This window comes from Artemia sp. Qi Xiang Cuo, chromosome 15 (genome assembly GCF_049724085.1).
Source record: "Artemia sp. Qi Xiang Cuo chromosome 15, ASM4972408v1, whole genome shotgun sequence".
NCBI classification, from domain to species: domain Eukaryota; kingdom Metazoa; phylum Arthropoda; class Branchiopoda; order Anostraca; family Artemiidae; genus Artemia; species Artemia sp. Qi Xiang Cuo.
In genome coordinates, this window is record NC_142808.1 from 29,956,717 (window position 1) to 30,017,918 (window position 61,202).

Consider the following 61,202-nt stretch of genomic DNA (forward strand, 5'->3'; position numbering starts at 1 on the left):
CACCCCTGAAAATTTGGGACTATAAAGTAATTTTAAGGAATCCAAAGGAAAGAGAGCAGAATAGGGAAAAACCATGGAAAATGTTTGTTGCCTCATTGTTGGCTGCCTGCCAATAGATTTTAACCCATAATAAGGCAAATATAAGTACTAATTTGTGACTGAGTAGCCCTTTACCGGTTTTCCCAAAGATTTTTTCTATAGGATTTGGTTGGAGCAAAAAATAAAACAATCAAATTCTTCATAGTAATGGATGGTAAGTAAATAATGATCCTTGTCAATAACGAAAGTATAAGAGCCTAGCTATTGGTAACATTCAGTCAAAGAATCAGCTTTTTATGGTGGTCCTAAATATTTATTTGTTTATTAGTAAGTAGTTAGTGCAGTTATTAGAACAAAAGAAAGTTTATATAATTATAGAGACAGGAAAACAACTTAATAAGGGGCAATTTCGGTAAGAATATGCCATCAACTTCTGCTTGCATTGCAAGAGTACCCATGAGCTGATATATGAAGCCACTATACACAGAAATGTTTCCCCTGAACAGATACGTTTTTTGTGTTGTATTATCAATTTTTTTTTGTTTCTAGGAGTGATTGTAGTAATCTATTTGTCACTTTGAAAAAGATTTAATTTTTTATAGTTATGAAGTATAAAGGTGTGAAATATACTGGCTTTTGGTATTCAGAATTAAATCAAAATATTGAATAAAAAATTTTCATTTGATCTTCTTAATCTTAGTTTTAATATTTCTCTTTGAACAAACTACTTTGATAATGCATTACTTTTTATAAACACTGATTCTAAAGGCATTAAATATTTTGGTGTTTGATAACCAAGTTCAAAACTGTCAATGCTGTTAAAAAATATCTGTCCAATGCTTCAGCATTGCTCAACAGAATTGTATGCTGGGAGTTTATATCTTAGTTTTTGTATGTAGGCTATTGTTTTGTGTATTTTTTGTAACTACTTAATTTTTTCATTTTAAATACTTTTACTCTAATTGACATACTTTTTCCATTGCCTTTAGAAAATTGCTTGTCTCTAAGGTTCATTAAATAAAGGAAATAAAACAAGTTTTTTCAACTGAAAGTAAGGAGCAACATGTAAACTTAAAATGAACAGATATTAGTATGTAAAAGAGGGGGGTGGTCCTCTCTTCAGCACCTCGCTCTTCAAGCTACAGTTTTTTGGCACTTAAATAAAAGTTATTTATTGTTCTAACTGAACAACCCTTGTGTTTTAGGAATCATATTTAAAGAATTGGACAAAATTTAAACTTTAGCGCAAAGAGCGGGATGTTGAAGATGGGGAAACCCCCCTCATATGCGTAATAATTTCTGTTCGTTTAAGTTTTAATGTTGATCCTTACTTTCAGTTGAAAAAACTTTTTTTTTATTTTATTTCTGATCGTTTTTTAAATAACATTAGGAAATCCGGCTTCACCTCCACCTCCACGAAAAAATCCACCTCCCCATAGAAATATCCTCTGGACAATTCAATCCTGGCGAACATTTACCCTGGACAATTACCCTTAACATCTCTATGCGTAAAATTGAATTGGTAAAGAGAAAGTAAGACTATAAAGAAATTAAAGACTATAAAGTAAGAATATAAAGAAATTTCGTACATGAATTCTGGCAAATTCACCCAGTGTAAAATTTCTTCTGAAAATTTCATCCCCTGGAAACTATCATCTCCATTGAAAATTCTCCAAGCAGAAAATGTGTCCTCCCCACCATGCATACTTCCCAATAACAAATAAAACAAAGGGTTATTTTTATAACTTAAAAACCTTTCCCCAGGGGCTGTAGGGGGTCATTTTATCTCCAAAGACATAGTTATTAGGCCTTTCAACTATGCTGAAGAAAATTTCAAAATTTTGATTGGAAGATTTTGGGAAAAAGGTGACGTTGGAGGGGCCTAGTTGCCCTCCAATGTTTTGAGTCACCTAAAAGGGCACAAAAACTTTTCATTTCCGTGAGAATGAGCCCTATCGCGACGTTCTAGGCCCACTGGGTTGATACGATCATCCTTGGAAAAAAAAAAATAATAAACGCGCATCCATGATTTTTCTTCTGGTAAAAATCACAAAATTCCACATTTTTGCAGATATGAGCTTGAAACATCTACAGTAGGGTGCTTTGATACACTGAATCTGATGTTGTGATTTTCATTAAAATCTTATGACTTCAAGGGGATCTTTCCCCTTTTATAGCTATTGATGGGTAAGACTAAACTTAATGAAACTAATGTATTTGGAGTCAGCATAATAATCCCATTCTAACAATACCATGGGTATTTCTCAGTAGCTCGAGCAACTTTGAATAATGGTGGGAATTTATATTATTCATGATCACAAAAGCTTTAATATGACATAGCAAAAGACTTGCGGATGCCAAAACAAAAGATTTTAGTCATGTGCATTTCTAGGATTCTCTTTTTTGAAGAAAGGGAGGGGGTTGAGTTTTTTGCATTCTTTACATTCAGTTCTCGTTTTAGCAGTCTTAATATAATTAGCTTCGCCTTCTAAGAAGATAGTCCTTGCTTAGGCTTTGAGCAGTAGCTAACGGAATTGGCTGCAAGGACCTCCCCATTGAACAGATTATTCGATATTTTTTTCTGCTCACGTGCATATTACGAAGTGAAATTTAAGAATCATAAAGTCAACAGAAATCCCAACCAAGGAAAATAAACCAGCAAGTAATTATTTTAGCTTTAGTAGCTTAATTGTTTGATTTTCTCTTTTTAACAGAGACGAAAAATTTTTTAAGACTAGTATTTGATCATATCCTTCATGAGCTCCTCAGTACTACAGACAATAAAAATCAAACCAATATAAATAATATATAATGCCATTATTATAAATAATACCAATATAAATGTGAAAAAAGGAAGTGACTAAGTTTAATTTAGTTGCGAGTCTGCATTCATGCTGACCATGTAATTTTCCTTTGAGAAAAAATTAATAGAACTATGGAACTGAAATATCAATGCAAAGTGCCAAATTTCCTAATCAAATGTCATCACGTTATGGCATTATTCAAAAAAAAACTTATTTTTACCTTGATTATCCTTATAAATTCATTCTTCGTTTTTCTTTCCATTCTAAACCAATGATATCTTTACCTTTTGCATTATTACAGCCGTACCAATTTTTTTCCTTTTTCTTTTTTGTCTCTTCAACGTATTGTTTTCTTCCTTATCCCCTAGACGCTTGATTCGTATTATTTCTTTTCCTGTTCTCCAGGCTGTGAATGTCGATACCACACGCGCGTCTACCCATGAAAAAATCTAATATCGCTTGGTTTCTTCTGGTTTATATGTTCTCCGGAGCAGCTGCATTTGGTCCGCCTTTGTCTAATGGTTGAGATAGGAAGCGATTGTACCGTTTATATCTCTCTACGGTGCCCCACCCTTAGCTGTTTCACATGCAACAGAAGTTCGTTACCCTTAACGCTAAGGGGAATCAAGAACAGAATAAATAAATAGATAATAGGTTATTTCTTACTAGATGCTTGCATAGGCTAACACCATAGGGGAAAAACTGGACTTTTCTTCATGTATTGGTCTCGAGTCTAGTGGGAATTTAAATGAGAGAAAAATGCCAAAGAGAGCTTTAAGCCCAACCTTATGCACAAAGTATCCCTCCTCCAAGCCAGACAAGTTTAAATTAGCTAAATACTAATTAAAAACTTTTAGAAAAGTAGAAAAAATGTGTCTTGAATTAAAAAAAAAAATCTTATATGCCTTGAAATCCCAATAAAATCATTGGAATGTCGCCTTCAAAACCGAGAAAACCACATCCCAACCAAAATTAAAAGAAAACATTTTTATTTCCAATATTAATGGGTATAATATGGAGTCTGTATAAACATGTTTTCTATATAATTTTCTGAGAACATTACAGCTACTTGGATGGAAGTTGGGGAGGGTGAGGTAGCCTCTGAGTCAAATTTGAAGTACATAAAAGTTTGTACATAAAATTTGAAGAAGATAAAAGTCATGGTTCAATTGCTACTGCAACACGATGAGTAGAAACAAAGTCATATGAGATAGAGCTACATTGAACCTCCTTGCTACATCTATTACAAGCAGGTGAACCTATAAACTTTCATTAAGTATCATAAACAAAAGAACAGTTTTTTGTCTGTTTTTTACTATTTTTATTTCAGACTGTTGCAAACCAGCAGCAAGTTCGACAAAAGTGGGCTGATTGGAGAATGATAAAAGATAACAAGCGAAGACAATGCGTCAAAAATAATTTTGAAGAAAGGATCAGACATTTAGCTGTGAAGAAAGCAACAGTTCTGCCACCAGAGCTTCAGGTATTCAGTAGTTTAGCTTATGATGCTAGTTAAATTAACTTAAGCAGATGTTCTCTTCGTATCAATTTTTGCAACATAAACGACAATCTGATGTGAATAAGTTGTTAATTAATTTCTTGAATGCTCAAGTGCTGCTTGAATTATGGGTTCGGGTTCTAATAAATGGTGTGTAAATGCAATTGATGGTTTTGAATCATTATAGTCAGTTCTATCTAACCACTTCTCCTTTTTTAAAGGGGAAGCATTTTAAAATGGTGAGACATTGCCATAAACTAGCTTTACATGACAAAAGGGATTTTAGCTTATCTGATCGAATGGACTTGGTAGTCCCTACTAAAAGAAGTGGCACGTGAAAGTATGTTAAGCCACTTTTGGTTTATTGTCATGACAGAGGCACGGGAAAGAATGTGTTTTGTTGGCGAGTCTTTCAAGCTATGGAATGCCCCTCATTTCAAGTCTTTTGAGCTTTGCTCTTATGTATAGGACCGGCTTATTTTTCAGCAAGTGTTTTGCTTGTTCAGAAAAAAAGTATCACAAATTCCGAGAGTTATGCCTCTTGGCAAAGCTATAGCGTTGTAAACAACACAACATTTCACTGGATTCTGATTAATGGATAATTCTTTGGGGTTCTTTTGTTTTGGTGGGCTTTTCTGGTCTGAATAATATTTTCCTTGCTAAGTTGTTTATTTAGGCTTTCCTCTCCGTCGTAGTATAATATTTTTTAGGCATGATGTATAATGAGACATGAATACATATTGCTGTCTCATTGTAATCATGGTTAAGCATTTTGCATTAGCTTGAGAAGAAGTTATTAATCCCTGGTCTGCAATGCCAGGGCCCATTGCTTTTCTTGAGGCCTTAACAGTTTCCGATTATTTAAGTAACTTGAAAATTGCAGCATGGAAAGTCACAACATTGAAAGACAACAGTCGTACTGAAACTTTTGATAAATCGAGATGTTTTGAACTGAACTTGTTAAGAGTTTTAGGAACTCGTCTCCCAGGGCTATGAAACATGAAATTAGGTGACACAGAATTTTTATTTGGGTAGAAGGACGGGGGGGGGGCGGGGCAACAGTGGTGGTTCTGGCCTCTCTCGTGCCTGGGTAAAATCTTGATTCGCCCTCCCCTCCCCCTGCCTCCCAAAATTTTTTGGTCAAATTTTAACAACATTTTCATTTACTAACAAAAGTTTCCATTGATATAAATCTGACTTTCCTCACTTTAGCCTCTGCAAAATTGTTAATTATCTCGTCCCAATTAATTGCTTCTAATTCTTTGCGTTCTATGCTTATTAACACTAAATCATTTAGTCGCTGCTAGCCTATAATCGATCTGACTACGGCCCATAGTTGATCTGACCTTTCTTACTAATTGACGTAAGTACTGACCACTCAGCACCGAAAAAATAAAAATGACGACAGCTGTGAAAAACTTGAAAAGTGGACGTGCTTCTGGAGTCGACGGGAGCACGGTAGAGATGCTTAAGACATCCTTTTGAGCCTGTATAACTGTTTCGACTGCTCTCCTAGTGGTCATCTGGAATAGCAAAGAGTGGATTACAAAGTCCAAATTGATTGAACACATTGCATACTGGTGAAACTCTTCAAGAAGGGCGATACGCTAATCTGTGACAACCGGAGGGGCACCAACTTAACATCTGTGCCTAGTAAAATACTAGCCACAGTCATATTAAAACCCCTAAGAACATCACTAGACTAACACCTCAGAGAAAAGCTACACGGCTTTCGACCTGGAAGTCTTGCTCTGACTTCATTTACATTCATAGACTAATGGTCAAAGAGTCCAGGGAATGAGACAAAAAAAAAGGAATACATTCTCTTCATTGATTTTGAAATGGCAGTCGATTCTGTTGACCGAAAGATTTTGAATCATTACAAAAATGCAGGGAAGAGCTAATGTCTGGTGTCAAACAAGGATTTGTCCTATCCCCGTTCCTGTTTGTTATTGTTGGGAACTACATTCTAAGGTAGTCTTCAGGCTCTGGGGTGAAGATTTGTAGCCGACAAATCCCTGACCTATACTTCGCTGATGACGTTGTTCTTGTTGAAGAAGTGAAACAGCGACTGCAGCTGCTATTCGACGCCATAGATGAAAAGGCCGAAAAATTAGGGCTTACAGTGAATGTCAGTAAGAAAAAGAGTATGGCTACATCTGACTCTCCACTGACACTGAAATTCAAAGACAAAGCATTTGGACAGATCAGTGAATTTAAGTACCCCGGGAGTTGGATTAACTATAATGGTGAAATAAACCAACAAAATCAATAGGAAGGTTGGACACGCTACATCGGCTTTTAATAAGTTGAAACCAATCTGGCGCAGTAGGAAATACTCTATGCGCTTGAAGCTCCGTCTCGAGAATAGCAATGTGATTTCTATTCTCCTCTATGCAATTGAATGCTGGAAACTAAATATCCAACTCAATAACGCGTCCTAGCCTTTGAAAACATGTGCATTAAAAGAAAGCTAAACATAAAGTGGTGGGAAAAGGTCACGAACACGGAAGTTTGCCGGCCAATCGGTCAACTATTACTTTCTTACCTTCTGGGATGTAGGAGATGGATAAACCTTGGCCGCGTCCTTCGTATGCCAGAGGATCGACTCCCATTTACAATTTATGAGTGGTGCCCTGAAGGGAGGCGCAAAAGAAGACACCTTGCGACGGCAATATGAACTGAATCTGAGTGGAGGGAAAATGTCTCTTCAACCACATTGGATGGACGTCAGGGCTGCAGTTCAGCTCCATGGTATCTGGCGAGGTTTCGTAGATACCCTACGGGCCGTTCCCGGCTCTAGAGGATCTAAGGTCTAAGCTAAACGACCGCTCATTACTGGCCGCCGACACTACAATCGCCAATAACACTTGATAGCTCTTACGTTTGCGAAGAACACTTCATCTCTGTATTGCACAATTAATTCTAACACATCCATAGATTTCTTTAAGGAAATGTGTCTATGTTGAATTACTTTTTAATATCTTTAAGTTTGTGGAACAACTTGATGGAGTCTAAACTTTGTTAAACTTTTAGTAGATTCCGAATGGAATCTACTTTTATTACTACTTACTTCTATTTTCAAGAAATTGTGATGAAGGTATGGGGAAAAATGAAAACTTTGGATTCAATTTGCTTATACTTACTGCCAACTGCACCCTCTACAATATTTTAATAAAATTTCAAAAATTACAAAATGATTATAACCGTTTGATTATTTATATGAAATTTTGCCCCCTTAAATTTTGTGCGCCGGGGCAAGTGCCCCCTCTGTCCCCCCTCCTAAAACTGGACTCTAGGGAGTACATAGGAAAGGAGTCGGACTAATGATGAATAAAGAAGCTTCTAATTCTTGCTTACATAGGGAAGGAATTAATAATAATAGAATTCTAGTTATTCACTTCATAACCAAAAACGGAAAGGCTTCAGTCACAGTGATATATGTAGATGTGTAGATCTGCACTGATATATGTAGCCCCTTGCTTATATAGGGAAGGAATTAATAATAATAGAATTCTATGTTACTCACTTCATGACCAAAAATGGAAAGGCTTCAGTCATAGTGATATATGTAGATCTGTAGATGTGTAGATCTGTAGTGATATATGTAGCCCCTTGCTTATATAGGGAAGGAATTAATAATAATAGAATTCTAGTTACTCACTTCATGACCAAAAACGGAAGGGCTTCAGTCATAGTTATATATGTAGATCTGTAGATAAGTAGATCTGTAGTGATATATGTAGCACCTTGCTTATATAGGGAAGGAATTAATAATAATAGAATTCTAGTTGCTCACTTCATGACCAAAAACAGAAGGGCTTCGGTCATAGTGATGTATGTAGATCTGTAGATGTGTAGATCTGTAGTGATATATGTAGCTCCTTGCTTATGTAGGGAAGGAATTAATAATAATAGAATTCTAGTTACTCACTTCATGATCAAAAACGGAAAGGTTTCAGTCATAGCGATATATGTAGATCTGTAGTGATATATGTAGCTCCTTGCTTATGTAGGGAAGGAATTAATAATAATAGAATTCTAGTTACTCACTTCATGACCAAAAACGGAAGGGCTTCAGTCATAGTTATATATGTAGATCTGTAGATAAGTAGATCTGTAGTGATATATGTAGCTCCTTGCTTATATAGGGAAGGAATTAATAATAATAGAATTCTAGTTGCTCACTTCATGACCAAAAACAGAAGGGCTTCGGTCATAGTGATGTATGTAGATCTGTAGATGTGTAGATCTGTAGTGATATATGTAGCTCCTTGCTTAAGGAAGGAAAGGAATTAATAATAATAGAATTCTAGTTACTCACTTCATGATCAAAAACGGAAAGGTTTCAGTCATAGCGATATATGTAGATCTGTAGTGATATATGTAGCTCCTTGCTTATGTAGGGAAGGAATTAATAATAATAGAATTCTAGTTACTCACTTCATGACCAAAAACGGAAGGGCTTCAGTCATAGTGATATATGTAGATCTGTAGATGTATAGATCTGTAGTGATATATGTAGCCCCTTGCTTATATAGGGAAGGAATTAATAATAATAGAATTCTAGTTACTCACTTCATGACCAAAAACGGAAAGGCTTCAGTCATAGTGATATATGTAGATATGTAGATGTGTAGATCTGTAGTGATATATGTATCCCCTGCCATGGGCGCCCATATGGGGGGGGGGCCGGGGGGATCCCGCCCCCCCCCTGGCTGAATGATGCTGCCTTATTTTTATATTTATGTTCTGAGATTTCTCTTATTTAGCATTAAAAGTGCCAATTAGACGAGGTTTGCCCCCCCCCCCCTGGAATTCAGCTTATGGGTGCCCATGGCTCCTGCAGATCTGATTGATGGAGAAATGGGTGAATCGGATGAATTTTACAGGAACAAATAGAACAAATCCAATATAAAAATATGGTATTTTTGTTAGGGTACTTCAATGCCCTGGCTGGTACAATTAAGGATAGATGGTATCCTAGGTTTAGGTAAATTTGGTGCACAGAAAGAAAATAATACAGATAATAAACTACTAGAATTTTTGTAGATACAATAATCAAGTCGTAACCAATAAGGTATTTGGCCTTTAAATAACTTATAATTTTACATAGTACTCGTATGGTGGTAAGATAGCTGGCCTCTTTGATTATCTTATTGTAAATCGAAGAATGGCATGCTCAACACAGGACACGGGTATATATAAAAGTGCTCTTATTCATGTATATACATTAAGTACGTTGCTGTATTTTATATCATAATTGTACTATGTAAATATATATTTCATAAATCTTACGCTTCTCATTCTATTAACCTATTCCACTACCATTTAACTATGCTTAAGCCTTAGGCTATATTTTATTAGGCTGTATTAGAGTAAAGTTCTTTTTAAATGAATAATATTATGAATCTTTCGAATCGTGAAAAAAAACTGTGAGTTGATAGAACCAGGCCTTTTAATAATGATATATATATATATATATATATATATATATATATATATATATATATATATATATATATATATATATATATATATATATATATATATATATATATATATAATAAATAAATACCACTAGTTTTCCCAGAAAATACGCTCAATTTCACTCTAAACAAAAATTGTAATATTTACAGTATTACCGGTGTGGCAGGGAACGTCAGCATGTACATTTATCCCCCCCCTGTAAGATAAGAACTAGATACGGCACTGACCATGATAAATAGAACAAATTCGAAATCCAAGAACAAGAGGATTTTCCCTCAGGTCCGCTGTTACTTGTTATTAGTTCTTGTATTTCTTTTCACACCTACTGTTACTATCCATCTCTGTTCGTTATGTTGGTTTAGTTTGTCATTTAATTTGTGACTGAAGTCTGTGACTGAGGCAGAAGAACAGTATCACTTGTACTTCTTCTCATTGGTAGAGAAATTAGAGCAATCCCTTTGCTCCTTTCCTAGTAGTGATTTAGAAAGTTGGCCCATAGCAAGAAAATGAACTTAGTAAACAAGAAAGGTAGTTTTTTTTTTAACTTGATCACCTGATCTTTTGAAAGTAATCTTTTGAACCAAGATATATTTTTCTAACGCTAATAATAATTATAGATCAGCTAATCATAGTATCGGACATCGATTTTTTCGTGCAAAAGTTCGTTCCTGAGAGATACAATTTTGAGAATTTCGAGGAGTTGACAGCTTATTTGTTGAGGTGCAAGTTGAAAAATCGGACAATGATCCTGGGTGAAACGTCGAAGTCGTAATTCAGTGTAAAAATGAAGTGGAGGAAATTTGATTAATTCGGTGGAAAACAAGCAAGGTTCTGACTTGGTGCAAATTGATTGAGGTCCGGACTTTATATAAAAACGAGTTCTAATTCTCATTAACAACTTATTTGCAAAAATGTAGGTATTTTGCGCTTTTTTAAAACAAGATTTATGCAAGGATTTCCATTCGACATGAACAGAGGCAAAAAATGGGTCCCTGACCCCTCAAACACTCTTCTTCGACGAGATTGTATTGGAAAGGTAGGCATGTTGAAATTTTTGTAGCGAAATCAGGCAATAATTTTTAGTCTGCATCATAAAAGCGTAAACTGGCCCCACAATCCCCTCCTTTCTCTTTTTCCGGCAATTTTTTTAAGAAAGGTAGGAATTTTGTACCTTTTTTAAAGATTAATCATAAAAGGTTTTTAGTATGTATCATTGGTGGCACAAAAAGGGTCCATGTCCCCTCTAACTCCACAACCCCAGCCAAATTTTCAGCAGAAAGGTAACTAGGTTATTTTCAGTGATAAGCTTGAAACTTATAGCCCAAGTACCTTGGCTCAGTGTGAACTTAGGATGAGTGTTTTCAGAGGAGTACGGTCGGCGTAGACCAGGAGGGCAAAGGCAAAAAAAAATTCAAGGGGTGTGCCATTTCTGAGCCCCGCCTATACTCCGCGCAAAACTACTTTGAAACTTAATCTTGAAATTTAATCTGCAGACAGAGTTGTTCCTATGTTTGGTGTTGCCTGGGGAGAAATGAATTACAGCGCCCCCTCCCAATTAAAACACAAGTAAAAAAAGCCGAATCAAAGTGAAAAATTTCGGTCAAAGTGGGCGACGCTCCAGCCGCCCCCAGCCACGGCAGCCAGGTAAGAGTGGCCCGGCCTCCCCCTCCTTTGGACGGTTCTGTCTGCAGATTTCTAAAGCCGAGCAAACTGTCTAAAAAATTTTGTACATTGATCTTCCCGGTCCAGGCACTTGCAATCTTCAAAGCTTCAGAGTTTGGGATTTTTTTCTCTGTCACGGATAGTGACCTGTCATCAAAAATCGGCAAATACTTTCATTTTTAGAAAGAGAGCTTGATATTTCTGTTAAGTGTCAATTTTCAGTTTCTGATGCACTTGAGGGCAATCCAAATTTGTACCGTCCTCATTCTGACAGATTGACTTGTAACCAAAAATCGTGTAGCATGCTCATCCTCAGAGGCAAGGGATTACATAATGATGCTAATTGGGTTACCTTTAATGCTCTGCTTGTCCATTTGAAGGTGGGAAAAAAATTCCTTCGTACATGTGGTTACGCAACCATTATATAATGGCTTAGTTTCCCGATTATTGGTTAATTGTTTGATTGGCAATCTCAGGGATAGCCACAAAACCGAAATTTCTTACCATCAAAAACATCGGAAACGAATATTAGGCGTTATGTTTCAACATAGCCTAGTACTTAGTACATTTTTCAAATAGCAACACTAGATTCGCTTATTTTTATGTTGTGGGTAAAGTAACAAAGCATTAGCCTGTGTATATTGATGAATATTTAAAAGTAACATAATTGATTAGGTCAGAGGAAAACATAAGGTTGGTTTTAAGCAGCAACAGCATATGTTAAGGCCGTGTTTAAGGAACATATCATCATTTTACTTATAGAAAAATTCTTCTTCGAACATAACGTATTACAAATTTTGAGTGGTTGGCAAAGGTTGCTGCAACACTCCACGTTGCCCCGGCAACATAAATATACCTCCTGTTCTGTCTAAATTTCACTTATCATATGAGCTAATTTCCGCTGGTTTCAGTTTTTAATATACCTTTGTGCTTTACGTTGGAGAAGTTAGTTTTTTTCCGTCGCATCAAATATTTCTTCATCCAGCACTCATCGTTAGTAATTTCAGAGTATCGTTTTGTACTTGAGTGGTGAATTAGAGTCAAATTTGCAAAACTGAGTGTTTTACGCATACGTGAGCAACTTGATTAAACGACATTCGAGGTTAGTATTTTTTTTTTTTTTTAGGCTGTTGCTGCCAAAGAAGTAGAGGAAAAATTTCCAAGAGATGCTTCTTACGTAAGAGTAGTCAATAGATGCTCCGTTACTTCAAGGCCAAGAGGTACAGTGGAGCGATACCGACTTAGTCGAATTGTGTGGAGGCATCTTGCCGATTATAACAAACTTTCTAGTGTCCAAAAAGCTATATGGTAATCTGCTGAATGTATGTATTATAGGAAACCAATAAAAAACAAAGTTGACTTGCTATTCATATCAGGAATATATGCTTCTGCTTTGTGTTCCATTTCGTTGGAATATATGATTTTCCAATTAACATTATAGTCTTCTCAAAACGCTAGCTGTTACGAGAGTTTTGAATAGGCTATAAATGAACGTGGCGATGTGAAGCGTGCTCTTAAACTATGTTCTGACAGAGGAATATGTTCTGACATGTTCAGATGGTATGTCGGACGGGAAGCGAATGATTGAAAGGGGAAATTGTGAAGTCTTTTGAAAAACTGTCTTTATAATTGTATGATGGATGAAAAAAGACCCCCCTCTCCACCTCTAAGAATCGCTGAAGCTTAAGAAAAGATCCTTAAATAATTCATACGGTGACTGATTTTCTTTAAGTTTCAGAATGATATGTGGAAGATCGAGCACAAAGTCTTATTAAGGTAAACACAGAAGACGAAAAGAGCAAAAATCAAAACCTAAGCCCATCAAATTTTCCTTAATTCAGTTTCATACGCCCCCTTTTCAGTTTTAGCTTTAAAATCTGCTTTTTTGAAGGCTTAGAAGCTCTAGTGGTCCGAGCGGGCTTTATATAAACATCATATCTACATTTTCAGTTTACTATTTTATTTCTGCTACTCTAGTGTCTCTGTCTTTTCCTTTGCGAACCTCTGAATCAGTTTCCCCTCTCTATTTTTTTAAGTGCTTCTGTTGTAACACATGAATATTCTGCAGTGATAGAATTGGTTGATTGGTCCTATTGTTCTTTTGATTTTTGGTATGTGTACATCGCACTTTTTTTAATCCACCATTCAAAACAATGAAAGTCCCTAAAAAAGACATCATGTCAGGCCATTTTCTTTTTTTTTTTCTGCATACCTCTCCGATCAATTTTTTGACTGTCTTAGCCTTTTGTTTCATCCTTGGAAATATGGCCCTCAAATCTTTCCAAGCATTTTGAAATGAATTGGCTAAAATAGACAACATAGATATCCAATGCGTTGCCTTATTAAATGTTTTGTAGTAAAAAAATAGGAAAAGGAATGCCAAGAAATTTAAGAAATTAAGTCTTTAGCTTGCAAGGCCGTATCCAGGGGGGGGGGGGGGCTACCCGGTTTGATCCCCCCCCCAAAAAAAAAATTTTTGACCGAGTCAAAAATAAGTCGAAAATTAGTAAAACCTAGGGAAAAATCAGTAAAATTAATCGAAAACTGAGTCAAAAATTGGTAACCCCCCCCCCCGAAAAAGTCAAAAATTAGTAACCCCCCCCCCCCGAAAAAGTCAAAAATTAGTAAACCCCCCCCCCTCCCCCCGAAAAAAAATCCTGGATCCGCCCTTGTTAGCTTGGGTCAGTTAAGAGCTGTTATTGACGTAACAGTATACTAGGTGCTATGAATAGGCATTTTGTTTCTAAATTAATCTTTCTTTAATATTTTTTCTTGATTTATTAATGTTGTTCGACTGGAACCAAAAATATTAAACAATCGCCGATGCGTTTTAGAAAAGGATGGAGAATAACGTTGAGTATGAACCACGTTTGACTATGACTTTTGTTCAGACCAATAGAGTAACGAATAAAAAAAGAGATGCAAATGCTAAAACAGATATAGAATATGCATAGTTGGATTTTATAGACTAAAAGAGTTGAATAAATTACAAGTAGGCAGCAACAACATAAGCTATGTATATATTAGGTGACAGCACAAAGAAACTCCAACACTAAAAGTAAACCTGAAATCTTCAGGCCATTTTTACCAGCAATATTTAAATTAGTCAAAAATCACTGGATAAATTAATTATGAGTTAAAAGGTATAAATGTCGTTCAGATAACAATATGCTTTCTAGAGTGTCCAAAGAAGTTTGTGTCTTGACCGAGTGAGGACTAGTATAAAGAAAATAGTAATACAAACTAACCTGAACCAAGATCATTGGGTCTGTCTTTACCAACACTAGTTTAAATGGTGTAATTGTTTAAAATGTAATGCCACAACTTGCAGTTGACAATAACTAGTAATCACCCTTTACAAGTCTTGCATCAGACCCACCACCGTGTATAAATGCCCAATATATGCTGGTGCTCCGAAAATGTTGTTGGTACCACTGCAAAAGATCCAGAATAGGACTAATAGGGCAAGTTTGGTCGTTCCCCATGACTCTCCAGTCTCTTAGTGAGAGGTTTGATGTAGCATCGATGGCTGTTTTCTACAAGTATATAAATTCACTTCCTTCTTTAGAGCTTTCTCGTATTGTGTCCCCAATTGTCCAACAGACAAGAAGGCACACAGCTTAGTCCGATTATCTTGAGGCTGGCAAGTCAAGAACAGAGTATTTAAAGAATAGCTTCATTCAACGTTGCACTTCAATCTGGAATGATCTTCCTGGGGAAGTTGTCCCTAAAAGTTTCTCTGTTGACACTTTCAAAAGAAGTTTCAACTGTCATCTAAGATCTTGACAAAAGACTAGCGGCAAATCAGATATTTAATTACATCCGGCGCCACGAATTTACGAATAAAAAATAAAATGATGCTGATACGAGTTTCATGTCGATTTATTAGTTCTTGTTTGACTATAGCTTTATCGCCATCTATATTCTTCATTTTAAATGTTACTCATGGCACAAGCGGGCATTCAACTTGGCATTTTTTTGTTGATTTTTCTTCTTTCTTTTTTTTTTCTTTTTTTTTGTTCCTCTTATAAAGATCGTTCCATCCTCTTTAGCACGCTTCCTGTTAAGAGATTAATCGTTCCAACTCCCATAATCGTAGACGTTCAGCTCCAGCTTTCCTTACTATTTCCACCACAGGGAAAAAAGTGGAATACGAACTCATTTAAGTTAAAATTTTGCATTGCTTTTTCAGCATTTCTTGTGCAAATTTTTGCTTGTACTGGCCTCTTAGTCTTACCTAAGCTCTATCTCTGTCATTTAAACATAAATATTTTAGTTCATTCAAGTCTAAATTAAAATAATGTAGCTCAATAAAACAATAATTTATTTTACCAATAAATACAGCATAAAACGAAAACCATCAATAAAAGAGACCAAGTAAAATCATAAAGCGTAGTAACATGTCAAAAAGCATAAACCGTCTTTTTAGCTTAAAAAAAAAAACAAAATAAAAAAAAACATTTTAGCACAGAGAAATAATAAATTCAAATTAAAACATTCTCCAAATCCAACTTGCTTATTAGTGCTTATTTTAGCACTGACCTTAGGTCAAAAATATACCCTTCATCAAATTAGGGACTGATACACATTATACCTCCCATTTCCCCATTTCCCACGTTTAACCAACACACATATTTTTTGAAGGAATACACGAATGTAACTAAAGCGGTAAAAGCACTTTCAAAAGTTCTTAAGATTAATACATATATATATATATATATATATATATATATATATATATATATATATATATATATATATATATATATATATATATATATACATATATATATGTATATACATATATATGTATCACTGCTTGAATTCTGACAAGAAGGAAAATAATTACACAAATTAAAAATAAAAGAAGCATCTTTAAAAATTACAAAGTTTATGATAAATGAATCTATTTTTTGTGCGTTCCTTTTTTATTACTTACTGCAATTCGTAATTTTAAGAAAGCACCATTCGTAGAAAATAAGATAGATTAAAACAATATTCATTCAGAAAAAGCGACAGTTCAAGTTCTTTAATTCTTCAAACACTATCAAAATCATCACTGTTTTAATTATAACAATGCCAAATTAAAATAAGGGCCTCCCAAAAGGCACAAATTTGACACTAGCTCTTACTCCAAAGGACTTCTGAAAGTTATCTTGTCGTCAAGGAACTAGAGTTGACCTTCCTTCTCTCCCACAAAGGTCGAATCGGTCCCTGACTTACAAAGGTAAAACTACCATATTAAATGCAATTTCGAACTAGGTTTGGTTGAGATCCCTTTAGGTTACTGTTTAGCTGGCATGAATTTAGGGATCGTCTTTTCCTCCGTATAGAGCTTAGATCAGGTACGAACTATCAAGGGGTAAAACTATAACGTTTAATCTTACTTTCCAACAATTTTGGTTTTGGAACATTAGAGTTCCTGATGACAGTAATTTAGGCACCACATCCCCCACATCGGATCGGCTATAAACTCCCCGAAGGTAAAACACCTACCCCTAATCCCTACGAACTTTACCTGAGGTATGACAGCTTGTTCCAGTATATTTTCTGGCTACAATAATTTAGGGATCCCCTGCACCCGCCGATGTCAGAATGTAAATATGACACTGCTCTTACTTCCGCAAAGGTTAGTTGACACAAGGAGAGGCCCGAAGGGGGGGGGCCCTTCTGCCTTTTGATAAATTGTGTCTGTCATTTATTTTGGTTTCACCTAGTCCCGGGCGGGGAGATTTTCAAGCTTGCCGGTAAAAAGCCTTTGCTAATTTTAAATCTACCCAGTTTTAGTCGCAAGTCCCACTTAAAGACAAGCCAATTGGTTTAAAAAAAAATAGGGTTTATGACTCCGTTAGATCTCACAAAAGGTCACATGTATCCGAAGGGACTGGCTTGGCAGCTACTCGTCTTGTTTCAAAATCTATTTTTACTCGTATAAGATTTGTGTCTGAATAAACTAGGTAGTCCATATTTAGCCTGTCAAAATTATTCTTGGTTAGCTGCTAAAGTGAAGCCTTACTGGATAACACGAATAAACCAAAAGTGAGAGACAAGGTTAGGTGCATGGTGTTTTTAAACACTATGGAAAAGCAATCGGAATTCAGGAGTCCCGCGAAATTCTTTCGAAGCTTGTGCTTCCAGGGAAATGAATAAAGCTCGATCAAACAACTTTGTTCAACTTTCAGCGAGAAACAGGCCTGTATTTGAAGCTTGGTTAAATCATTCTTGGTATAACTGGTATAACTATGGCATAACATACATAGCTATTTATCAACACAGGTCTCATAGGACGAGTTCATTTACAATTTTTTTAGAAAAAATCAGGGAGAAAATCTTTGATGAGGTATAGGATTCAGAATTGCATTCTATGATGACTGATACAACACCTGAGGCTTCACATTCTGATAAGCTTGCAGTTTTAACCCGTATTACGAACTCAGAAGGGACACCTAGAGAGAGACTATTAGATGCTAGTGATGCTAATGACAAAACTTGGAGGGATATGGCAGAAAGTATGAATAGGAACACTGTCAAGGAAAGGAATTCCTCTGAATAAACTACGTTCTCAGTCTTTTGACTATGCAATGTCTTTCAGTTTAATGGAGCTCAGTAAAAACTGTCGGAATGTCAAATCTCCATGTGCATAACAATCCAGGCCCGGATTTTGTCCAGACAGAAAGCGGTAGGATGCTGTTGTAAAACCACAACTAAGATACAGGCTTTACACTCTGGTCAAAATTGGCTGAGACCTGGCAACCGCTTCTGAGAGATATACAAATAAAAAGATCCCCCTTCCCTCCCCCTACCTATGAACTAGATTATAACTAGACTCGTTGCAGTCTTAATTTGAGACAGACCTTTGTCAGAACTCAAGAAAATTCGATAAGAATCGATTACCTCATTGAATAAAATAATAAACTCGTTAAAAAATCGAAATTTCTATATTGGCCACCAGATTTTTCTAGATATCTCTCTTTTTCATATACCTCTAAGAGATAATTCCACGTCCTAAAGGAATCCGACATTACACAATCCCTAATAAGTCTGCTTTTAAAGATAGGGCAATTTCATTTTGCCCCCTGTTTATACTAGCGGCATAAGCGTATGATTTTTTTTCTTTTTTTTTTGAAAATTACTAGAAATTTTCCATACTTCAGAGGAATTTACAGTTTTATGATCATTATACCGGAATAAAGTTCAGAATTTCCATTCCTTACCCCGTTACCGAGGTACACAGGCTTCTAATCACAACGTATATATGCATATATATAAATGAAGGAGCGAAAACTACAAATGCGGAAGTGGTGCTCCAAAACACAATTACCGTGAAATGAACCAGTGATTAATCTAAATAGGGCAGTATGCACTTCAAAAAAATATCATAGTTACTGTGCCATTGATGATGCGATATCCCAGCTTCAGAATGAATAAACAAACGACCAGTCTCGTTTAGGAACTTCAAGCCTAAACGGTCGTGCACATACAAGTCGCTTTGGTGTAGACCAATAACATTTTCGGATTCATCAAAACATTCGAAGTGACTGAAACAGAAAATTCGTTTAATTAGATGAAAATTCTTATCTGGCAAAAAGATGAATCCGAAAAAGTTTGAAGTTAGTGAAGGTAGAACAATCATCTGCATCAGACCAACCTAGAGCGAGGATTCAAGCTTTATTCTTATTAAAGCTTGATTTCAGCTTCTTTCTCACCAATTTGCAGTACATGGTATTTGCATCAAAACTAGGCAAAATGGTTCCAAAACAATGCTTCTACAAAGAAATAAACATTACTTTTTTAAAATCTTAACAATCATCTGCAGTTGTTATAATCTGAATTAGAAAGTAAATAATCTAAGACTAAGATCAACAATCATCTGCAGTTGTTATAATCAGATCAACAATCATCAACATCAGATCAACAATCAGATCATCAAACATCAGATCATCAGAGTCAGATCAACAATCATCTTTAAAATCTTAACAATCATCTGCAGTTGTTATAATCTGAATTAGAAAGTAAATAATCTAAGACTGAGATCAACAGTCATGTGAACCTCAATAAAAGACTGGTGGCAAATCATATATTTAATTATACTTGGCGCCGCGAATTTAAGATTACTAAAAAATAAAGTTGACCAATAAGTCAATTTTGATCATTTCTCAATAAGTTCCTGATTTGACCCTTGTAACTGTCAAAAGCTAGACATTCCCGTTTAAATAAACGGAGAACTTAAGTATGCCAAGAAACTTATATCAGTTTTAAACTCCGAGGGATTTAACGCCAATTCCATTGACGTCAACCATCATATGAACTAACCCTTTTCCCTGATTAATTAAAAAAAATTTTTCCACAAAATAAGTTTTTCAAAGAAAATCAAAGAACTCCATTAAACAAAAAATGAGCAAAAATAAAATCAAATAGTCTACCAAGCGTGAAACTACCACAAATCAGCATCGATAAATAAATGAAACCCAAAACGAACAGAAATTACAGTAAATAACGAATCAAACTCAAAACAAGCAGAAATTAACATAAGTTGGGATCAAAACCCCTATGCCTTCCCAAGGCCAGAACATAATTTGCAGTTTACTGAAAAAAATATAAATGTTTTTGTTTTTATAACTTTAATAAATCAAATAAAATTTACATTTTGATTACTAACTATCAGTATATGTATATTAAACTGACAATGCCCATTCATTTGTATTTTTTTTTCAGTAAAGTGCAAATTATGTTCTGGCCTTTGGAAGGCATAGGGGTTTTGAGCCCAACTTATGTTAATTTCTGCTCGTTTTGAGTTTGACTCGGTTATTTACTGTAATTTCTGTTCGTTTTGGGTTTCATTTATTTAAGGATGCTGATTTGTGGTAGTTTCACGCTTGGTAGATAAAATGATTTTATTTTGCTCATTTTTGTTTAATGGAGTTCTTTACTTTTCTTTGAAAAACTTATTTTGTGGAAAAAGTTTTTTTTAATTAATTTCCGTGTGTTTTATATTGACATAGTCTTTTCAGGGAAAAAGAAAATAATACTTCAAATCTTTTCGTTTTTTTTAAGACTTTATAGTTTGGCCTGCTATTTGAGGTATCCTGGAGAAAAATTTTCAGCAATTTTCAACAACATAAGCCCTTCTAAAAATCTGGACACAAATAGTAGTGTTTAATTTAGTTTCATACCTCCTCTAGATGACCCGAAATGGAAAACTTGATACCATTTGCAAAAAAATCTGTTTACTTTCTTTGATAGCTTGGATACACTTAAGCTATTTTGATTTGGTTAACTTTTAAGAGCAGAAGTAGCCCCGAAAGTTTGAACATAATACCCTCCGTCGTTCTTGGTATACTGCTAAGATGCCTTTTTGGGAATTAGTATTAACACAGTGAATTTTTATTTAATTTTAAGGTAACATTTAGTTTTTAAACATAATGGGAAAATGGGAGGGTGGGCGTGGGAGGATTAGCTGCCCTCCAATCACTTTCAACTATTAAAAGGGCATCAGCCCTTTCTATTTTCAATCGAATGAGCGCTTTTCGAAATTCCTACGACAACTCCTTCGATACGAAGTGCCCTGGTCAAAACAACAACAACAACAACAAAAATACATTATACCCACATCGATCTTTACTATAAAACTGCCAAATCTTCCCATCGCTTTCATCTATTACAAACAACGCTAGATCTTTGGTTGACCTATCAAATGAGCCATTTTCGAAACGGCAACACTTTACATAAACAACTTACATGCCCCCAGGGCATAAATTACAACCCTTACCCTAATGGCTGTTAGGTTGGTTGTCATCCTCTAAGACCTAATTTACAGAACTTTCAACTACGTCAAACAAAATGGCTATCTCCAAATTTTGATTGGATGTGTTTGGGGAAATGGTGGGCGTGAGAGGCGTTAGTCGCCCCTCTCAAATGAGCCCTTTTGAAGTTTCTACGACAACGCTTTCTATAAAAACCTTATATGCCCCCAAGACATAACTTACAACCCTTGCCCTGAGGGCTGGGGGGGGGGCTGTCATCCTCAAAGACCAACTTTCCTGAACTTTCAACTACGTTGAAAAAAATTGATATCTCAAAATTTTGATTGTATGTGTTTGGGGGAATGGCGGGCGTGAGAGGGGAATTAGTTACCCTCCCATCTGTTCCGACTACTACAAAGGGCTCTAGCCATCTCTTTTTCCAATAGAATGAGCCTCTTTTGAAGTTTTTACCACAACTCTATCTATAAAAACCTTATGTGCCCCCAGGGAATCTCTTACAACATTTGCCCTGGGGGTTTTGGGGGGGTTTGTCATCCCTAGATAAATAATGTCCATAACTTTTTACAACGTTGAACAAATGACTATCTCTAAACTTTGATTCAATGTTCTTGAGGAAATGGTGGGCGTCAGAGGGGGGTTACTTACTCTCCACTCACTTTCGACTATAAAAAAGGGCAATTTCAATTTTCAATCAAATGAGCCCTTTTTGAAATTTCTATAACTACTTTCTATATAAACCTTATATGCCCCCAGGGCATAACTTACAACCCTTGCACTGAGGACTCTGGGGGGGGGGGGGTTATCATCTTAAAAGACTTAATTTCCAGAACTTTCAACTACGTTTAACAAAATGGATATCTCAAAATTTTGATTGGATGTGTTCAGGAATATGATGGGCGTGAGAGGGGCGTTAGTCGCTCTCCAATCACTTTCAACTATTAAAAAAAGCACTAGCCCTTTCAATTTCCAATTAAATGAGCCCTTTTTAAGTTTTTACGACAACGCTTTATAAAAAAACATTATATGCCCCCAGGCCACAATATAACACCTTGCCCCGGAGGGCTGTGGGGGGGGGGAGGGGTTGTCATCCTTAAGGACATGATTCCAAAAACTTTCAACTGCTTTTAAGAGAATTGCAATTCAAAAGTGTTATTTGTAGGTGTTTGGGGAAATGGTGGGCGTCATAAGGGGGGTAGTTGCCATCCAATCACTTTCGATTTTTAGAAAGGGCACTAGCCCATTTAATTTCCAATTGAATGAGCCCCTCTTCAAGTATCTATGACAAAGATTTCAATTAAAACCATATCTGCCCCAAGAGCATAATTTATAACCCCTTTCTCTGAGGGCTGTGGGGGGGAGTGTCCTGCTCAAAGCTATAATTTCCTAAACTTTAAACTGTGTGTAACAAAATTGCTATCTCAAAATTTTGATTGGATATTTTTGGGGAAATGGTGGGCGTGGAAGGGGTGTTAGTTGCCTTCCAATCACTTTCGACTATTAAAAGGGGTACCAGCCAGTTCAATTTCCAATAGACTGCGCCCTTTTTGAAGTTTCTACGACAACGCGTTCTATGAAAACCTTACATGCCCCCAGGGCATAACTTAAAACCCTTGCCCTGAGGGCTGTGGGGGGGGGGTTCATTCTCAAAAACCTAATTTCCAGAAGTTAAAGCTACGTTGAATAAAATGGCTATCTCAAAATTTTGATTGGATGTGTTTGGCGAAAAGGTGGGCGTGAGAGGGGGATTAGTTGCCCTCCAATTACATCCGACTATTAAAAAGGGCTCTAGCCCTTTGAATTTCTAACCGAAGGAACCTTTTTTGAAATTTCTACGAAAACGCCTTCTATAAAAACCTTATATGCCCCCAGGGCATAACTTACAACTCTTACCCTGAAGGCTGTGGGGGAGTGTCCTCCTCAAAAACATAATTTCTATCTGGAAATAAACTATACTGAACAAAATGGCTATCTCAAAATTTTGATTGGATGTGTTTCGGGAAATTGTGGGCGTGGAAGGGGTGTTAGTTGCCTTCCAATCACTTTCGACTATTAAAAAGGGCACAAGCCACTCTAATTTCCGATTGAATGAGCCCTTTTCGAAGTTTCTAAGACAACTCCTTCTAAACGAAGTGCTCTGGTCTAAGACCACGAAAAAAAAATAAGTAATACATTGTACCCACATCGTTCTTTACTTAGGCAGCGCTATTGCGCTGCCCATGATAAGATATTCTCGGATCGTCAGAAATTAGATACGTTTTTTTTTCTCATGTTTTATTCTGGGCTTTAATTCAGCTCAAAAATCTTGTTTTTTTAAAACAAGTTTAAGATAGGATATCCAAATTTGTTCTTACGAGACAGAAAAGGAGATATCCTCGCAGGTAAAAACAAAAGATGCGCCTTGAATTTTCATAATTTCAGAGGTGAGTGAGAATTATAAGTGACACACTGAAATTACCAAAAATCTGTAAAAACTAAAAACGAGATTCTTAGTAGAATATTCTTGGAAAAGAGGATATTCTGACTAAAAAAAGATCATATACTAGGAAACCCTAGACCTCCAGTTCCAAGTTTCGTGATCTGTTGCAGAAACTTTTTTCTTTGGGTAAAAGTCGTGAAGTAACACAGGCGACTATGTCCAGGAAAAAAAACATGAAACTGTAACCTGTTCATTCTGTTTCACGTTTGCTTTAAATTAGAAAATTCCTGCCACCTTCATCGCTTTACGTATTTAACAGATTTGACATCCTTGCTCTGAAGGGAAACAAAACAGATGTGAAAGATGTCAGAGTACGAAAAGTGTTACAGTTTTTTGGTTTTTAGGTCTCATACCCTCTTTCTACCTCAAAAAACGCATAAGATTAGAAGAGTGGATAAGAAGAGATTTCCTATGGAGATCGTCATACGCCTCAAATAGCATGCTTATAGCATACCCAATTTTTCTTTTTTTTTTTTAGAGGATTTCTCAGATCACATTTTAGTAATAACTGCTAAAAAAAATATTTACTGAAAAAAGCATCACCTAGATTGCCATGGAGTAATTACACCATCGTCAGGTCCTCCAATAAGTACCATTCTTTTTAGCTTCATGATACTTTGTTTGTATATCCAACTATCAGGAGACTCGAGCTCGTTATTCAAATAGGGCAGAAATTCAGAATATTCTAGATACTCCTTTGTATGATGAGGGTCTTTCCAATAGTTAGCGACGGAAGTCGTTTGTCCTAAGCTTGAATAAAATACTTTATAAACTGTTTTCTTGACAAAGTGTGGAAAAATGATGCGTAGAAACTCATCTGAAAGAACAAACTATGTAATCCATACAAAGATACTTTACGATGAAAAAAGAAATTTATTTCCAAAAAACAGTATTTTAATAGCTGACACATACAGATATATCAGACTTCTCGCATGAAAAATGCATCATGTAAATGTTTCATTGTTCTAGTATGATTAAATAAAACAAAATAAGTTTTTTCAACTGAAAGTAAGGAGCAACATTAAAACTAAAAACGAATAGAAATTATTACATATGAAGGGGGGTTGCTCCTCCTCCACACCTCGCTCTTTACGCTAAATTTTTTTTAGTACTTTAAAAAATAAAACTTCTTATTATTCTAATTAAACGAAGAGTGTTTCGGGAATCGTTCTTAAAAAATTGGGACAGAATTCAAACTTTAGCGTAAAGAGCGACGTGTTGAGGAGGAGCAACCTACCTCATATACGCAGTAATAGCTGCTTATTTTAAGTTTTAATGTTGCTCTTACCTTCAGCTTAAAAAACTTGTTTTTCTATTTAATTTCTGATAGTTTTTTAAGTAGAGCCAGGAGATATGGCTGCAATTTCAAGAATAAACCCCTCCTTCCCATGCAGATATTCTCTAGACAATTATCCCCTGGTGAAAATTTACCCTGGAAAATTACCCTTAACATCTCCACGCGTAAAATTGAGTCGGAAAAGAGAAAGTAATACAAAAAAATTCGTGTAAGAATTCTGGCAAAATCCCCTAGTGTAAAATTTCCCCTGAAAAATTCACAACCTGGAAACTTCCCTACCCCTGGAAGATTATCCCCGTGAGGGGTCATGATATCTCCAAAGGCATAGTTATTCGGCCTTTCAACTATGCTGAACAAAATGGCTATCTCAAAATTTTGATCGGACCATTTTGAGAAAAAATGGGGCGTGGGAGGGGGCTAGATGCCCGGCATTTTTTTGTCACTTAAATAGGGAACTAGAACTTTTAATTTACGTTCGAATGAACCCTCTCACGATACACTAGGATCACTGGGTCGATATGATCACCCCTGAAAAAAAAAAAAAAAAAAAAAAAAAAAAAAAACGCATCCGTGATCTTTCATCTGGCAAAAAAATAAAAAATTCCGCGTGTTCTTTTCATATAGGAGCTTGAAACCTCGGCAGTAGGGTTCTCTGATACGCTGAAACTGGTGTTATGATTTCTATTAAGATTCTATGACTTTTAGGGGGGGGGTTCCCCTTTTTCGGAAATCAGGCAAAATTTTCTTAGGTAACCTTTGATGGGTAAGACTAAACTTAACAAAACTTGCATATTTGAAATCAGCATAAAAATTCGATTCTTTTGATGTATGTACCGGTATCAGGACTCCGTTGTTTTCAAGTTTCGGTTACTATTGAGCCGGGTCGCTCCTTACTTACAGTTCGTTAACACGAACTGTTTGATATCCAATATAACGCAATCTACCTAGGTCCATCTATTGGTGACATCTAAAAAATGCAGGAATTCAATTCAGGGGGTGGCGGGTCAAATTTGTCAAAACAAAACAAAAACAGGCAGTTTATATTAACACTACAGTAAGCATTTCAGAAAAATTGGAAAATGATAAAGACTACAGGAGATAGCCCCCTCCTCAACCGCTCCACGCATTCCTGGTTTCGAATCAAAATTCAGCAACTATCATCTTTTTCAATATAACTTAGTAATTAGCATCATAATCAATACCGAAAGCCACTGCTGAAGACTTTTTTTCTTGTGAGAAACTTATAACGAACAGAAATAATTTGCTTCGCTGATTATGTATCAAATGTCTATAAAACTAGCTCAAATAAAGTGACTCGTGATATTCCTCAATATTTGTGGAATTCTAGAAAACTAGAACTTTACTGAAAACATAAAATCGACGCAAAAAAAGAATGCTCTCTTAGGAGCTGAAAAGTCCCTAAGTAGTCTGCAGAAAATAAAAGACTAATTTACTAATTTAAATTCTCAGTAGTCTTTCACCATCCAAAATATCGATAACGATTAGTATAAAATTATAATTCTCTATAAAAATAGAGTTTTTATAATTCTATAAAAACTCAAGCAATCCTAGTTCTCAGTAAAGCGCTAGTTTTTAGAACTCTACGAATATAGGGAAATATCATGAGTCAGTTTATTTGAGCTGGTTTTGTAGATATGTCTTACATAATTCAAACTGAATAATTTTTTTTTTTTGTTTTTTTTTTTTTTAAATTTTTTGTGGAGTTGATGTCCCCTGAATTTTTAGTTCTGTTTTATGGTGGTCTTCTCTGCGCTATGACTCCCAGACCTCAGGTATGACTATCAATATTTATTGCTAAAACTTGTATAGTTCACTAAGGAGTAGCATTCATGAAGACGGGTTAAATTTTATTGCTTTTGCACCATTTTATTACAGTCCAATAATTATAAGCCTTATGACTGAAATAACCCATAAACGTCAATTTTGCTACCTAGCCTCAGAAATAAGCAGAGCTGATTGAACTGGAATTTATATAGTTTTAAATATAAGCTTAAAAGGGCTGTACATGGCTTAAGTTATGATATTTTAATATCTTGGATAAGAGCTATGAATAATATCGTAACAGCTATTATGATGTTGGTTCTACCTGCCAATACACATAATTCTGTTTCGACGATAGGAATTCGCTTATAATAATAATAATATAATTTTTTTTTTTTTTTTTTTTTTTATTATTATTTTTCTTTTTGAGTCTATTTAATATAATTGATAAATTTAGTTTATTTATTCTAATTTTTTCTATAGTTTCCAGTTTATCTATATTTTCTTTTCTTCTCCTTCATATGTGAGTAAGTGATCATTTTAAATTTTTCTTTTGTTTTTTATCTCTGAGTATGTAATTCATGTGTCGTCCCTCTTTGTACAGGCCAATGAGCCTTTGAGGGATTAATAACATGTAATATTGTATGTGTATTTAATGAAGAATAAAACTTATCTTATCTTATCATAATCTGCGAAGCAATTATTTCCTCTCGTTTTAAGTTTCTACTTAGCTCTTTACTTCCATAAAAAAAACTTATTTTTTTAATTAATTGTTATTAGTTTTTAGTTGTTTTTTTCAGATACAAAATAAACCTTACGAAACGGTCTTTATCTTAGGCGACGAAACTATAGAACTCAATATAATTTTTCAGTACAACAAAACATGAAATATATGTTTCACTTCCTACCTTCCTTCAAATTTCCTATGAGATACCACACAGATACCATGATATCTTCAAGGAGATACCTTGAAAAGAATAGGCTGGGTATAAAAAGGTGGAGCTGTTCAGATGTGAGATGGTTTGAGTATCTGCTCTGTCATAAGCTCTTTTCTCTGTTCCATCCCTGACAGGAAAATCCTGCTTGCATGGCCTCATTGTGGCATCAGGGTCGACCCTGATTTTAGCTGCCTTCAAACTACCGCCCTATCTCTATTCTCTCTGCTTTTTCGAAAATTATGGAGTGTTGCATCTACAACAGACTGATGAATTATCTGACTAAGTCTTACTTCTTCAACAAGTATCAGTTGATTTAGGTCTGGGCATTCAACTGAACATTCTATATTGGTTTTGCTAAAGTTTTTGAATGATGCGATGGACCGTGACGTGATACCAGCTACAATATTTGTGGATGTAGAAAAAGCGTTTGACACGATTTGTCATCTGATTCTTCTGGATAAGCTTGACAACTGCGGAATAAGAGATAATGCTCTCTTACTCATCCAGTCTTACCTCAGTGGTCGGAATGAATTTGTGGATGGAGGTGCAGTAAGATCGGCAAAAACGCCATGTTCTGAAAAGGTTGGAGTACCACAAGATTCAATTCTTGGACCACTACTATTTTTTATATACGCCAATGACCTTCTGGACACTATCACCGATGATGGACTTGCTCTACTATTCGCAGATGACAAGGCTAATTCTGTCACAGGTTCAGATGAATTATCCGTCAGAGAAAACCTCTGTTTTGGTCTAATGAAGCTATTGCAGTGGTTTGCTGACAACCTCATGGTGTTAAACTCTTCGAAGACCCATTTTATCATCTTCTCTCGAATTTCACATGCCGTACCGTCGATTTCTCAAATATCTGTCCGTTTTAACGGAGAACTAGTTACTATTGCCAGGAAGGAGGCTTGTAAGTAACTAGGACTAACAGTTGATGAAAATTTATCTTGGAAACTTCATCGTGATAGGCTAAAGATACAGCTAGGAAGGAGCGTGGGTTTAGTGCGGTATCGAAAATTTCAGCTCTCTCTCCCTGTTCTTATGTCATTTTAGTCTTCTTTAATCTATTCTTATTTTAATTATTGTCCAATTACTTATTTAAATACTTTCAAGTCTCAAATCAAGCCCCTTCAACGTCTTCAAAATAATGCCCTTCGTACGTTAAAAGCACTCCTTCCTTCCCCATCTTCCCTCCCTGATAAATCCCCTACTAAGAGCCTTTATACATTTTTAAGAATATTGCCAGTTGATCTAGTCCTTCCTGTACATTGTGTCCTTTTCAGACTAAAACAAATAAAAGAATTATTAGCATTGGCTTTAAATTCTAGTAAATTTTCTTTAGTTTCTTTTGTCCAGAATAATTATTGTTAGAGAAGAAGTTCAGCCAAATTACCTTGCCCTAGAATTCAAAATGAAAGGTCCAGATTTTCTCCTAAAAATTCAACAATAAAGTTCTGGAATATTTATGAAAGTAATATAGATTCGCGTTTTTCTATTCCAGTTTATAAAGCTAAATTCAAACTATATCTAATAAGCAATTATAGATAATTATTTATTTATTTGAAGTCATGTAGGCCGGTGCTATTGTTGATAAAATTTTAATTATGTGGTATTATATCGATTTGAGGTGTGGGCTTTGGGTTCAGTGTGGTGTCTCATTTTTCTTCCGAGTATATCTAACGTATTATTATTATTTCTTTTCATCATTTGTTATTATTATTTTTTTTATTTTTTTTTAGGGTGCCTGTTTTCGAGTATAACTCACTGTGTAGGCACCCTCTGTAAATATTTTCTTTCCTATTGATTCATATTGTACAAGTGTTATTTTGTCTTGTAGTGATTTAATGAGAAATTAAAAGAACTTGAACTTGAACCTTTCACAAATTTTCCTAACCTAAACCTTTACTACTAACAGCGCAGCAGGGTGACCTTGAGGAGTGGCGCCCATCGAGGAAATTATACCCTAGTAAACGACACAGCAATAACACTGGATTCTGATTAATGGATAATTCTTCTGGGTTTGGTCTGTATTGGTGGACTTTTCTGGGCTGGAACACCTCTACCTAACTAACTTATCTATTATGGATTGCCATATAGATAACTATTCTATCATAGTAGAATAATATTTATAGGCATGAATATATAATGAATTGGAGGTAATAGGCTTGAGATTGCTTGATCAGGATTTTGACTCTTGTAGATAGAAGAGTTGTGCAAAACTATGCTGTGACCAAGATGGCCCCAGGATTGCACAATTCCTCCGTTCGTACTGCTGGTCACAGGGACTTCTTGCTGTCCGGTTCTAAGCCAGCTTACGTGCTTGATATGGACTTGAGAATATGTGCTAGTCCCTGTCCTGCACTGGTTCTGGGACCATTGCTTTTCCTGAGGCCATAATAATTTCAATGATTTAAATAATATAAAAATTGCAACGTTAGAAAACAACTATTGTATCGACATTTAGACAGACGAATTACTCTTCAAACTAAACTTCTTAGGAGTTTCAGAAACTCATATCCCAGGGTTAGGAAACATGAATTAGGTGATATAGAATGTATTTACTCAGGCAGGAAGAATGGAATGCACAGGCAACGAGAAGAGCTCATGGTGAATAAGGAAGCTACTAAGTCCTTTTTAGGTTGGGAAGCTATTAATAATAGAATACTAGTCACTTATTTTTTGACTAAAAAATGCAGGGTATAAGTCATAGTAGTATATGGCTCGTAGAACCAACTGATGAATATAGTAGTGACTCAGATGAATTTTACTTGCAGCTGAAGAACATATAAAAAGTATCCCAGGTGGAAATATGGTACTTTTATCAGAGGATTCTAATGCCCATGTTGGTAGAAATAGGGATAGATGGTATCCTAGCCAAAGTAAATTTAGTGTTGGAAACGAAAACAGTAATGGTTACAGACTATAGCAATTTTGTAGGTATAACAATCTAGTTATAACAGTTAATACAGTATTTGATCATAAAAGGGCCTTCTATGATCATGATTTATTTATTGATTATATCTTATCTTATTGATTATGTTATTGTAAACCGAAAACTGGCAGAGTCGATACAAGATACTAGGGTATACAGAAGTGCAGTTCTTTATGTTAAAAGTAAAGATAACAATCCAGTAGTGTCTAGGGTTATCTAAAACTGAAATTTATGAAGAGTAACTATCTTCCGGAAAGTTATATCGTTGGTACACTCCAGGATGAGAATTTGAGAGAAACTTTCCAGGAACAGTTGAATACAAACCGGATAGTCTAAAATCTAAAATGTAGAAGAAGGATGGAATAGTTTGCGAAGTCGCTGATGATGTCTTAGGGAAGAAAGTTAGAAATGCAGCAAGTAATATTATTGAAAATGGTTTATGTTTAATAGAGAGGAGGAGGGGCTTGTACAAGAATTATTTGAGTGATAGATTAAATGAAAATAAAAGGAATGTAAAGAAAGTGAATAAAGCATTTAAAATATGAATTCAGGATGTGTGAATTGGTGACCATGGATAAAATTGCTGAAGATCTGGAAAATATACCCAGACGACATAATAGTGAATTATTGTACCAGCATGTTAATAAATTAAGGTCAATCTGACTTGTCCTAGTTAAAGATAGGAATGGGGTCACAATTAGGGATAAGGAGAGAGTTAAAGAGAGATGGGCAGAATATTTTGAGAATGTGGTAAGCCAAGATTAAGTTACAGGAAATAGTATAGGAAACACTTGCTTTTCATTTGGGACGACCATATAAAAAATGAGAATAATTCCAGTATAATTCCTTGCAAGGATTTCTGAAATGGGATCCTTAAAATGATGATATCTCTAGATTATATTTCAAAGTTTTCAACATTGAAGACAAAAATATACCTTAAACATTTGTTGAAATGGCAATTTAAAATTTGTTAATGTGTTATGGGTGCATAAAGTAGAGACTTGTAAGGATGATGGGTGGGACAAATAGTACCAGGATTTTCAACAACTCAAAAGAATTTGGGGGAACACCCCCATTCCTCGTGTATACATGAAAAAGACCAGTCCTACAATTTTTTATCCTTAATTTCATTCTGTTTCTCCCGTCTGCTCTCCTCTGGGTTTCGCCCTGTTTTTGTATTTCATTCCTCTTTTTCTTTTAGCTTTTGTGGTTCTCCAGTATTCCATTTTATTGTCATGATTCTGATTGACATTAAAATGGTGTCTGGTAGAAACCAATAGATGGTACAAGTGTTAATTTTCATTATTTAGTTATTATAAGGAAATCTACCTTGAAGAACTGAAACAACCAGAAAAAATAGTTTCAGCGAGTACTACTGACAGTACGAGAATGATTTTATCTTTTTATATGCTTTGACAGTAGCCTACTTAGCAGAAAGGCTCAAAAAACACTTATTCGCCCAGGAAACTAGTAAATAACCCTAGTGATCTTGCTATTTAAACACAATAGAGGGGAAGGGCAATAAAAATGTTTGTCTCCCAAAGCGAGTTCATCTTCTTGACATCAATTGAAGAAATTTTCTTTTTTTAGCATCAAGTGTTGAAAATTCCGTTGTCTTTTCCTTGAAAACGCCCTTCCTCAGTATGATTTCTCGCCACTAAAATTGAACAACCTGTTATATTTATTATTATTCCACACAATAATACATTATATTATTGAGCACCCCCGTTACCCCTTATAAAAAACCTCAAACGCCCCTAGGCAATCCTCACTTTGGGAACCTGGGATATAAAACAAAACACAAAATTAAACACAAGATTGTACCACACAGGCAAAGCGTAGAGCAGAATCTGCAATTGAGTCTAGAGTTGGTTATGTGAAAAATAGAAACAATAAAAATACCTCCATATTGTCCGCATTGAGGAGACGACAAGGAGATGAAAGATGATACAGGGATATCGGGAAAAGCTTCAATAACAGCTCTAGCAATTAGCCCACCTTGCGAATAACCTGCAATAATGAAAGGAATTAGATAAAAACATACGTGCAGTTCAATAGTACCATACAATTTTTTATACCATTAGAAAATTGATACCATTGAAAATTTTACCATTAGAAAATTGATTTCTATACCAATCGAACATGGTTAGAAAATGAAAATCAAAATTTCAGAATTATAATAGCTGTAGGACATTTACCCCAGTAAGAAACCTTTTCTATCTCAAAAATAGACTTCCCCTTCAAAGTCGAAATCATGAACGAAGTTGAGGTGGAAATCCATAAAAAAAAAACTTCACCAATTACAAGTTTCTACTACAAACATGAAACGAGTGACTGAAAATGAAGAAAAACACGGTAATCCTTGTGCAAACCACCTTCGTGGATTAAAGCCAGATTTTAACATATTACAAATGAATGTGCATTGTTAGTTTAATATACAAATACTGATATTTATTAATCAAAATGTTATTAATATTTGATTTATTAAAGCTATAAAATTAAATACATTTGATTTTTTTCAGTAAAGTGCAATTTATGTTCTGGCCTTGGAAAGGCATAGGGGTTTTGAGCCCTACTCATATTAATTTCTGCTCGTTTTGAGATTCACTCGGTAATTTATCGTAATTTCTGTTCGTTTTGGGTTTCATTTATTTATCGATGCTGACTTGTGGTTTTTGATTTTATTTTTGCTCATTTTTGGTTAAATGGAGTTCTTTACTTTTCTTTGAAAAACTTATATTGTGTAAAGTTTTTTTAATTAATTTCTGTTCGTTTTATATCGACATAGTCTTTTCAGGGAAAATGAAAATAATAGTTTAAATCTTTTCGCTTTTTTTAAGATTTTCTAGTTTGGCCTGCTATTTGTATGCTGGAGAAAATACACCGTTTTAAAAATCTGGACACGAACAGTAGTGTTTAATTTAGTTTCATACCTCCTCTAGTTGAACTGAAATAGAAAACTTAATACCATTCGCAAAAAACCTGTATACGCTCTTTGACAGCTTGGATACACTTACGCTATTTTGATTTGGTTAAATTTAAAGAGCAGAAGTAGCAATAGAAGTAGCCCCAAGAGTTTGAACATAATACCCTCAGTCGTTCTTGGGATGCTGCTGAGATGCCTTACAGTACATTTTTATTTAATCTTAAGGCAACATTTAGTTTTTGAACAAAGTGGGCAAATTGCATAACTGTGGGGGTTGACCTACGCAATAGCCAAGAGATATAGTTACAAGACCGTTCAGCTATGCTGAATAAAATAGCTGTGTTAAATTTTGATTGAAAATGTTCGGAAAATTATGAGCTAAAGAAAAGGACTGATTGCCCTCCAATCACTTTTAACTGTTAAAAAGGGTGCTAGAGCTTTGAATTTTAAACCAAATTGGCTCCTTTGAAATATCAATGATATTACTTGCTAAGATAGAGCAGCACTGCCTATGATATTGCTTATATGCCCTTTTACTGCTTGCACCCGTATAGTTTTTTCGTTACGTTTCAACTTAATGCCCCTAAGTGTCAGTAGTCACCGTAACCGTAGAAGTAGTTTCAAAAGTATCCACATAGTGTCTTCTGGCTAGTTCAAAACATGTCACAACTTACCCTGAAAAGGTTTAACTTAATAATGTAAGCCGTTATTATGAAATAGCTTTGTCACCATATTGACAATCTACATAATCATAGTTCGTTTTGATTTAGTTCAGCATCCGCCTAAATATTCCTTGAAAGCTTCACCTTCATTCCTTTAGCTTGTGTAGTAACAATAGTTGTAGTAGCAGTAGTAGCATTATGCACATAGCACCTTTTTTTCAACATCCCCTTCAATACACGATGAAATTTTTAACTCAACACCATGAACCGGTCCTGAAGAATTGCTGATACATCCTCTTGACAACCTATGTGGGCATAGTGTGTTTCGATTTATTTCAATACAGCTACAATATTGCCCAAAATTTTCGCCTAAATACACTTAGATTTATTAGTAGCACTAGTAGTAGCAGTCGGAGTGGAGTTAATAGTAGTAGTGTTAGACTTTGCAGCAGTAGTAGCAATAATAGTAGTAGTAGCAGCAGTAGTAGTTGTAGGAGTAGAAGTATTATGATACAAATATTGTCTTTAGGTTAGTTCAACATCCCCACAACAAGCGTTGTAAATTTTAATTTCACATACAAAACTGTTCCTAAGATATTGCTTATATGTCCTTTTGGCAACCTGCATACGGATGGCAGGTTGTCATCCGTATGCAGGTTGTCAAAATATTCTCTGAAAATTTTACCTTTATACCCTTAGGGATAGTTGTAATAGTAGTCATAGCAGTAGCATAACTACTCAAATTAATACAATTAGCCATTGCTATGATATTGTCGATTTGCTCGTTTTTAACCTATATAGTCGTATACTTTTTTTAATATCCATCTTAATGCCCTTAGCCTTACAAGTAATTGCGATAGAAGTAGTAATTGGAGCAATAGTAATTGTAGTAGTAGAACTAGTAAATGTTGCAGCAGCAGCAATTTTAACATGAACTTGAAAGTGTTGTTTTTTTATCTATGAATCTTTCTCTTTAAGTTCTCTCTTAAGCTACTAACTTACCAGACTGATTGGCTACTCATACACACTAATTCGCCAATCTAAATGCACATAGTGTATTTTGTTGGAATTAATCATCAATATTCTCTCAAATTTTACCTTCATAGCTTTAGCCTTAATAGTACTATTATCACAGTAGTTTCAGTAGTAAAAGTAGTTACAGTGTTAGTCTTGTATTAGCAGTTGTATTAGCAGTAGTAGCAGCAGTATTAGCAGCAGTATTACTAGCGGTAGTAGCATGTGCATATTGCCTTTTGGTCAGCCCTTTTCACCTTAATACTCTAAAATTTACAAGTTGTTGCAATTGAATAGTTGTTGCAAGTTGGAGTAGTTTAGTAGTAGTAGTAGCATAAGGAAAAGTAGCAGTGGTATTAGTGTTAGTAGCGACAAGCATATATTACCTTTCTGTCAATTGATCCCCAAATTGACATCCCCAAACACATAATTACTGAGCTTTTCAACAATGCTGAAAAAACTGATGTCTCAAAACTTTGTTTGGATGTTTGTTATGGAAAATGATTCCATAAGAACCTTATATACCCCGAAGGCATGACTTCAAGCCCTTGCCCCAGGGCTCAGGGGGGATTTTCCAACCTTGGAGGCATTGTTATATCTTATTTGGACTATTTTAAACAAAATCATCATCGCACAATTTCAATCATATACATTTGGTGAGAATAAGGGTAGTGGGGGGGGGGCTAGTTGACCTCCATCAATATTGACCCTTTAAAGGGAACTAGAACTTCCAATTTCAACCAAATGAGCCACCTCTAACGTTTCTACAACCATCCTTTGTATAAGAACCTTAAATGCCCCAGGGGCATAACTTACAACCCTTGCCCTTAGGCTCTGGTGGTTTGTATCAACCTCAAAAGCCTTGTTATATGATCTTTGGACTACTTTGAATAATTAATTTTAAAAAATTTTCCACAAAATGATTTTTTCAAAGAAAAGTAAAGAACTCCATTAAATCAAAAATAAGCAAAAATAAAATCAAATACCGTAATCTACCAAGCGTGAAACTACCACAAATCAACATCGATAAATAAATGAAACCCAAAACGAACAGATATTACAATCAATAATCGAGTCAAACTCAGAACGGGCAGAAATTAACATGAGCAGGGCTCAAAACCCCTATGCCTTCCCAAGGCCAGAACATAATGCACTTTACTGAAAAAATATATTTTTTTTTACTTTTATAACTTTAATAAATCAAAGAACATTAACAATTTGATTACTAAATATCAGTATATGTCTATTAAACTGACAACGCACATTCATTTGTATTTTTTCATACATTACCATTACCATTTTTTCATACATTTTTCATATATTACCTTTCTGTCAATTGATCCCCAAATTGACATCCCCAAACACATAATTACTGAGCTTTTCAACAATGCTGAAAAAACTGATGTCTCAAAACTTTGTTTGGATGTTTGTTATGGAAAATGATTCCATAAGAACCTTATATACCCCGAAGGCATGACTTCAAGCCCTTGCCCCAGGGCTCAGGGGGGATTTTCCAACCTTGGAGGCATTGTTATATCTTATTTGGACTATTTTAAACAAAATCATCATCGCACAATTTCAATCATATACATTTGGTGAGAATAAGGGTAGTGGGGGGGGGGCTAGTTGACCTCCATCAATTTTGACCCTTAAAAGAAAACTAGAATGTCCAACTTGCACGAAATGAGTCTTTTTGTAAGCTCTTGCAGTTATCACTTCCATAAGAACCTTAAATACTTCAGGGGCAATGTTGAAAACTCTTACCTTCAGGCTTTTATAGTTGACGACAACTCCGAAAGCCCCTTTACTCTTTATTTAGACTATTTTGAATAATTAATTTTAAAAAAATTAATTTTAGAAACCCAAAACGAACAGATATTACAATCAATAACGAGTCAAACTCAGAACGGGCAGAAATTAACATGAGCAGGGCTCAAAACCCCTATGCCTTCCCAAGGCCAGAACATAATGCACTTTACTGAAAAAATATATTTTTTTTTACTTTTATAACTTTAATAAATCAAAGAACATTAACAATTTGATTACTAAATATCAGTATATGTCTATTAAACTGACAACGCACATTCATTTGTATTTTTTCAGTAAAGTGCAAATTCAATAATGGTGGACGTGGAAGGGGTGTTAGTTGCCTTTGAATCACTTTCGACTCTTGAAAAGGGCACGAGCCACCCCAATTTCCAATCGAACGAGCCCTTTTCGAAGTTTCTCCGACAACTCCTTCGATACGAAGTGCCGTGGTCTAAAGGGAAAAAATAATAAAACATTGTGCCAACATCGTTCTTTACTTAGGCAGCGCAATTGCGCTGTCTATGAAAGGACTGTCTCACAACATCTATTTGATGCATCTCGGGAAAACACGACGTGCTTGTGTGTGTGTGGGGGGGGGGGATTGAGCTACGCTCTGATCACTTCAACTTTTAAAAAGGGCACTAGTATTTCTGATTACCAATCCAATGGGTCCCATCCAAGGCATACACGACCACCGTTTCTATAAGAACTTTATAGGCCCCCAGGGCATAACTTACAAACCTTGGCATGAGAGCTGTAGGGGGAAGGGGGTCTTCCTCACAGACATAGTTTCCAGACCCTTCAACTACGATGAACAAAATTTTTATCTCCATATTTTTATTGGAGGTGTTAAGGGAAATGATGACCGTGGAGGGGGGGGGCTGGTTGCTCTAAGATCACTTTGACTCTTAAAAAGGGCACTAGAACTTCCAATTTCAAATCAAATGAGCCCCATCTGAAGTTTATACAACCGCCCATTCCATTAAAACTTTATATGCCCTCAGGGTATAGCTTACTATCCTTTCCCCTGGGGCAATGGGGGGTTGTGTCAATCCTTGAGGCATTACTACATGTTTTTTGGACTATTTTGAACAGAATCGCTATCTCATAATTTCAATCAGATGCGTTTAGTGAAAAGACAGGTTGTCGGGGAGGGGGTATAAATGCCCTTCATCACTTTCGACGCTTAAAAAGGAACTAGAAGTTCCAATTTTCAACCGAATTAGCCTCTTTTAAAGTTAAAGAATCATCCCTTCCATAAAAACCTTAAATGCCCCATAGCATAACCTACAACTCTCGCCCCCAGGCTCAGGTGGTTTGTACCAACCCCAAATCCATGTTATATGGTCTTTGGACTATTTTGAATAAAGACTGTCTCAAATTTTTTTATTTGATGCCTTTCTGGAAAAAACGACGTGTTGAGGGGGGGGGGGAGGTAGCTGCCCTCAGATCACTTTGACTCTTAAATAGGGTACTAAAAATTCATATTACCAATCCAATGAGTCCCCTCCGAAGTACAAACGACCACGCTTATTCTCTAAGAACCTTATAGGCCTCCAAGGGATAACTTACAACCCTTGCCCTGAGAGCTGAGGGGGCGGGATTGGCTCCCTCAAAGACACAATTTCCTGACATAATTTCCGGGCAATGAACAAATTTGCTATCTCCAAATTTTAATAGGATGTCCTTGGAAAAATTATGAGTGTGGGTGGGGGCTGGTCACTCTCAAATCACTTTTGACCAATTTCAAATCAAGTGAGTCCCAACTGAAGTTTATACAAGCACCCATTCCATAAAAACCTTATGTGCCCCTAGGGCGTGACTTAAAACCTTATCCCCAGGCACTGGGGGGGGGGGTGTCAACCTTAGAAGCATTGTTATATGTTCTTTGGACAATTTTGGGCAAAATCTCTATCTTACAATTTTAATCAGACTCATTTAGTGAAGGGGGTTAGTTGGGGGGGGGGGGGCTTGCAGCCCTTCATCACTTTTGTCTCTTAAAAGGGAACTAGAACTTCCCTTTTTCAACCAAATGAGCCTCCTCTAAAGTTTATACAACCATCCCTTCCATAAAACCTTAAATTTCCCTGGGACATAACTTAAACCTTGCCCCCAGGCTCTGGGGGTTTATTTCAACCCCAAAAGCCTTGTTATATGACATTTGGACTATTTTGAATAAAAGGGCTATCTCAAAATCTCTGTTAGATGCATTTCGGGACAATACTACGTGTCTGTGTGAGTGTGTGGGGGGGGTTGTAGCTGCCCTCCGATCACTTTGACAAAATAAAAATTCGCCCTAGAGCTTCTGATTATCAATCCAATAAGCAATATCCGAAGTTTATATGACCGCGCTTTCTATAAAACCTTATATGCCCCCAGGGCATAATTTACAATCCTTGTCCTGAGGGATGGGGGGGGGGACTTGTCATCCTCAAAGACGTAATTTTCGGAACTTTCAACTACGTTGAACAAAATGGCTATCTCAAAATTTTGATTGGAAGTCTTTTAGGAAATGATGGGCGTGGTGGGGGGGAGGGTCATTCACCCTGCAATCACTTTCGACTGATAACAAAGGCACTAGTCCTGTTATCTTTTAATCGAATGAGCCTTTTTGAAGTTTCTACAACAACACTTTCTATAAAAACCTTTTACGCCCAAGGGCATAGCTTACAACCCTTGTCCTAAGGGCTTTGCAGGGTTGTCATATTCAAAGACATAATTTCCAGACTTTTCAACTACGTTGAACAAAATAGCTGTATCCAAATTTTGATCGGAAGTTTATGGAGAAATTAAGGGAGCGGGAGGGGGAATTCGCCCTCCGATTCCTTTCAACTATCAAAAGGGCAACTAGCCCTCTCAATTTCGAATCGAATGAGCCCTTTTTGAAGTTTCTTCGACAACACTTTTTATAAAAACATTTAGTTGCTCTCCAATCACTTCGATTGTTAAAAAGGGCACTAGCCGTTTTAATTTCCAATCAAATAAACTTTTTTGAAGTTTCTACAACAAGACTTTCTGTAAAAACCTTATATACCCCTAGGGCATAACTTACAACCCTTGCCCTGAGGGATGAGGGGAATTTGTCATCCTCAAAGGCATAATTTCCAGACCTTTTAACTACGTTGGACAAAATGGCTATCTCAAAATTTTGATTGGATGTGTGTGGGGAAATGGTGGGCATGGAAGGGGTGTTAGTTGCCCTCCAATCACTTTTGACTATTAAAAAGTGCACAAGACCTTCCAATTTCCAATCAAATGAGCCCTTTTCGAAGTTTCTATGACAATTCTTTCGATACGAAGTGCCCTGGCCTAAAAGAAACAAACCAAAAAAAAAAAATAATAAATAAATAATAGGCTACATTATGCCAACATCGTTCTTCACTTAGACAGCGCTATTGCGCTGCCTATGATAAAACTGTACTGTTCTTTGAAAAACATTTTTTTAATATGTTTTGTTCTTTTTAATAACTACTGAGATGAGACACAAATGTACTCAGTGAGCCTTTATAGGCGTATAAATACGTTTTTTCAGTTCCAATCCCTGCCCCCCTCCCAAAGAAAATTCAAATGTCTGTTCTCACATGTTTCTCTAAAAAATTCTAAAAACCCATGAAAATAAATAACAGTTTTAATTAAAGCCTTACCTATTATATTTAATCCCCTCTTCCAGTGTTTGACATGCTTTTTAATAAAGGTTGCCGCTCCAATGGCTTGAAACCAGGCAGGTAGTAAGCTTTGATAACCATGCAAAACATCAGCAATATAGACATTATGATTCCCAGTTGCCTGCAAGTTAAAAAATAATAAGAACAAAAGATATTACAGCTAAGAAGATGAAAGCATATATTTCAGTATTTTTTGGTTATGTTCAAGGCATCAATTATTTAGTCATAGTAAGTTCGGTTTTATTTTACTTCGACTTATTACATACTTTATTTTCTGTTTGCTTTAGGGTTTATTGCCAATCTTTACTTTTCTTTGAATTTTTTTCATAAAAGTTGTTTTAATCATTTTCGTTTCGTATTTATCTGACTTAATCTCGTTATATCTTAAATAAAGTAATATTTGTGAAGATTTTGCAAGCCTTTCTGCTTGACAAATAAAATTTTGGACCAAATATTCAGAAATTTTTGTTGTTGTTGTTTCACTGTCAAATAAAGGATTTATTGAACTGTTATTTGTACGTAATGGAAAGGCAGTGTGGCCTTTGAAAATACTTAATGGCGAAAATAATATGTCTCCACAGGCAGTGACATTTTGAAAGTGTGTGGTTATGTTACCATATTTGCAGAAAAAATATGGTTATGTTAAAACACCGAACATAATTTTATAAAAAACTTAAAATTAACTTCTTTTAAGACAAAACAATAACTGGGTTTAATTTTGTTAACATATTAAGAGTTAGACAAAACAGAATACAAGATGATTCTTTTAATAATATGATGGAACGAAATATGTCTATATTCAAAGGGTCCAAAGGATGAGGGGTTGGATGGTTTGATCCCCAAAGAAGACCGACAAATAGTACATAAAACTACAACTGATCGAATATTCCGACTAGCATTTCTGCCAAAAAATTTTTAGTGCAGTCCGATATTTACATTTCCACTCATGAAACTGAGTGGAAATGTAACTGCGCCCACAGAAACTTTCCCTAAGAAATTTTAGACCACCGATTTTAACAGTCTAAATGCTAACATAGTTCGAAATTTCCAAAACACAGTAGTTCAAAAATTACTTTGACATAAAATACTAGATTTTGGTAGATTATTTGCAATCTACCAAAAGTTAAAAAAGATAAATTACCATAAATTGCATGCTTTGGACATTTTGAAAATTTATGATTTCTATATAAACAATATTGCCATCTAACTTCATTTGCCCCAACATAGATTTTCTTATTAAACATTCTAAAAGCAGCCACTACAAAACTCCAAAGCTGCCAATAGATAGAATTATAGAAAAGGGGCCTTTTTGGTATGTTGGAAAGCAATTGAGATACATAAACCAAAGCTTTTAGGAATAGACCTAGAGTCTCGATTCTGCCTTAAAGGGTTATTTTCAAGCTCTAATATCTACTCCCTGCCCATTTCTATAGCTTTATCCCGATTTATATGGATCATTTTGCTGAATTTGGTCCTAAGGACCACAGCAAAGGCTAGAGGAGATCATGGAATCCAATGGGTAAATAAAACTCTCATAGGCTTAGACTATGTTGATTATTTGTAAGTCTTTGATGAAAATATTGAAAAATTAATGGTTTATGGAGATTTCAGGGTGCAAGAATAGGTTTGGAAATCAAAGTTAAGAAGATTAAGTCATTTAGACTGGGAATAAGTGAAGGTGAAGAGGATAATGAGTAGAGTGACCAAGTGGATACCTTCAATTACCTAGGTAGTATTAACAGCAAAGCTGTTACAAATAGATCAGCCAAGGCCCAGGGTGTTTTTCCACAGTTGAAAAAGAAAAATTTGGAAGCTTGGACGTGTATAGTAAAGACCTTTCTAGGTTACAATTTAGGTTGTGGATTGTTTTATACATATTAAATTATTAAGACTTCTTTCATGAATTTAAGATATAGACATTCAAATCTTAAAAAAAAAACTTATAAATCAGGTTGGAGAAATGTATTAGATACAAAGAATTTCCTTGTACCTCATTTTAGCAATAAATTTATTTCTCAAGGTTTCGTTTTTATAGGACAAAAAGTAAAATTTACACAAGATTCCATAACTGATGACAAAGTGAACACACTACTTGATATTTTTTTGTTCTATCCAAATTTTATGATTGGTCTATTCAAAAATGTGCCTTCTCCCCCTATTGTCCAATATACAGCCCTAGAATATATGTCTGTTCAAGCAGTAGCATTTCTAGGCCTCATAATATGGGGAGGGGGCAAGGTATACCATAGGACTGTAATAAAGAATTTATTAAAGGAAAATAAAAGGTATTTAAAGTTACATGTCAGCAGAACTGGAGGGGGGGCAGATGTCCTCTGCCCAGGTCAAGAACCATTGCTGTGTACAAGACTAAAGAAAAAACTAAAAAAAAATCTTAATTTTTAATATGCAGCATGCTTTTATGAAACATATTATTTTCTAAGTTATTTAGAAAAGAAGGATTTAGAGTTGAATGCTAAGAAATAAGTAGTATTATTATTTAGGAGCGAAGGAGATGTTGATTCAGAGGACCATTTTAATTTGGAGGAACGATGTTTAACGATAAGGAAGAAATTTTTATTTGTGTGTTAAATACAGTGTGTTAAAGAGGATATCTGGTGTTGTAGAAGAGTGTAGTTTAAGAGATATTGGTCTAACAGATAAGCTTTGGGGACCTACTTTAAATCAGCTAGCTGACATGAGGATCCAGAAGAGAGTTTTCCAGACAAAAGTAGCTTCTAGTCTGCATTGGGGCTCTGAGGTTTGGGGTTTTGCTAAAGCAGCTAAGCTAGAAGGAGTTCAGCCAAGATATTTTAAGAGAATTTTAGACTTGAAGTATTCATTTAGTTCAGTGGTACTGAAAGAAGATTCACGGCTTTTCTCTTTAAGGAGTGTTAGATTGGTTAGAATGGTAAAATTCTGGGAGAAGATAATTAGGCTACCTAGAGTTTGGCTTCTTAAGTCAACTTATTTGGAGAGCTAGAAGGACGGTAGACATGATTCTTGGCCAAATCAGGTCAATAAAATACAGGACCTTTGTGGGCTTTTGGAGATGTGGAATGAAGGAAAAGGCCCTATGGGTGAAACCGTTTCAGTATAGAAGGAAGTCCAGCAAACCCTAAATGACCAAGAAATCCAAGAGTGGCAAGCTCACAAGGGTCAATTTATGTCTCTGAGGTTTTACTCCCAATCCAAAGACTGTTGGGGGGAGGAGGTTTATTTTAAATTTGGGTTGAATAATGAGATTTGAAGAATTTCTTGTTTGTAAGAGGGTACGGTTTGGGTTTAGGTGAGTGAAAGGAACTTTTGGAGAAGATTTTGTTGGTGATTTGACACTATTTTTGTCTAAGGTATGGACATGTGAATGATAGTTTATTTCATTTTGTATCCGAGTGTGAAGAGCTGTCTGAGTTGCAGAATGAATGTTCTGGACGAGTGTTTTGGGGAGTGAATGCTGGTTAATTGAGCAGATGGCTGAAAGGAATGCACATGCTATTAAAGAGTTGTGTAAGTTTCTTTGTTCAGGGATTAAACGTAGGGAATCATGTTTGAGGGGATAGCCTGTTACTGTTTTTAGGATTTGAATTTTATTATGATTAGTGTTTGTTGGTTAAAATGTTGAACCTTAGTGTTATTTTTTGTTATTTTGTTGTTCTTTTTTATTTTTATTATCCAAAGTTGTATTTTGTTCCCGAGCTTTGTTTGTAGACTATATTATGTGTTGCCATGGCCCACAGGCTTTTTGCAATAAATCTTATCATATTATCATGTTTATTGGTATCTGTATTCATAAATCATTTTTTAATAACAAACCAATCAGTATCCAACATATCTCAAGTTTTTTTTAATGAAATATCCAGATTAATTCGTTTTGACACGCCAAAAAAACCATTCACAAAGAAAATAAAGCATCATCAAATATTGTCCAAAATGGTGATATTAAAAGATTTATTAGGCTAATTGTCAATTTATTAAATTTGATTGTTTTTAATAAATGCCTCTTGAATATTTAACTAGGAAACAATTGATTTATAATAATTTAGGTGTAAGTCTAGGGTTGTTCCACTACATAAGGAAACATGTTAAGAAAACAATTTTTACTTAATATGCAGAATAATCCTAGTTAACATATTTTGCTGGGGGAGAACCTTTATCTTCACTTCTTTCACGGTTGTACAATTTTTTAACACAATTCTGAAAAACAAACATGGATTTGACTGCATTTATCCATTTTCAAATCATCTATATATGAAAGTTAAACACCATTATTGCCATCTACCAAAAACATATTAATAGCCAAATACTTATAAATTAGGTTAGGTTGGATTAGTTAGATGGCACTTGGGTGTTTGCTTATAAACAATTATCAAGACTTAGAGAACAGACATAAATATTGAAAAATGTGAAAGAAAAATTGGAAATACAATAAAAGAAGTGACAATAAAGATTCTCCCCCTGCAAAAAAAAGTTAACTAGGATTATTCTGCATTTCATGAAGTAAGAATTGTTTTCTTAACATATTTCCTTATGTAGTGGACCAACCCTAGACTTACACCACAATTTGTTACTTTATAACCACTTTTCTTAACCCACTTGTTGTACTGAAAATAACAAATTAGGTGTCACTTTAAAGGGCTTTAAATTGGACTTGCAGGGGAAACAATTAGGATAAAGGTACCAAAGACGTGACCATGCAATTTTGGAACACTGTCAAAACTTTCCTTCAAAACATTATATTTCGACAAGTGACAGGTGGACATTATATCCAATACACCCAGATAAGAAAAGAATATTCAATTCAATCAATTTCCTGTTTTCAACACAAAATGAGCTCCTGCCAATTTTTAGCTATGTAATGTTTAAACTGTCATTACTTGGTTATTTTTTTTTTTTTTGCAAAAAAAAATGTTGGGATCAGCACCAATGCATTAAGATACATCTGATCTCCTCTAAAATGTAGCCAAATTGGCTTTTTCTTGATATTAATTAAAAAAAATTTCTGAAAAATGATTTTTTCAGAGAAAAGTAAAGGCTATTTTAAACTTAACCTCAGGAGATACAAATACCTTTTAAAATTCAAACTCAAAACAACCAGAACTTACTATTAAAGAATAAATGTAACCCAAGACGAACATAAATTAAATAAACAATCATAGCAAAAACATACAACAAGTAATAATATAAATGAATAAATAGATCTTAAAGCAAGTATTGCTTGGATTGAATATGAAAATCTAGCTTAAAACGAAAACAAATATTTTGCTATTAAAGTATAAATGAAACTTAAAACAAACAGAAATTAAATAAACAATCAATGCGAACAAAACATACAATATATATTAATATAAATGGATAAATAAATCTTAAAACGAGTGAGACTTAAATTGAATATGCAAATCAAGTTTGAATCGAATAAAAACAACTACAAACAAGAGTTTGGGTATCGTCTCACTGCAGAAGCCTAACACCTACTGCGTCATTGGCGCTTTACTGAAAACAATTCTTTGAAGTATTTTGACTTTTGTAACTTTAAGAAATCAAAAATTAATTAAGATTTTAGGGAATAAATATCAGCATATGTATATTAAATTGACAATGCACATTTTTTTTCAATAAACTCATTTGAATTTTTTTTCAGTAAAGTACAAATTATATTCTGGCTTTTAGAAAGCATAGGGGTTTTGAACCCTACTCACATTATTTATGCTCGTTACTCTAATATTTATTTCAATTTTTGTTCGTTTTGGCTTTCATTTATTTATTGATACTGATTTGGGGTAGTTGTATGCTTGGTAGATTATATGATAGTCCAGACGCCAGGTGTTGAAAATGTGAACCATACCACGACGGAATGGGGCTGCTACAAGCATTATCCTACCCTCAACCCCCTAAGTTGACCACGCGGATTCAAAAATACCAATGGCTCTTTCTTGCGAGTGGTGGACCACTCCGAAACTTGACATTTTATTATATTTTGGTGTTTCATGCAAGAAAATACATGTTCCACAAAGTTTGAGGTGCAGTTTTCCGCTCAAATAGAAATGCCTAGAAGCTATAGAATGTTTTCATAACAAACTAACACGATTAGTTAAAAAAATGGCACAGTTAAAAAAAAATGGCAAAACTTTATGAGTCTTGAACAGTCTTGGAAAGTATAAACAAAATCAAATTGAATATTAGATATATAATGATATTAATTGTTGAAAGATCAATCACTTCAAGTTTTTTTTCAGTGTAATTTTTATTTTCATTTTCAATGCTGTAAGAACTGGAAAATAATAAATTTGTAATATACGAGTAATTCGTTCTCAGTGAAGAACCAATGACGCAGAAGGCTTTAGGTTTTTTACAGTTAAAGAAGAGGGCAATATCCAAATTTTGTTTGTAGCGAAACTTTATTTGTCTTGACCAATCTTGAAAAGAACTAATAAATTAAACTCAATATTTGATGCATAATGATATTAATTGCTAAAAGCTCATCAGTTGAAAATTTTACTGTAATTTTAATATTTTTTTTCAATATTAAGTACAAAAGAAAACATTTGTAATATAATTCGTTTTCAGTAAAGCGCCAATGACGTAGTAGGTTTTAGGCTTCTGCAGTGAGATGATACCCAAACCCTTGATTGGAGTGATTTTTATTCGATTAAACTGGATTTCCACATTCAATTTAAGTTTCACTCGTTTTAAGATTTATTTATTCATTTACATTAATATATATTGTATGTTTTGTTTGCATTGATTTTTTATTTAATTTCTGTTTGTTTTAAGTTTCATTCATACTTCAATAGTAAAATATTTGTTTTTGTTTTAAGCTAGATTTTCATGTTCAATCTAAGCATTACTCGCTTCAAGATCTATTTATTCATTTATATTATTACTTGTTGTATGTTTTTTGCTATAATTGTTTATTTAATTTCTGTTCGTTTTGGGTTTCATTTATTCTTTAATAGTAATTTCTGGTCGTTTTGAGTTTGAATTTTAAAAGGTATTTGTATATTCTGAGCTTAAGTTTAAAATGGCCTTTACTTTTATTTGAAAAACTTATTTTTAGGAAATTTTTTTTTAATTAATTTTTGTTCGTTTTTGATTGCAAAAAGTTTCAAGTTTTTTTTTGGCATCTCAAAAGTTTGATTGGATGTGTTTGGGGAAATGATAAGCGTAGGGGGGGGGGGGGGCTAGCTGCCCTCCAATCACTTTCGACTATTAAAAAGGGCACTGGCCCTTTAATTTCTAATCGAATGAGCATGTTTCAAGTTTCTACAACGCCTTTTATAAAAACCTTATATGCCCCCAGGGCATAACTTAAAACCCTTGCCCTGAGGGTTGTGGGGGACTGTCCTCCTCAAAAATATATTTTCAATCTGAAAATCAACTACGCTGAAAAAAAATGGCTATCACAAAATTTTGATGGGGTGTGATTAGGTGAATAATGGGCATAGGGAGGGGGGGGGCTAGCTGCCCTCCAATCACTTTCGACTATTAAAAAGGGCACTGGCCCTTTAATTTCTAATCGAATGAGCATGTTTTGAAGTTTCTACAACGCCTTCTATAAAAACCTTATATGCCCCCAGGGCATAACTTAAAACCTTTGCCCTGAGGGTTGTGGGGGACTGTCCTCCTCAAAAATTAATTTTCAATCTGGAAATCAACTACACTGAACAAAAATGGCTATCTCAAAATTTTGATTGGATGTGTTGGGGGAATTTTTTGGTGTAGGGAGGGGGGGGGCTAGTTGCCCTCCAATCACTTTTGACTATTAAAAAGGGCACTATCCCTTTGAATTTCCCGTCAAATGAGCCTTTTTTGAAGTTTCTACAACAACGCCTTTTATAAAACCTTATATGCCCCCAGGGCATATCTTAAAACCCTTGCCCTGAAGGTTTTGGGTGAGTGCTCTCCTCAAAAACATATTTTCTATCTGGAAATCAACTATGCTGAACAAAATGACTATCTCAGAATTTTGATTGGATGTGTTTGAGGAAATGATGGGCGTGGGGGGGGGGACTAGTTGTACTCCAATCACTTTTGATTATTAAAAAGGGCACTAGCCCTTTAATTTCCAATCAAATGAGCCTGTTTTGAAGTTTGTACAACAACACCTATAAAAACCTCATATGCCCCCAGGGCATAACTTAAAATCCTTTCACTGAGGGTTGTGGGGGAATTTCCTCCTCAAAAATACATTTTCTATCTGGAAATCAACTACACTGAACAAAATGGCTATCTGAAAATTTTGATTGGATGTGTTTGGGGAAATGATGGGCGTGGGGGTGGGCGGAAGGGGGCTAGTTACACTCCAATCACTTTCAACTATTAAAAAGGGCACTAGCCCTTTAATTTCCAGTCAAATGAGCATGTTTTGAAGTTTCTACAACAATGCCTTCTATAAAAAAAAACCTTATATGTCCCCAGGGCATAACTTAAAACCCTTGCCCTGAGGGTTGTGGGGGAGTATCCTCCTCAAAAATATATTTTCTATCTGGGAATCAACTATGCTGAACAAATTGGCTATCTCAAAATTTTGATTGGATGTGTTTGGGGGAATGATGGATGTGGGGGGGCTAGTTGCCCTCCAATCATTTTGGACTATTAAAAAGGGCAATAGCCCTTTAATTTCCAATCGAATGAGTCTGTTTTGAAGTTTCTACAACAATGCCTTCTATAAAAACCTTATATGCCCCCGGGGCATAACTTAAAACCCTTACCCTGAGGGTTGTGGGGGAGTGTCTACCTCAAAAATATATTTTCTATTTGGAAATCAACTATGCTGAACAAAATGGCTATCTGAAAATTTTGATTGGATGTGTTTGGGGAAATGATGGGCGGGGGGGGGGAGGGGGGCTAGTTACGCTCCAATCACTTTCGACTATTAAAAAGGACACAACGCCTTATGACAACGCCTTCTATAAAAACCTTATATGCCCCAAGGGCATAACTTAAAACCCTTGCCCTGAGGAATGTGGGGTGGTATCTTCCTCAAAAACATATTTTTTATTTATATAGCAACTACGTTGAACAAAAGCGCTTTCTCACAATTTTTATTAGACATGTTTGGGGAAATAATGGGTATGGGGGGGGAGGGGGCTAGTTGCCTTACAATCAATATTAACTACTAAAAAGTACACAAGCCCTTTAATTTCCAATCGAATGAGCCTGTTTTGAAGTTTCTACAACAACGCCTTCTATAAAAACCCTATATGCCCCCAGGGCATAACTTAAAACCTGTGCCCTGTTTGGGGGAATGATGGGCGTGGGGGAGGCTAGTTGCCCTCCAATCATTTTTGACTATTAAAAAGGGCACTAGAACTCCTGATTTCCAATCGAATGAGCCCCCTTTGAAGCTTCTACGACAACCCCTTCCATATGAAGTGCCTCTAGGAAAAAAAAAAAAAAAAAATAATAATAAAACATTGGAGCCATATGGCCTTTACTATAGGCAATGCTACTGCATTGCCTCTGACAATTAAGTTAAAATGGCAGCTAATATTATATTCACGAAACTATTTTCCAAGTGTCGAAAATTCTTGTCTGATGTAGTGGAATACTAGAAGGACTAAAAATTCTTCTTCAGCTGAATTCAAATGTAAACATTGACTTCTATTATGAGACTTATTTCTTTTAAGAATGTCTTGTAGTAACCTTGTCAAAATTTTTGACAGACAGCAACAGGCCCTGTCAAAATAAAAGTGACCCTGTCAAAACTTCACTGAACACATAAAACAGATGAGAAACAATTGGTGTCAAAATTCAAGATTGGTGTCAAAGTCCTCTGACAAAAAAACATAGTTGTCAAATTTACAAGTACTTTCTCAACAACAAGAGATTTTGATGATTATTATTTGTAATAATATTTCACATGAAAAAAAACATTTAAAAAAGTTTCTTTTTTAATTGTAGTTTTACTGATTTCATTCTAGGTGCTAGATTTTTCCATCATCTGAGGAACTGCCGCTTGGCCTCATACTATGTTCATATTTTGAAGCATTTGACTTGTTTGATCACAACACCCTAATTCATTTATCACTGAACAAATTTGAAGTAGACCCTCTCTTAGTAAATTTTATATGTTTCCTTTCAAATAGATCCCAAGCTTTAAAATTACAGAGTATTCTCTCTGAACCCTCTCTAATTAGCATGGAATTCCTTGAAGAACCTTCTTAGGACCACTCTTATATTTTGTATTAATTAATGAAATTGGTAAGATTCCCTCAAAGGTGTTAATATATAGATGATCTGCTGATCCTTGAAGTATGTCATAGAACTATCAAAAATGACCTAATCGAAATCCTACCCATGTTTTGGACAAAGCTAAGAATTTACATATGAAAGTAAATTCCACCAAGTCAAATAAATGACCATAAACTTCTTAAAATTCTTGAAATCCATTCCTGTTTTCTTATACCTTATCCTATCCAAAATGCTAATGAAACATGTTAAAATCCTTGGTCACAAACTTCTAATAAACTTAAGTAGAACATGCATATTTCAAGAATTCTAGACTTTTCAGACAAAGGATAGTCACAACTAAATTTTTTAAAAGTAGATTAAAATGGTAGATTGACTTGACATGGCCAAATGTTGATAACACTTTCACTGTGAACAACAAAGAAATCTTTGCTGGGCCATTAAAGCTGAGTGCAAGTGGGCCAATCCAGACAGTATTTATAGAGATCTATATCACACTATTATATTATAGAGACCTAGGTCACACAATTACACTATCCAATTTCATCCCTTTACTTGAGGCAATTTTTTGCTTCCACTATCTGAATAGTATTTTATACTTTTACACATTGAAAAAAGTTGAAGAGAAACAAAGTAAAAAGAATATGTTGATATGTTGAATTGGGTTCTGACTTGCATCAAAAACAGGTAACTTTTTTGTTCTGTTGACTTTGTTGGTGAAAACTCTCTAATGTCAGAAAATTGGAGTTTTATACCCTTTTCTGATGAAACTTCAAAATTTAATCAAACAGTTAGATTTGTAGATGTTTTTCCTACATACTGAAACCCTTTTTAAACCAAAAGTCTTTAAATTAAGCCTTCCAGAGTAGAAAAAGGTGTTTTTTTTTACAAGAACTGTCAAATCATTTGTACCTTTACCCTATTGAATTTGGAAAAAACATAGAAAATGGCTTTGAGTAGTGTGTTTGACATGTCTTGTCCTCAGTTGTGGATTCCTATATATATTTACCCATAAAAATAGTAAAATGTGAGGGCCTTAAGGAGAAGAATGGGTATAATTGGGATCCTTAAAATACTCCCCAGAGGATCATTGAGGCTCTGGATTCATTCACCTTCCTGAACCATTTTCTAAGAGATAGATAGGCCCCTCATTTAGAATTTTACCAGGCAAATTTTTCACACTTCATATTATTGACTTACAAATAAAATAAACATACCACTTGATGTCTTTTTTTATGCTCTTTCAAACATAATAATCATTTTTGTTAGAAATGAATTTTACCCCCACCCTTATTTGTACCAATTCAGGGAATATATTTGCACATTATGGGGGATGGGGATAAATTTTATTTCTGATGTAAATGAGAGGTAGGTTTAAACTTTACCCCTACACCCCCCCCCCCTAATTTGCAAATATATACCCTGAATTGGTATATATAGGGGGTGGGGGCAAGGCTGTACCCAGAAAGGGGGTTAGGGGGAATGTTTTTCTGACTTATAAACACATAACAAAAATGGGGTAAAATTCTACTTTAGTTACTTTTGGCTATCTTGGAAAGGAGTTGGGTTAGGAAAATGAAACTTTCAGGGATGGATGTACATGCTAAGGTTTGTCCTGGGAAGGTACTTTGAAGTACCTACCTCCAATCATCCCCCCCCATAGATATAAGGGTAAATTACTGCACGTTACTAGTTATATTTAACTCATATTTCATCCTTTATTACTTTCATAAATATAAATCACTACTTACCTTACACAACTTCTGCTTTTAACCTTGTTCATTAAAATATATTCCAAAATCCTATTTAAATCCTAAGCCATTTAATTTTCAACCCATGCTGACTTTCTTTATGGTATATCAAACCAGGTTTGTTGTGATGTCACACTTGCCTTATCAGACACCCTGCTACCCTTATCAGACACCTGCTACCCTTAACGGTAGCAGGCACATGCCAAACAACTCTGTTGATAAGACCATTTAAAATGTATTAATTAGGGAAAGGATTTCACAAGAGAGATCAGTAAAAATAACCTAATCCTTTTTAGAGGACAAATTATGTCATGGGAAGATGTTTTTGAAATTCCCCTTCCACCCGAACTTAAAATTTTCTAAAATTCTACTTTAGAAGCTTTTAAAATATTTCTTAAGTACTAAAAGATAGAGTACTAAAAACATCAGAATCGACTTCAGAGGACACCTTATATCATGGGAAGAGGTTTTTGAAATCACCCTTCCCCCCAAACTCAAAATTTTCTAAAATTCTACTTTAGAAGCTTTTAAAATAGTTCTAAAGTACTAAAAGATACAGTGCTAAAAACATCAGAATTGTCTTCAGAGGACACATTATATCACGGAACGATGTTTTTGAAATCCCCCTCCCCCCAAACTCAAAATTTTTCAAAATTCTACTTCAGAAGCTTTTAAAATATTTTAAATATTTCTAAAGCGCTACGACATACAGCGCTACAGACATCAGAATCAACTTTAGAGGACAATTTATGTCATGGGAAGATGTTTTTGAAATCTCCCCTCCCCCCAAACTCAAAATTTTCCGAAATTCTACTTTTTAAGCTTTTTAAATATTTCTAAAGCGCTAAGACATAGAGAGCTAAAAACATCAGAATCGACTTCAGAGGACACGTTATATCACGGGTCGAGATTTTTAAAATCCCCCTTCCCCCAATCTCAAATTTTCTAAAATTCTGCTTTAGGAGCATTTTAAATATTTCTAAAGCACTAAGACATAGAGTGCTAAAAACAACAGAATCGACTTCAGAGGACACGTTATATCACGGGAAGAGGTTTTTGAAATCACCCTTCCCCCAAACTCAAAATTTTCTAAAATTCTACTTTAGAAGCTTTTAAAATATTTCTAAAGTACTAAAAGATACAGTTCTAAAAACATCAGAATCGACTTCAGAGGACACATTATATCACGGGAAGATGTTTTTGAAATCCCCCAAACTCAAATTTTTTCAAAATTCTACTTTAGAAGCTTTTAAAATATTTTTAATATTTCTAAAGTGCTACGTTACAGAGTGCTACAGACATCAGAGTCAAAGAAGACAATTTATGTCATGGGAAGATGTTTTTGAAATCTCCCTTCCCCCAAACTCAAAATTTTCCAAAATTCTACTTTACAATCTTTTTAAATATTTCTAAAGCGCTAAGACATAGAGTGCTAAAAACATCAGAATCGACTTCAGAGTACACTTTATATCACGGGACGATGTTTTTAAACTCCCCCTGCCCCCCCAACTCAATATTTTTCAAAATTCTTCTTTAGTAGCTGGTAAAATATTTTAAATATTTCTAAAGCGTTGCGACATAGAGCGCTACAGACATCAGAATCAACTTTAGAAGACAATTTATATGACGGGAAGAGGTTTTTAAAATCCCCCTTCCCCCCAATCTCAAAATTTTCCAAAATTCTGCTTTAGGAGCTTTTTAAATATTTCTAAAGCACTAAGACATAGAGTGCTAAAAACATCAGAATCGACTTCAGAGGAGACGTTATATCACGGGAAGAGGCTTTTAAAATCCCCGTTCTCCCCAAACTCAAAATTTTCTAAAATTCTACTTTAGGACCTTTTTAAATATTTCTAAAGCGCTAAAACATAGAGTGCTACATGAAGAGGTTTTGAAAATCCTCCTTCCCCCCAAACTCAAAATTTTCCAAAATTCTACTTTAGAAGGTTTTTTAAATATTTTTAAAGCGCTAAGACATAGAGCGCTACAAATATCGGAATCGACTTCGGAGGAAAAATTATGTTATGGGAAGATGTTTTTGAAATCCCCCTTCCCCCAAACTCAAAATTTTCCAAAATTCTACTTTAGAAGCTTTTTTCAATAGATCTAAAGCGCTAAGACATAGAGCGCTACAAACATCAGAATCATCTTTAGAGGATAAATTATGTTATGGGAAGATGTTTTTGAAATCCCCCTTCCCCCCAAACTCAAAATTTTCCAAAATTATATTTTAGAAGCTTTTAAAATATTTCTAAAGAACTAATATATATAATGCTAAAAACATCAGAATCGACTTAAGAGGACACGTTATATCACGGGAAGAGGTTTTGAAAATCCCCTTCCCCCCAAACTCAAAATTTTCTAAAATTCTACTTTAGAAGCGTTTTTAAATATGTCTAAATCGCTAAGACAGAGAGCGCTACAACCATCAGAATCAATTTGAGAGGATAAATTATGTTATGAGAAGATACTTTTGAAATCCTCTGTCCCCCCCCAAACTCAAAATTCCCCAAAATTATACTTTCGATGCTTTTTAAATATTTATAAATCACTACGAGATATATTTCTAAATCATCAAACTCGACTTTAGAGACACCGTTATATCACGGGAAGAGGCTTTAAAAATCCCCCTTCCCCCACAAATCAAAATTCTCAAAAATTCTACTTTAGAAACTTTTTTCAATATTTCTAAAGAGCAAAGGCGTGGCGCGCTACAAACATCAGAATCAACTTGAGAGGACAAACTATTTCATGGGAAGATTTTTTTTAAATCCCCCTTCCCCCCAAAATATAAATTTTCAAAAATTCTAATTAAGAAGATTTTAAAATATTTCCATATCAACAGAGTGCTCAACACATCAGACTAAACTTTAGAGGACCCGTTCTATCCCGGAAGGATTTTTTTTAAATCCCCCTTCCCCCCAATCTCAAAATTTTTTAAAATTCTGCTTTAGGAGCTTTTTAAATATTTTTAAAGAACTAAGACAGAGTGCTAAAAACATAAGAATCGACTTCAGAGGACACGTTATCTCACGGGAAGAAGTTTTTGAAATCCCCCTTCCCCCCAAACTCAAAATTTCTGCCAAAGTTAAATTTATGCAACCTGTGACTAAACAAGCGGAATCGTTGGGTCAACCATGTTGGCTCAACACTAGGATATTTGCATCAAGGGTAAATGGGTATTTGGTGGAATAGAGCGAGGAACTGGTAATTCATTCATGGTTTCTGTGCCAGATAGAAGTAGTGCCACATTGTTGGGAATTATCCAAAACCGAATCCTGCCAGGAACAACAATTATCAGCGACTGTTGGAGGGCCTACGATTGCCTGGCTAGCCAGGGCTATCAGCATTTACGCGTCGACCACAGTATAAATTTTGTTGAGCCTGCAACAGGTGCTCACACACAAAACATCGAAAGACGCTGGCGTGACCTTTGAGACAATATATCCAGATATGGCAGAAAAGAAGAAAATATGGAAGGATATCTGGCAGAGCACTGTTTCAAAAAAAAAAATTCAATCTCCTCGAGAATGCACCATTTCTTGAAATATATATTGGAGCTTTATAACCCCAACTAATTTTTTTTTATGGGTATTATTTACTAATTAATGTTTAAAACGTAGTAACAGAAAATTTGGCAATTTACGGTATCTAACCCCATTTGTTCTTAAAGCAATTCAAATGTTTTTGTCCAAATAGTTTAGTGTAGCAACCTTCATTCTTGAAGCTACGAGACGTTATTAAAGTGTAAGTAGGGAGGGGGAGAGAAGGGGCAGAAGTACATATTTGACTTTAGATTATTTGGTACTTGTGCATTATAAATAACCCACCACTATGCACGAAAGAAGTTAATTTTGGTTACTGCTAATGAAATAAAATAAAATATGATTAAAATATAATAGTTTAGAAACAAATTTGGGCTATATATTTGCACATTAGGGGGGGGGGGTAAATCATAGCATATATTAAATACGTAACCTAACCCAGGTACCATTGTCCCGCCCTAAACCCAAAAAAACAACAGTTTAAATATTGTAAACGCAATAAGAAATCACGTCTGGTTTCCTTGTACAGTCTATAGCGGTGGGTTATTTATAATGCACAAGTACCGAATAATCTATATTCGTTTTGATTATTTTTTAATGGAAACCCCTTAACATTTTGAGTTGGGTAACCACATAAAACATATTCAAATAGCTTAATTCTATAATGTTGAAAATTTTTGCTTTTCTTTTTTACATCCGCGATTTAAAATATGTAAAAAATGTTGGAACTTATATAGAAATTTTCTTTTGAGGGTGCAATGGTTAGCTGAAAGGAGATTTGATCGCGGGAGGTGGGGGAGGGCGGGGGCAGTGGTCAGCAACCTGTTCGCGGTGCCCCTGCTTCTACTAATCTAAGCTGACCATTTCGTTGCAACAGGTTGCACCAGAATAATACTCTAAAATCTGGTTGATAAATTGCCTGTCTAACAAATTTGTCTGAGTTTCGTAAAAGGGGGAAACAACCCCTAAAAGTAAAAGATTTTAATAAAACTCATACCATCAAATTTGTGGTACTTGGCAAATACTCGCCGGAAAATACCTCCCCGCGGAAAATGCCCCCCCCCTCACGGGAAATACCCTCACGGAAAATCCCCCTCCCCCCAAAAAAATACCCCCGTGGAAAATAAGGCTTTTCAAATTATCAACCAGATTTTAGAGTATGAAGGGGGAATGGGATGAATGGTAAGGGGGATGTCTAAAACTTTGAATGACCTTTCAAAATTTGTTAGTTATAGCAACGGGAAACAAATTTGGGCTATATATTTGCACATGAGGGGGTGGGGCGTAAATCATAGCATATATTAAATATGTAACCTAACTCATACAAATTTGTTAGACAGGCAATTTATCAACCGAATTTAGAGTATTATTCTGGTGCAACACGTTGCAACGAAATGGTCAGCTTAGATTAGTATAAGCAGGGGCACCGCGACCAGGTTGCTGACCACCGCCCCCGCCCTTTCCCTCCTCCCGCTATCAAATCTCCTTTCAGCTAATCTTTGCACCCTTGCAATAAAATTTCTATAATTTGTCCTCTGAAGTTGATTCCGATGTTTGTAGCGCTCTATGTCTTAGTGCTTTAGAAATATTTAAAAAAGCTTATTAAGTAATATTGGAAAATTTTGAGTTTGGGGGGAAGGGGGATTTTCAAAAACTCTTCCTATGATATGACTTGTCCTCTGAAGTTTATTCTGATTTTTTTAGCGCTCTATCTACTATTGCTTAAGAAACATTTTAAAAGCTTCTAAAGTAGAATTTGGGAGAATTTTGAGTTTGGGGGGAAGGGGGATTTCAAAAATATCTTCCCATAGTATAATTTATCCTCTGAAGTTGATTCTGAGGTTTGTAGGGCTCTATGTCTTAGCACTTTAGAAATATTTAAAAAAGCTTCTAAAGTAAAATTTTTGAAAATTTTGAGTTTGGGGGGACGGGGGATTTTCAAAACCTCTTCCCGGGATGTAACGTGTCCTCTGAAGTTGATTCTGATGTTTTTAGCACTCTATCTATTAGTGCTTTAGAAATAATTTAAAAGCTTTTAAAGTAGAATTTTTGAAAATTTTGAGTTTGGGGGGAAGGGGGATTTCAAAAACATCTTCCCATAACATAATTTATCCTCTAAAGTTGATTCTGATGTTTGTAGCACTCTATGTCTTAGCGCTTTAGAAATATTTGAAAAAGCTTCTAAAGTAGAAATTTGGAAAATTTTGAGTTTGGGGGGACGGGGGATTTTCAAAAACTCTTCCCGTGATATAACGTGTCCTCTGAAGTCGATTCTGATGTTTTAGCACTCTATATATTAGTGCTTTAAAAATATTTTAAAAGCTTCTAAAGTAGAGTTTTTGATAATTTTGAGTTTGGGGGTAAGGGGGATTTCAAAATTATCTTCCCATAGCATAATTTATCCTCTGAAGTTGATTCTGATGTTTGTCGGGCTCTATGTCTTAGCGCTTAAGATATATTTAAAAAAAGCTTCTAAATTAGAATTTTGGAAATTTTTGAGTTTTGGGGGAAGGGGGATTTTAAAAACCTCTTCCCGTAGTGTAATTTTGACTCTGAAGTTGATTCTGATATTTTTAGCACTCTATCTATTAGTGCTTTCGAAATATTTTAAAACCTTCAAAAGTAGAATTTTAGAAAATTTTGAGTTTGGGGGGAAGGGGGATTACAAAAACATCTTCCCATAACATAAATGGTAATATGAAGTTACTTCTTTTGATTCTCTTAATATATGTACTTTCGATTAATACAAATTTAAAAAGGTTCTGAAAGTAGAATTTTGGCAAATTTATAGAGCTGGGGGACGGTGGGTTGTATAATAAACTTAACGAGATATATAGATTTTTATAATGTCGATTCTGATGTTTTTAGCACTCTATGTCTTAGCGCTTTAGAAATATTTAAAAAGCTTCTAAAGTAGAATTTTGGAAAATTTTGAGTTTGGGGGGAAGGGAGATTTCAAAAACATCTTCCCATGAAATAAATTGTCCTCTGAAGTTGATTCTGATGTCTTTAGCGCTCCATTTCATAGCGCTTTAGAAATATTTAAAATATTTTAAAAGCTTCTAAAGAAGAATTTTGAAAAATTTTGAGTTTGGGGGAGGGGGATTTCAAAAACATCTTCCCGTGATATAATGTGTCCTCTGAAGTCGATTCTGATGTTTTTAGCACTGTATCTTTTAGTACTTTAGAAATATTTTAAAAGCTTCTAAAGTAGAATTTTAGAAAATGTTGAGTTTGGGGGGACGGGTGATTTCAAAAGCCTCTTCCCGTGATATAAGGTGTCCTCTTAAGTAGATTCTGATGTTTTTAGTACTCTATCTTTTAGTACTTAATAAATATTTTAATACTTCTAAAGTAGAATTTTAGAAAATTTTGAGTTCGGGTGGAAGGGGAATTTCAAAAACATCTTCCCATGACATAATTTGTCCTCTAAAAAGGATTAGGTTATTTTTACTGATCTCTCTTGTGAAATCCTTTCCCTAATTAATACAGTTTAAATGGTCTTATCAACAGAGTTGTTTGGCATGTGCCTGCTACCCTTAAGGGTAAGAGTGTCTGATAAGGCAAGTGTGACATCACAACAAACCTGGTTTCATATACCATAAAGAAAGTCAGCATGGGTTGAAAATTAAATGGCTTAGGATTTAAATAGGATTTTGGAATATATTTTAATGAACAAGGTTAAAAGCAGAATTTGTTTAATGTAAGCAGTGATTCATATTTATGATAGTAATATAGGCCTAGGATGAAATATGATTTAAAAACAACTAGTAATGTGCAGTAATTTACCATTATATAGAGGGGGGGATGAGTGGAGGTGGGTACTTCAAAGTACCGTCCCGGGACAAACCTTAGCATGTACATCCATCCCTGAAAGTTTCATTTTCCTAACCCAACTCCTTTCCAAGATAGCCAAAAGTAACTAAAGTAGAATTTTACCAAAACAATTATTATAGCCTATTTGGAAAGAGCATAAAAAAATGCATCAAGTGGTACATTTACTTTATTCATAAGTCAATAATATGAACTGCAAAAATTTATCTTTCACCAAAGGTAGATGCTTTAAAAGGCATTCTTGGCCATAGGCTAGGTTAGTTTAGGCCCTGTATTGTTCCTGAGTTTAATTTTCCTAATTCAACTGATTTCCAAGATTTCAAAAGGCCCCTCAACTGAATTCTATCCAAGTTTAACCAAAAATATACTTTAAAATATATCAAAATGTTAGGACTGTGACCTAGGTCTAGCCCAGGCTTAGGCTATATAAAAATAGTGATCCGAAGTACATTCACAATCCAGCCTTTGAGTGATAATAGACTTTCAGGGTTGTCAAGAAGGCCATGTATTAAAACAATACTCCTTTGTTGTCCAGATAAATGCGATAAAAAAGTAAGGATAAGAAAGAAAATTATCAACATTCAGATTTTCCGCGTTATTAAAGTTTAAATTGATCAACAGTCGGTGTTGCCAAATCTTAGAATGAATCCCGCTTTTCTAGCACCATAGAAGCACCATATAATCAATTACGAAAAATTATTTTGGCACAACAATAGATTCTGTTAGTTTTTATTTCTTTCACTGACAAAAATGCTAGAACAAACTGAAACGCAAGCAAGTTTGTAACTTTTCTCCCTCCCTTAGAAACCAATTTAAAGCGTTGTTTTCTCATGTGATGATTAATTTGAAATTCGTCAAGATTTATTTTTGTTCGAGTTCGTGCTCCACGAAACATTTTTTCCTTTTTGAGCTAATTGGAGGAGAAGTTCTAAAATTTTCAAAAGGAAAGTGTACCATTGAAGAATTATTTGCGGTAATAAGAAAGATTTGCTCGTGGCGATAGAGATTTCTCCGATAGCGCCACTTATAGCGCTGGAGAGTGTGTCAACTAGGCCAGCACTGCTCTCAATTAATGAAAGAAAATTGAATATGTAGACATACAAATGTGGCTTCTTCTTTCTTG

General features: G+C 35.1%; 2 protein-coding genes across 2 annotated transcripts in view; one reads left to right on the forward strand and one right to left on the reverse strand.

Annotated features, from left to right (window-relative positions):
- Positions 1-12,852, forward strand: part of LOC148943533 (small ribosomal subunit protein uS14m-like) — a 17,335-nt gene extending 4,483 nt beyond the window's left edge. The window contains exons 2-3 of the mRNA XM_089100858.1: positions 4,174-4,326; positions 12,620-12,852. Of these exons, the coding sequence (XP_088956984.1) occupies positions 4,174-4,326; positions 12,620-12,805 (339 nt within the window). The 3' untranslated portion in view covers positions 12,806-12,852. The remainder of the gene's footprint in view (positions 1-4,173; positions 4,327-12,619) is intronic.
- A 3,946-nt stretch (positions 12,853-16,798) lies between these two features.
- On the reverse strand, positions 16,799-60,665 carry LOC148943534 (lysosomal thioesterase PPT2 homolog). Its single transcript, XM_089101877.1, has 5 exons — positions 60,529-60,665; positions 40,744-40,885; positions 32,591-32,698; positions 24,277-24,550; positions 16,799-19,031 (listed from the first exon to the last, which is right to left on the reverse strand). The coding sequence occupies exons 1-5, from the start codon at positions 60,658-60,660 to the stop codon at positions 18,833-18,835; spliced, it is 855 nt and encodes a 284-aa protein (XP_088958003.1). The 5' UTR covers positions 60,661-60,665; the 3' UTR covers positions 16,799-18,832.
- Between the last annotated feature and the right edge of the window lie 537 nt (positions 60,666-61,202).

What these genes read in the sequence shown, in the direction of transcription:
- LOC148943534 (XM_089101877.1), bottom strand. Translation starts at nt 60,660, where the DNA reads ATGTTGATAATTTTCTTTCTTATCCTTACTTTTTTATCGCATTTATCT. An exon ending in TCAAAGGCTGGATTGTGAAT is followed by an intron (nt 40,886 to 60,528) that starts GTACTTCGGATC and finishes TTTAACTTGCAG; the next exon opens with GCAACTGGGAATCATAATGT. An exon ending in ATTACTCCATGGCAATCTAG is followed by an intron (nt 19,032 to 24,276) that starts GTGATGCTTTTT and finishes TTTCTGTTTCAG; the next exon opens with TCACTTCGAATGTTTTGATG.